The sequence below is a fragment of the Pristiophorus japonicus genome, unplaced genomic scaffold (genome assembly GCF_044704955.1).
Source record: "Pristiophorus japonicus isolate sPriJap1 unplaced genomic scaffold, sPriJap1.hap1 HAP1_SCAFFOLD_29, whole genome shotgun sequence".
In the NCBI taxonomy this organism is placed as follows: domain Eukaryota; kingdom Metazoa; phylum Chordata; class Chondrichthyes; family Pristiophoridae; genus Pristiophorus; species Pristiophorus japonicus.
The window spans coordinates 14,543,163-14,615,251 of record NW_027252668.1 but is presented as its reverse complement, the minus strand read 5'-3'; positions in this window follow the sequence as shown (position 1 = coordinate 14,615,251).

The following is a 72,089-nucleotide window of genomic DNA, read 5'->3' as shown; positions in this document are numbered from 1 at the left end:
CGCTCTCTTCCGATAGCCCTATATCAATCTCACCAAAACTGATCCCACTAAGCTGCTCTCTCCCCATAGCCCTGTATCAATCTCAACCAAACTGATCCCACTGCCCCGCTCTCTCCCCATAGCCCTGTATCAATCCCCAAACTAATCCCACTGCCCCGCTCTCTTCCAAAAGCCCTGCATCAATCCCCAATCTAATCCCAATGCACCGCTCTCTCCCCGTCGCCCTGTATCAATCTCACCCAAACTAATCCCACTGCCCCGCTCTCTCCCCATAGCCCTGTATCAATCCCCAAACTATTCCCACTGCCCCGCTCTCTCCCCATAGCCTTATATCAATCCCCAAACTATTCCCACTGCCCCGCTCTCTCCCCATAGCCTTATATCAATCCCCAAACTAATCCCACTGCCACGCTCTCTCCTCATAGCCCTGTATCAATCCCCAATCTTATCCCACTGCCCCGCTCTCTCCCCATAGCCCTGTATCAATCTCCAAACTAATCCCACTGCATCGCTCTCTCCCCATACCCCTGTATCAATCTCACCCAAACTAATCCCACTGCCCCGCTCTTTCCCCATAGTCCTTTATCAATTCCCCAAACTAATCCCACTGCCCCGCTCTCTCCCCATAGCCCTGTATCAATCCCCAAACTATTCTCACTGCCCGCTCTCTTCTGATCGCCCTGCATCAATCCCCAATCTTATCCCACTGCCCCGCTGTCTCCCCATAGCCCTGTATCAATTTCCAAACTAATCCCACTGCATCGTTCTCTCCCCATACCCCTGTATCAATCTCACCCAAACTAGTCCCACTGCCCCGCTCTCTCCCCATAGTCCTGTATCAATCCCCAAACTAATCCCACTGCCTCTCTCTCTCCCCATAGTCCTGTATCAACCCCCAAACTAATTCCACTGCCCCGCTCTCTCCCCATAGCACTGTATCAATCTCACCCAAACTAATCCCACTGCCCCGCTCATTCCCCATAGTCCTGTATCAATCCCCAAACTACTCCCACTGCCCCGCTCTCTCCCCATAGCCCTGTATCAATCCCCAAACTAATCCACTGCCCCGCTCTCTCCCCATAACCCTGTATCAATCCCCAAAATAATCGCACTGCACCGCTCTGTCCCCATAGTCCTGTATCGATCCCCAAACTAATCCAATGCACCGCTCTCTCCCCATAGCCCTGTATCAATCCCCAAACTATTCTCACTGCCACGCTGCCTTCCGATAGCCCTGCATCAATCCCCAATCTAATATCCCTGCCCCGCTCTCTCCCCATAGCCCTGTATCAATCTCCAAACTAATCCCACTGCACCGCTCTCTCCCCATAGCCCTGTATCAATCTCACCCAAACTATTCCCACTGCCCCGCTCTCTCCCCATAGCCCTGTATCAATCCCCAAACTAATCCCACTGCCCCGCTCTCTCCTCATAGCCCTGTATCAATTCCCAAAATATTCTCACTATCCCGCTCTCTTCTGATCGCCCTGCATCAATCCCCAATCTAATCCCACATCCCCGCTCTCTCCCCATAGCCCTGTATCAATCTCCAAACTAATCCCACTGCACCGCTCTCTCCCCATAGCCCTGTATCAATCTCACCCAAACTAGTCCCACTGCCCCGCTCTCTCCCCACAGTCCTGTATCAATCCCCAAACTAATCCCACTGCCTCTCTCTCTCCCCATAGTCCTGTATCAAACCCCAAACTAATCCCACTGCACGCTCTCTCCCCATAGTCCTGTATCAATCCCCAAACTACTCCCACTACCCCGCTCTCTCCCCATAGCCCTGTATCAATCCCCAAACTAATCCACTGCCCCGCTCTCTCCCCATAGCCCTGTATCAATCCCCAAACTAATCCCACTGCCACGCTGTCTTCCGATAACCCTGCATCAATCCCCAATCTAATCCCACTACCCCGCTCTCTCCCCATAGCACTGTATCAATCTCACCCAAACTAATCCCACTGCCCCGCTCTCTCCCCATAATCCTGTATCAATCCCCAAACTGCTCCCACTGCCCCGCTCTCTCCCCATAGTCCTGTATCAATTACCAAACTAATCCCACTGCCCCGCTCTCTCCCCATAGTCCTGTTTCAATCCCCAAACTAATCCCACTGCCCCGCTCTCTCCCCATAGTCCTGTATCTATCCCAAACTAATCCCACTGCGCCGTTCTCTCCCCATAGTCCTGTATCAATCCCCAAACTAATCCCACTTCCCCGCTCTCTCCCCATAGCACTGTATCAATCTCACCCAAACTACTCCACTGCCCCGCTCTCTGCCCATAACCCTGTATCAATCCCCAAAATAATCGCACTGCCCCGCTCTCTCCTCATAGTCCTTTATCAATCTCCAAACTAATCCCAGTGCCCCGCTCTCTCCCCATAGCCCTCTATCAATCTCACCCAAACTAATCCCACTGCCCCGCTCTCTCCCCATAGCCCTGTATCAATCCCCAAACAAATCTCACTGCCCCGCTCTCTTCCGATCGCCCTGCATCAATCCCCAATCTAATCCCACTGCCCCGCTCTCTCCCCATAGCTCTGTATCAATCTCCAAACTAATCCCACTGCCCCGCTCTCTCCCCATAGCCCTGTATCAATCTCACCCAAACTAGTCCCACTGCCCCGCTCTCTCCCCATAGTCCTGTATCAATCCCCAAACTAATCCCACTACCCTGCTCTCTCCCCATAGCGCTGTATCAATCCCCAAACTAATCCCACTGCCCCGCTCTCTCCCCATAGCCCTGTATCAATCCCCAAACTATTCTCACTGCCCCGCTCTCTTCCGATAGCCCTGCATCAATCCCCAATGTAATCCCACTGACCCGCTCTCTCCCTATAGCCCTGTATCAATCTCCAAACTAATCCCACTGCACCGCTCTCTCCCCATAGCCCTGTATCAATCTCACCCAAACTAATCCCACAGCCCCGCTCTCTCCACATAGTCCTGTATCAATCGTCAAAATAATCCGACTGCCCCGCTCTCTCCGCATAGCCCTGTATCAATCCCCAAACTAATCCCACTGCCCCGCTCTCTCCCCAAAGCCCTGTATCAATCTCCAAACTAATCCCACTGCACCGCTCTCTCCCCATAGCACTGTATTAATCTCACCGTAACTAATCCTTCTACCTCTCTCTCTCCCCATAGTCCTGTATCAAATCCCAAACTAATCCCACTACCCCGCTCTCTCCCCATAGCACTGTATCAATCTCACCCAAACTAATCCCACTGCCCCGCTCTCTCCCCATAGTCCTGTATCAATCCCCAAACTACTCCCACTGCCCCGCTCTCTCCCCATAGCCCTGTAACAATCCCCAAACTAATCCACTGCCCCGCTCTCTCCCCATAACCCTGTATCAATCCCCAAAATAATCGCACTGCCCCGCTCTCTCCCCATAGTCCTGTATCAATCCCCAAAATAATCGCACTGCCCCGCTCTCTCCCCATAGTCCTGTATCAATCCCCAAACTAATCACACTGCCCCGCTCTCTCCCCATAGTCCTGTATCAATTACCAAACTAATCCCACTGCCCCGCTCTCTCCCCATAGTCCTGTTTCAATCCCCAAACTAATCCCACTGCCCCGCTCTCTCCCCATAGCACTGTATCAATCTCCAAACTAATCCCACTGCCCCGCTCTCTCCCCATAGACCTGTATCAATCCCCAAACTAATCCCACTGACCCGCTCTCTCCCCATAGTCCTGTATCAATCTCCAAACTAATCCCACTGCCCCGCTCTCTACCCGTAGACCTGTATCAATCCCCAAACTAATCCCACTATACCGCTCTCTCCCCATAGCACTGTATCAATCTCCAAACTAATCCCACTGCCCCGCTCTCTCCCCATAGTCCTGTATCAATCTCCAAACTAATCCCACTGCCCCGTTCTCTCCCCATAGACCTGTATCAATCCCAAAACTAATCCCACTGCACCGCTCTCTCCCCATAGCACTGTATCAATCTCCAAACTAATCCCACTGCCCCGCTCTCTCCCCATAACACTGTATCAATCCCCAAACTAGTCCCACTGCCCCGCTCTCTCCCCATAGTCCTGTATCAATCCCCAACCTAATCTCACTTCCTCTCTCTCTCCCCATAGTCCTGTATCAAACCCCAAACGAATCCCACTGCCCCGCTCTCTCCCCATAGCACAGTATCAATCTCACCCAAACTAATCCCACTGCCCCGCTCTCTCCCCATATTCCTGTATCAATCCCCAAACTACTCCCACTGCCGCGCTCTCTCCCCATAGCCCTGTATCAATCCCCAAACTAATCCACTGCCCCGCTCTCTCCCCATAGTCCTGTATCAATCTCCAAACTAATCCCACTGCCCCGCTCTCTACCCGTAGACCTGTATCAATCCCCAAACTAATCCCACTATACCGCTCTCTCCCCATAGCACTGTATCAATCTCCAAACTAATCCCACTGCCCCGCTCTCTCCCCATAGTCCTGTATCAATCTCCAAACTAATCCCACTGCCCCGTTCTCTCCCCATAGACCTGTATCAATCCCAAAACTAATCCCACTGCACCGCTCTCTCCCCATAGCACTGTATCAATCTCCAAACTAATCCCACTGCCCCGCTCTCTCCCCATAACACTGTATCAATCCCCAAACTAGTCCCACTGCCCCGCTCTCTCCCCATAGTCCTGTATCAATCCCCAACCTAATCTCACTTCCTCTCTCTCTCCCCATAGTCCTGTATCAAACCCCAAACGAATCCCACTGCCCCGCTCTCTCCCCATAGCACAGTATCAATCTCACCCAAACTAATCCCACTGCCCCGCTCTCTCCCCATATTCCTGTATCAATCCCCAAACTACTCCCACTGCCGCGCTCTCTCCCCATAGCCCTGTATCAATCCCCAAACTAATCCACTGCCCCGCTCTCTCCCCATAACCCTGTATCAATCCCCAAAATAATCGCACTGCCTCGCTCTCTCCCCATAGTCCTGTATCAATCCCCAAACTAATCCCACTGCCCCGCTCTCTCCCCATAGCCCTGTATCAATCCCCAAACTAATCCCGCTGGCCCGCTCTCTCCCCATAGTCCTGTATCAATCCCCAAACTGCTCCCACTGCCCCGCTCTCTCCCCATCGTCCTGTATCAATCCCCAACCTAATCCCACTGCCTCTCTCTCTCCCCATAGTCCTGTTTCAAACCGCAATCTAATCCCACTGCCCCGCTCTCTCACAATAGCACTGTATCAATCTCACCCAAACTGATCCATCTGCCCCGCTCTCTCCCCATATTCCTGTATCAATCCCGAAGCTACTCCCACTGCCCCGCTCTCTCCCCATAGCCCTGTATCAATCCCCAAACTAATCCTACTGCCCCGCTCTCTGCCCATAGTCCTGTATCAATCCCCAAACTGCTCCCTCAGCCCCGCTCTCTCCCCATAGCCCTGTATCAATCCCCAAACTAATCCACTGCCCCGCTCTCTCCCCAGAACCCTGTATCAATCCCCAAAATAATCGCACTGCCCCGCTCTCTCCTCATAGTCCTGTATCAATCTCCAAACTAATCCCACTGCCCCGCTCTCTCCCCATAGCCCTGTATCAATCTCACCCAAACTAATCCCACAGCACCGCTCTCTCCCCATAGCCCTGTATCAATCCCCAAACTAAGCTCACTGCCCCGCTCTCTTCCGATAGCCCTGCATCAATCCCCAATCTAATCCCACTGCCCCGCTCTCTCCGCATAGCTCTGTATCAATCTCCAAACGAATCCCACTGCCCCGCTCTCTCCCCATAGCCCTGTATTAATCTCACCCAAACTAATCCCACTTCCACGCTCTATCCTACTAATCCTGTATCAATCCCCAAACTAATCTCACTGCCCCGCTCTCTTCCGATAGCCCTGCATCAATCCCCAATCTAATCCCACTGCCACGCTCTCTCCCCATAGCCCTGTATGAATCTCAAAACTAATCCCACTGCACCGCTCTCTCCCCATAGCCCTGTATAAATCTCACGCAAACTAATCCCACTGCCCCGCTCTCTCCCCATAGTCCTGTATCAATCCCCAAACTAATCCCACTGCCCTGCTCTCTCCCCATAGCCCTGTATCAATCCCAAAACTAATCCCACTGCCCTGCTCTCTCCACATATTACTGTATCAATCCCCAAACTAATCCCACTGCCCCGCTCTCTCCCCATAGCCCTGTATCAATCCCCAAACTATTCTCAATGCCCCGCTCTCTTCCGATAGCCCTGCATCAATCCCCAATCTAATCCCACTGACCCGCTCTCTCCCCATAGCCCTGTATCAATCTCCAAACTAATCCCACTGCACCGCTCTCTCCCCATAGCCCTGTATCAATCTCACCCAAACTAATCCCACTGCCCCGCTCTCTCCGCATAGTCCTGTATTAATTCCCAAACTAATCCCACTGCCCCGCTCTCTCCCCATAGTCCTGTTTCAATCCCCAAACTAATCCCACTGCCCCGCTCACTCCCCATAGTCCTGTATCAATCCCAAACTAATCCCACTGCCCCGCTCTCTCCCCATAGACCTGTATCAATCACCAAACTAATCCCACTGCACCGCTCTCTCCCCATAGCACTGTATCAATCTCACCCAAACTAATCCACTGCCCCGCTCTTTCCCCATAACCCTGTATCAATCCCCAAACTCGTCCCACTGCCCCGCTCTCTCCCCATAGTCCTGTATCAATCCCCAAACTAATCCCACTGCCTCTCTCTCTCCCCATAGTCCTGTACCAAACCCCAAAATTTATCCCACTGCCCCGCTCTCTCGCCATAGCACTGTATCAATCTCACCCAAACTAATCCCACTGCCCCGCTCTCTCCCCAGAGCCCTGTTACAATCCCCAAACTAATCTACTGCCCCGCTCTCTCCCATTACCCTGTATCAATCCCGAAAATAATCGCACTGCCCCGCTCTCTCCCCATAATCCTGTATCAATCCCCAAACTAATCCCACTGCCCGATCTCTCCCCACAGCACTGTATCAATCTCACCCAAACTAATCCCACTGCCCCGCTCTCTCCCCTAAGTCCTGTATCAATTCCTAAACTAATCCCACTGCCCAGCTCTCTCCCCATAGTCCTGTATCAATCCCCAAACTAATCCCACTGCCCCGCTCTCTCCCCATAGTCCTGTATCAATCCTCAAACTAATCCACTGCCCCGCTCTCTCCCCATAGCCCTGTATCAATCCCCAAACTAATCCCACTGCCCGGCTCTCTCCCCATAGCCCTTTATCAATCCCCAAAATAATCGCAATGCCCCGCTCTCTCCATATAGTCATGTATCAGTCTCCAAACTAATCCCACTGCCCCGCTCTCTCCCCATAGCACTGTATCAATCTCAACCAAACTAATCCCACTGCACGCTCTCTCCCCATAGTCCTGTCTCAATCCCCAAACTACTCCCACTACCCCGCTCTCTCCCCATAGCCCTGTATCAATCCCCAAACTAATCCACTGCCCCGCTCTCTCCCCATAGCCCTGTATCAATCCCCAAACTAATCCCACTGCCACGCTGTCTTCCGATAACCCTGCATCAATCCCTAATCTAATCCCACTACCCCGCTCTCTCCCCATAGCACTGTATCAATCTCACACAAACTAATCCCACTGCCCCGCACTCTCCCCATAATCCTGTATCAATCCCCAAACTGCTCCCACTGCCCCGCTCTCTCCCCATAGTCCTGTATCAATTACCAAACTAATCCCACTGCCCCGCTCTCTCCCCAAAGTCCTGTTTCAATCCCCAAACTAATCCCACTGCCCCGCTCTCTCCCCATAGTCCTGTATCAATCCCAAACTAATCCCACTGCCCCGTTCTCTCCCCATAGTCCTGTATCAATCCCCAAACTAATCCCACCTCCCCGCTCTCTCCCCATAGCACTGTATCAATCTCACCCAAACTAATCCACTGCCCCGCTCTCTGCCCATAACCCTGTATCAATCCCCAAAATAATCGAACTGACCCGCTCTCTCCTCATAGACCTTTATCAATCTCCAAACTAATCCCAGTGACCCGCTCTCTCCCCATAGCCCTGTATCAATCTCACCCAAACTAATCCCACTGCCCCGCTCTCTCCCCATAGCCCTGTATCAATCCCCAAACAAATCTCACTGCCCCGCTCTCTTCCGATCGCCCTGCATCAATCCCCAATCTAATCCCACTGCCCCGCGCTCTCCCCATAGCTCTGTATCAATCTCCAAACTAATCCCACTGCCCCGCTCTCTCCCCATAGCCCTGTATCAATCTCACCCAAACTAGTCCCACTGCCCCGCTCTCTCCCCATAGTCCTGTATCAATCCCCAAACTAATCCCACTACCCTGCTCTCTCCCCATAGCCCTGTATCAATCCCCAAACTAATCCCACTGCCCCGCTCTCTCCCCATAGCCCTGTATCAATCCCCAAACTATTCTCACTGCCCCGCTCTCTTCCGATAGCCCTGCATCAATCCCCAATGTAATCCCACTGACCCGCTCTCTCCCTATAGCCCTGTATCAATCTCCAAACTAATCCCACTGCACCGCTCTCTCCCCATAGCCCTGTATCAATCTCACCCAAACTAATCCCACAGCCCCGCTCTCTCCACATAGTCCTGTATCAATCGTCAAAATAATCCGACTGCCCCGCTCTCTCCGCATAGCCCTGTATCAATCCCCAAACTAATCCCACTGCCCCGCTCTCTCCCCAAAGCCCTGTATCAATCTCCAAACTAATCCCACTGCACCGCTCTCTCCCCATAGCACTGTATTAATCTCACCGTAACTAATCCCACTACCTCTCTCTCTCCCCATAGTCCTGTATCAAATCCCAAACTAATCCCACTACCCCGCTCTCTCCCCATAGCACTGTATCAATCTCACCCAAACTAATCCCACTGCCCCGCTCTCTCCCCATAGTCCTGTATCAATCCCCAAACTACTCCCACTGCCCCGCTCTCTCCCCATAGCCCTGTAACAATCCCCAAACTAATCCACTGCCCCGCTCTCTCCCCATAACCCTGTATCAATCCCCAAAATAATCGCACTGCCCCGCTCTCTCCCCATAGTCCTGTATCAATCCCCAAAATAATCGCACTGCCCCGCTCTCTCCCCATAGTCCTGTATCAATCCCCAAACTAATCACACTGCCCCGCTCTCTCCCCATAGTCCTGTATCAATTACCAAACTAATCCCGCTGCCCCGCTCTCTCCCCATAGTCCTGTTTCAATCCACAAACTAATCCCACTGCCCCGCTCTCTCCCCATAGCACTGTATCAATCTCCAAACTAATCCCACTGCCCCGCTCTCTCCCCATAGACCTGTATCAATCCCCAAACTAATCCCACTGACCCGCTCTCTCCCCATAGTCCTGTATCAATCTCCAAACTAATCCCACTGCCCCGCTCTCTACCCGTAGACCTGTATCAATCCCCAAACTAATCCCACTATACCGCTCTCTCCCCATAGCACTGTATCAATCTCCAAACTAATCCCACTGCCCCGCTCTCTCCCCATAGTCCTGTATCAATCTCCAAACTAATCCCACTGCCCCGCTCTCTCCCCATAGACCTGTATCAATCCCCAAACTAATCCCACTGCACCGCTATCTCCCCATATCACTGTATCAATCTCCAAACTAATCCCACTGCCCCGCTCTCTCCCCATAACACTGTTTAATCCCCAAACTAGTCCCACTGCCCCGCTCTCTCCCCATAGTCCTGTATCAATCCCCAACCTAATCTCACTGCCTCTCTCTCTCCCCATAGTCCTGTATCAAACCCCAAACGAATCCCACTGCCCCGCTCTCTCCCCATAGCACTGTATCAATCTAACCCAAACTAATCCCACTGCCCCGCTCTCTCCCCATATTCCTGTATCATTCCCCAAACTACTCCCACTGCCGCGCTCTCTCCCCATAGCCGTGTATCAATCCCCAAACTAATCCACTGCCCCGCTCTCTCCCCATAACCCTGTATCAATCCCCAAAATAATCGCACTGCCTCGCTCTCTCCCCATAGTCCTGTATCAATCCCCAAACTAATCCCACTGCCCCGCTCTCTCCCCATAGCCCTGTATCAATCCCCAAACTAATCCCACTGGCCCGCTCTCTCCCCATAGTCCTGTATCAATCCCCAAACTGCTCCCACTGCCCCGCTCTCTCCCCATAGCCCTGTATCAACCCCCAAACTAATCCACTGCCCCGCTCTCTCCCCAGAACCCTGTATCAATCCCCAAAATAATCGCACTGCCCCGCTCTCTCCTCATAGTCCTGTATCAATCTCCAAACTAATCCCACTGCACCGCTCTCTCCCCATAGCCCTGTATCAATCCCCAAACTAATCTCACTGCCCCGCTCTCTTCCGATAGCCCTCCATCAATCCCCATCTAATCCCACAGCCCCGCTCTCTCCCCATAGCTCTGTATCAATCTCCAAACGAATCCCACTGCCCCGCTCTCTCCCCATAGCCCTGTATCAATCTCACCCAAACTAATCCCACTGCCCCGCTCTATCCCCCTAATCCTGTATCAATCCCCAAACTAATCTCAATGCCCCGATCTCTTCCGATAGCCCTGCGTCAATCCCCAATCTAATCCCACTGCCACGCTCTCTCCCCATAGCCCAGTATGAATCTCCAAACTAATCCCACTGTACCACTCTCTCCCCATAGCCCTGTATAAATCTCACCCAAACTAATCCCACTGCCCCGCTCTCTCGCCATAGTCCTGTATCAATCCACAAACTAATCCCACTGCCCTGCTCTCTCCCCATAGCCCTGTATCAATCCCCAAACTAATCCCACTGCCCCGCTCTCTCCTCCTGGTCCTGTATCAATCCCCAAACTAATCCCACTGCCCCGCTCTCTCCCCATAGCCCTGTATCAATCCCCAAACTATTCTCAATGCCCCGCTCTCTTCCGATAGCCCTGCATCAATCCCCAATCTAATCCCACTGACCCGCTCTCTCCCCATAGCCCTGTATCAATCTCCAAACTAATCCCACTGCACCGCTCTCTCCCCATAGCACTGTATCAATCTCACCCTAACTAATCCACTGCCCCGCTCTCTCCACATAGACATGTATCAATCCCCAAACTAGTCCCACTGCCCCGCTCTCTCCCCATAGTCCTGTATCAATCCCCAAACGAATCCCACTGCCTCTCTCTAATCCCACTGCCTCTCTCTCTCCCCATAGTCCTGTATCAAACACCAAATTTATCCCACTGCCCCGCTCTCTCCCCATAGCACTGTATCAATCTCACCCAAACTAATCCCACTGCCCCGCTCTCTCCCCATAGTCCAGTATCAATCCCCAAACTACTACCACTGCCCCGCTATCTCCCCATAGCCCTGTAACATTCCCCAAACTAATCCCACTGCCCCGGTCTCTCCCCACAGCCTTGTATCAATCCCCAAATTATTCTCACTGCCCCGCTCTCTTCCGATAGCCCTGCATCAATCTCCAATCTAATCCCACTGACCCGCTCTCTCCCTATAGCCCTTTATCAATCTCCAAACTAATCCCACTGCACCGCTCTCTCCCCATAGCCCTGTATCAATCTCACCCAAACTAATCCCAATGCCCCGCTCTCTCCACATAGTCCTGTTTCAAACCCCAAAATAATCCGAATGCCCCGCTCTCTCCCCAAAGCACTGTATCAATCTCCAAACTAATCCCACTGCACTGCTCTCTCCCCATAGCACTGTATTAATCTCACCCTAACTAATCCCACTGCCCCTCTCTCTCTCCCCAAGTCCTGTATCAAATCCCAAACTAATCCCACTGCCCCGCTCTCTCCCGATAGCACTGTATCAATCTCACCCAAACTAATCCCACTGCCCCACTCTCTCCCCATAGTCCTGTATCAATCCCCAAAATAATCGCACTGCCCCGCTCTCTCCCCATAGTCCTGTATCAATCCCCAAAATAATCGCACTGCCCCGCTCTCTCCCCATAGTCCTGTATCAATCCCCAAACTAATCCCACTGCCCCGCTCTCTCCCCATTGTCCTGTATCAATTACCAAACTAATCCCACTGCCCCGCTCTCTCCCCATAGTCCTGTTTCAATCCCCAAACTAATCCCATGCCCCGCTCTCTCCCCATAGTCCTGTATCAATCCCAAACTAATCCCACTGCCCCGCTCTCTCCCCATAGTCTTGTATCAATCTCCAAACTAATCCCACTGCCCCGCTCACTCCCCATAGACCTGTATCAATCCCCAAACTTATCCCACTGCACCGCTCTCTCCCCATAGCACTGTATCAATCTCCAAACTAATCCCACTGCCCCGCTCTCTCCCCATAGTCCTGTATCAATCTCCAAACTAATCCCACTCCCCTGCTCTCTCCCCATAGACCTGTATCAATCCCCAAACTAATCCCACTGCACCGCTCTCTCCCCATAGCACTGTATCAATCTCCAAAATAATCCCACTGCCCCGCTCTCTCCCCATAACACTGTATCAATCCCCAAACTAGTCCCACTGCCCCGCTCTTTCCCCATCGTCCTGTATCAATCCCCAACCTAATCCCACTGCCTCTCTCTCTCCCCATAGTCCTGTTTCAAACCCCAATCTAATCCCACTGCCCCGCTCTCCCCCCATAGCACTGTATCAATCTCACCCAAACTGAACCATCTGCCCCGCTCTCTCCCAATATTCCTGTATCAATCCCCAAACTACTCCCACTGCCCCGCTCTCTCCCCATAGCCCTGTATCAATCCCCAAACTAATCCTACTGCCCCGCTCTCTGCCGATAGTCCTGTATCAATCCCCAAACTGCTCCCTCAGCCCCGCTCTCTCCCCATAGCCCTGTATCAATCCCCAAACTAATCCACTGCCCCGCTCTCTCCCCAGAACCCTGTAGCAATCCCCAAAATAATCGCACTGCCCCGCTCTCTCCTCATAGTCCTGTATCAATCTCCAAACTAATCCCACTGCCCCGCTCTCTCCCCATAGCCCTGTATCAATCTCACCCAAACTAATGCCACAGCACCGCTCTCTCCCCATAGCCCTGTATCAATCCCCAAACTAATCTCACTGCCCCGCTCTCTTCCGATAGCCCTGCATCAATCCCCAATCTAATCCCACTGCCCCGCTCTCTCCGCATAGCTCTGTATCAATCTCCAAACGAATCCCACTGCCCCGCTCTCTCCCCATAGCCCTGTATTAATCTCACCCAAACTAATCCCACTTCCACGCTCTATCCCCCTAATCCTGTATCAATCCCCAAACTAATCTCACTGCCCCGCTCTCTTCCGATAGCCCTGCATCAATCCCCAATCTAATCCCACTGCCACGCTCTCTCCCCATAGCCCTGTATGAATCTCAAAACTAATCCCACTGCACCGCTCTCTCCCCATAGCCCTGTATAAATCTCACCCAAACTAATCCCACTGACCCGCTCTCTCCCCATAGTCCTGTATCAATCCCCAAACTAATCCCACTGCCCTGCTCTCTCCCCATAGCCCTGTATCAATCCCAAAACTAATCCCACTGCCCTGCTCTCTCCACATAGTACTGTATCAATCCCCAAACTAATCCCACTGCCCCGCTCTCTCCCCATAGCCCTGTATCAATCTCACCCAAACTAATCCCACTGCCCCGCTCTCTCCCCATAGTCCTGTATCAATTCCTAAACTAATCCCACTGCCCCGCTCTCTCCCCATAGTCCGGTTTCAATCCCCAAACTAATCCCACTGCCCCGCTCTCTCCCCATAGTCCTGTATCAATCCCAAACTAATCCCACTGCCCCGCTCTCTCCCCATAGTCCTGTATCAATCTCACCCAAACTAATCCCACTGCCCCGCTCTCTCCCCATAGTCCTGCATCAATCCCCAAACTACTCCCACTGCCCCGCTCTCTCCCCGTAACCCTGTATCAATCCCCAAAATAATCGCACTTCCCCGCTCTCTCCCCATAGTCCTGTATCAATCCCCAAACTAATCCTACTGCCCCGCTCTCTCCCCATAGCACTGTATCAATTCCCAAACTAATCCCACTGCCCCGCTCTCTCCCCATAGTCCTGTATCATTCCACAAACTACTCCCACTGCCCCGCTCTCTCCCCATAGCCCTGTAACAATCCCCAAACTAATCCCACTGCCCCGCTCTCTCCCCATAGTCCTGTATCAATCCCAAACTAATCCCACTGCCCCGCTCTCTCCCCATAGTCCTGTATCAATCTGCAAACTAATCCCACTGCCCCGCTCTCTCCCCATAGACCTGTATCAATCCCCAAACTAATCCCACTGCCCCGCTCTCTCCCCATAGCCCTGTATCAAACCGCAAACGAATCGCACTGCCCCGCTCTCTCCCCATAATCCTGTATCAATCCCAAACTAATCTCACTGCCAAGCTCTCTCCCCATAGACCTGTATCAATCCCCAAACTAATCGCACTGCCCCGCTCTCTCCCCATAGTCCTGTATCAATCTCAAACTAATCCCACTGCCCCGCTCTCTCCCCATAGTCCTGTATCAATCCCCAAACTAATCCTACTGCCCCGCTCTCTCCCCATAGTCCTGTAACAATCCCCAAACTATTCTCACTGCCCCGCTCTCTCCCCATAGTCCTGTATCAAATCCCAAACTAACCCCACTGCCCCGCTCTCTCCCCATAGCCCTGTATCAATCTGCAAACTAATCCCACTGCCCCGCTCTCTCCCCATAGCCATGTATCAATCTGCAAACTAATCCCACTGCCCCGCTCTCTCCCCATAGCCCTGTATCAATCCCAAACTAACCCCACTGCCCTGCTCTCTCCTCATAGCACTGTATCAAACCCAGAATCTATACAGAGAGAGAGACACACACATACTCACTCTGTCTCTCTCTCTCTGTTCCTCTCTGTCTCTCGCTCTCTGTCTTTCTCTCCATTACTGTCAATATCTACCTTTCTCTCTCTATGTCTCTCACTCTCTGTCTCGCTCTCTGTCTATCGCTCTCTCTCTTTCAGTCTCTCTCTCTCTCTCTTTCTGCCTGTTTCTCTGCATCTCTCTCTCTCACTCTCCCTCTAGGTGTCTCTATCACTCCCTGTGTCTATCTCTCTCTCTCTATTTGTCTATCTGTCTCTTTTTTTCTCTCTCTCTCTCTCTCTGCCTCTGTATCTGTCTTTCGCTCTGTCTCTCTCTCTCTGTCTCACTCGCTCTGTCTCTCAATCTCTCTCTGTCTGTCTCTGCCTCACTCTCTTACCCTCTGTCTCTCTCTGTCCCTCTCTCTCTCTCCCTTTCTCTCTGAGTATCTCTCTCAAGCTCTCTCTATCTGCCTATCTCTGTCACTCTCTCTCTCTCTCTCTTTGTTTCTCTTTGTCTCTCTCCCTGTTTCTGCATTGCTCTATCTCTCTCTCTATCTCTGCCTATCTGTATCAATTTTTTTCTCTCTATCTGTCTCTAACTCTCAGTCTCTTTTGTCTTTCTTTCTCTCTCTCTCTCTCTCTGTCTCTATCTGTCTTGCTCCCTCTGTCTCTTTCTCTATGTCTCTCTCTTCCTCTCTCTTTGTGGCTCTATCTCTCTCGATTTCTGTCACTCTCAATCTCTTGTCTCTCTCTCTTTCTTCTCTCTCTCTCTCTCTCTCCTGTTCTCTCTAACATGTGTCCTGGTGTAAAATGGTCACCACACATCTCATGTAAAATGGCTGCTCAATCTCACCCAAACTAATCCCACTGCCCCGCTCTCACCCCATAGTCCTGTATCAATCCCAAACTAATCCCACTGCTCTGCTCTCTCCCCATAGCCCTGGATCAATCCCAAACTAATCCCACTGCCCCACTCTGTCCCCATAGTCCTGTATCAATCCCAAACTAATCCCACTGCTCTGCTCTCTCCCCATAGCCCTGGATCAATCCCAAACTAATCCCACTGCCCCGCTCTGTCCCCATAATCGTGTATCAGTCCCCAAACTAATCCCACTGCCCCGCTCTCACCCCATAGTCCTGTATCAATCCCCAAACGAATCCCACTGCCCCGCTCTCTCCCCAAAATCCTGTATCAATCCCCAAACTAATCCCACTGCCCGCTCTCTCCCCATAGTCCTGTATCAATCCCCAAACTAATCCCACTGCCCCGCTCTCTCCCCATAGCACTGTAGCAATCCCAAACTAATCCCACTGCCCCGCTCTCTCCCCATAGTCCTGTATCAATCTCCAAACTAATCCCACTGCCCCACTCTGTCCCCATAGTCCTGTATCAATCCCCAAACTAATCCCACTGCTCCGCTCTCTCCCCATAGTACTGTATCAATCCCCAAACTAATCCCACTGCCCCGCTCTCTCCCCATAGTCCTGTATCAATCCCAAACTAACCCCACTGCCCTGCTCTCTCCTCATAGCACTGTATCAAACCCAGAATCTTTACAGAGAGAGAGACACACACACACTGACTCTGTCTCTCTCTCTCTTTTTTCTCTCTGTCTCTCGCTCTCTGTCTCTCTCTCCATTACTGTCAATCTCTACCTTTCTGTCTCTATGTCTCTCACTCTCTGTCTCGCTCTCTGTCTATCTCTCTCTCTCTTTCAGTCTCTCTCTCTCTCTCTCTCTCTTTCTGCCTGTTTCTCTGTATCTCTCTCTCTCACTCTCCCTCTATGTGTCTCTCTCTCACTCCCTGTGTGTCTCTCTCTCTCTCTCTCTCTTTGTCTATCTGTCTCTTTTTTCTCTCTCTCTCTCTCTCTGCCTCTATATCTGTCTTTCCCTCTGTCTCTCTCGGTCTGTCTCTCACTCTCACTCTGTCTGTCTCTGCCTCACTCTCTTACCCTCTGTCTCTCTCTCTCTCTCTCTCTCTCCCTTTCTCTCTGAGTATCTGTCTCTAGCTCTCTCTATCTGCCTATCTCTGTCTCTCTCTCTCTCTCCATCACTCTCTCTCCATTGCTCTCTCTATCTCTCTGTCTCTCTGTTTCTCTCTATAAGTTTGTCTTTCTCTCTCTCACTCTCTCTGTCCCCCTCTCTCTGAGTCTCTCTCTCTATCTCTCTCTACCTGTCTGTTGATCTCTCTCGCTCGCTCTGTATTTTTTGTGTGTCTCTCTCTGACTCTCTCTCTCACTCCAACTCGCTCTGTATCTCTCTCTCTTTCTCTCTCTCTCTCTCTGTCTCTCTCTCTCTCTCTTTGTTTCTCTGTGTCTCTCTCCCTGTTTTTGCCTTGCTCCATCTCTCTCTATCACTCTGTCTATCAGTCTCTATCTTTTTCTATCTCTCTGACTCTAACTCTCAGTCTCTTTTGTCTTTCTTTCTCTCTCTCTCTCTCTCTGTCTCTATCTGTCTTGCTCCCTCTGTCTCTTTCTCTATGTCTCTCTCTTCCTCTCTCTTTGTGCCTCTCTCTCTCTCGATTTCTGTTACTCGCAATCTATTGTCTCGCTCTCTCTCTCTCTTCTCTCTCTCTCTCTGTCTCTCTCTCCCATTCTCTCTAACATGTGTCCTGGTGTAAAATGGTCAATACACATCTCATGTAAAATGGCTGCTCAATCTCACCCAAACTAATCCCACTGCCCCGCTCTCTCCCCATAGTCCTGTATCAATTCCCCAAACTAATCCCACTGCCTCGCTATCTCCGCATAGCCATGTATCAATCCCGAAACTAATCCCACTACCCCGCTCTCTCCCCATAGTCCTGTATCAATCCCCAAACTAATCCCACTGCCCCGCCCTCTCCCCATAGTCCTGTAACAATCCCCAAACTAATCATACTGCCCTGCTCTCTCCCCATATACATGTGTCAATCCCCAAACTAATCCCACTGCTCCGCTCTCTCCCCATAGTCCTGTATCAATCCCAAACTAGTCTAACTGCCCCGCTCTCTCCCCATAGTACTGTATCAATCAACAAACTAATCCCACTGCCCTGTTCTCTCCCCATAGCCCTGTATCAATCCCCAAACTAATCCCACTGTCCCGCTCTCTCCACATAGTCTGTATCAATCCCCAAACTAATCTCACTGTCCAGCTCTCTCCCCATAGTCCTGTATCAATCCCAAACTAATCTCACTACCCCGCTCTCTCCCCATAGCCCTGTATCAATCCCAAACTAATCTCACTGCCCCGCTCTCTCCCCATAGCCCTATATCAATCCACAAACTCATCCCACTGCCCCGCTCTCTCCCCATAGACCTGTATCAATCCCCAAACTAATCCCACTGCCCCGTTTTCTCGCCATAGCCCTGTATCAATCCCCAAATCTAATCCCTCTGCCCCGCTCTCGCCTCATAGTCCTGTATCAATCCCAAACTAATCTCACTGCCCCGCTCTTTCCCCATAGCCCTGTTTCAATCCCAAACTAATCCCACTGCCCCGCTCTCTCTCACTCTATGTATCTCTCCATCTCGCTCTCTCCCTCTCTGTCTCTCTCTCCGTCTATGTTTCTCTCCCTCTCTCTCTCTACCTCTCCGTCTCTCTCTCACTCTCTGCCTCTCTCCCTCTCTCTCTCTCCCTCTCTGTTTCTCTCTCACTCTGTGTCTCTCTCTCTCTGTCTTTCTCTCTCTAACTCTCTGTCTCTCTCTGTCTACCTCTCTCTCTGTCTCCCTCTCTCTATGTCTGTCTCTCTCTCTCTCTCTCTCTCTCTCTCTCTCCCTCTCTGTCTCTCTCTCTGCATGCATCATCCGAGACCTTACAATAACTTGACCCCGCGCGGATAGAGTCAGGAGCAGAGGTCAGAGGTCGGGAGTTAGAAAATGTAATACCAAATGTCACATTGTAAATCCCAGTGAGACTGCAAATAAACCGAAACAAATATAAAATGTGAGAAGACTTTAATAAAAACTAAACGCAGACAGCAGCTCCATCCCCGCCCTTTCTCATCACTGCCCCGCTCCTTTGTATTAAAAAGCAGCAATAAGTTGTGCTCTGAAAGTGAGCACATTGCTCAGGTATCAGCACCACGCACCATTGGTGATGGGAAATACACAAACTATCTCTCTTCACAGAGACCCGGAGTTTGTAAACCTTCGCTTTAAAGGGCTGAATGTTCACATTTCCTCCGTGCTGTTGTAAAACTGGAGCCGATCCCCTAACACCCGAGTTGTGGGAGGTAAAAGTGAGAATTCACCCCAGAGTGTTTAACCGTCCCTTGTAGCCCATTGTAGATCACTGACAGCCAGGAGATGGTGATAGTGAGCTGGGCAAAGTACTGTTAAAGTTTTACAGCACAATATAACCAGCTGCTGGTGTACATCAGTACTGCAGTAATACCAACATTGGAGAAACATTCGCCTCATTTCACAATTCAGGCAAGGTCTTTCTTCAGAACTGAGAGATAATTGGATCAGAGAGAAGGTAAAATAAACAGGGGCCTGGAAAGCTGGCATTAAATCCCCTCACCTTTCTGAGTACATAACTCACTCAGAGAATTGTGAACCTGTGGAATTCTCTGCCTGACTCCAATGACTGAGTGAATCCCTCCCTACACTCAGAGAGGTGAATGGTCTCTCCCCAGTGTGAACTCGCTGGTGTATCACCAGGTGTGATAACTGAGTGAATCACTTCCCACACTCAGAGAGGTGAACGGTCTCTCCCCAGTGTGAACTCACTGGTGTATCAGCAGGTGGGATAACTGAGTGAATCCCTTCCCACACTCAGAGAGGTGAACGGTCTCTCCCCAGTGTGAACTCGCTGGTGTATCAGCAGGTGGGATAACTGAGTGAATATCTTCCCACACTCAGAGAGGTGAACGGTCTCTCCCCAGTGTGAATTCACTGGTGTATGAGCAGGTGGGATAACTGAGTGAATCCCTCCCCACACTCAGAGAGGTGAACAGTCTCTCCCCAGTGTGAATTCTCCGATATGTTTACAGCTGGGATGGGTAATTGAATCGTTTCCCACAGTCCCCACATTTACAGGTTTTTCTCCACTGTGACTGCGCTTGTGTCTCTCCAGGTTGGATGATTGGCTGAATCCTTGCCCACACACACAGCACGTGTACAGTTTCTCCCCGCTGTGAACAGTGTTTTTTGCTTCAATGGTCAAAGGCCGAAGATATTCATGTCCCGATGAAACGAGTGACTCCATCAGATCTGAATGTGATGTTTATTTCGAGCCTCTGGTCGACAAATCTTCCGCATTTAATACCCTGTAAAGTGAACTTCTGTAAAGTAAAGTGAAAGAATAACAATAGAACATAAGAAATAGGAGCAGGAGTAGGCCATACGGCCCCTCGAGCCTGCTCCACCATTCACTAAAATCATGGCTGATCTGATCATGGACTCAGCTCCACTTCGCTGCCCGCTCCCGATAAACATTTACTTCCATAATCGCTCAAAAATCTGCCTCTCCCCGCCTTAAATATATTCAATGTCCCGGCTTCCACAGCTCTCTGGAACAGGGAATTCCACAGATTTACAACCCTCTGAGAAAAAATTCCTCCTCATCTCAGTTTTAAATGGACGACCCCTTACTCTGACACTATGCCCCCTGGTTTTAATTTCACCTATGAGTGGGAACATCTTCTCTGCATCCACCTTGTCAAGCCCCCTCAGTATATTTTATGTTTCAATAAGATCACCTCTCATTCTTCTGAACTCCAATGTATATAGGCCCAAACTACTCAAACCTGTCTTCATATGTCAACCCCCTCACCTAAGGAATCAACCTCGTGAATCTTCTGTGAACTGCCTCCAATGTAAGTATATCCTTCCTTAAATACAGAGAACAAAACTGCACGCAGTACTCCAGGTGTGGCCTCATCAATACCCTGCACAGTTGTAGCAGGACTTCTCTGCTTTTATACTCTATCCCCCTTGCAATCACAGCTTCTCCAATCTATCCAGACAACTGAAGTCCCTCATCCCTGGAATCATTCTCGTAAATCTTTCCTGCACCCTCTCGCAGGCCTTCATATTCTCCCTAAACTGCGTTGCCCACAATTGGGCATAATCCTTCAGGTGAGGCCGAACCAATGCTTTGTGCAGGTTCATCATAATAGCCACACTTTTGTACTCTATACTTCTATTTATGAACAGAGATACTGTCTGGAACAGTGGTTCTCAACCTTTTTGTGTTCGCGGCACACTTTCGAATACTAGGATTTTTGGCGGCACATGTGAAGGGGATTAAAAGGTGAACACAGGTTAAATAAAAGCAAGTTTCAGAAAATTTATAAAATATTTTATTAATCACACTATATGAAGATATTCAACATTGTACACATGTATATTATTAATTATTTTTCATTCTGAAAGTAACAATAAGATAATAATATATAATAATAATTCCTCGCGTTAATTATAGATTAATTAGAATTTTAACGTGATACTTGAACCTGACTTTTTTTAGTTATGTCACTAGTATTAGGGCGTATAACCGATAAGGCAACTCTCAATTCGTGTTCAAGTTCACCAAGTTTTCCCATTTTTTTACATTTGATGTTTCTAAGATTTGAGAACCCTAATTCACACAGATATGATGTTGAAAACTGCATCAGAATTATCAAGGCTTTTTTTGATATTACAGGATATTCTTCTTCAATATAAATCCAGAACGCATCAAGAGACAGATCTGAATGTTTCATTTTAAGACCCCGGTCTGTAGAACTAGAAGTCAATTGTTCTTCTTGCAATGTAAGATCAACATCTGACATACTAATTGGAGAAAATGGATTTCTTACTCAATCACACTTCTCTACATCCAAAGATGGAAAATATTTTTTGATGTTGTATTCCAGTGATGCCAAATGCTCTATCACTATAGCAGCAACCTTTTTAATACTGTGATTTGTTATCAAAGTGAACATTTCAAGATTGTTTTCTGTTGCTCTCTTTTTCCAGATAGAATTTTTTCCTGAAAAGTTAATAGCTTGTCTGTAGAGGTGAGAATGTTTACATTTGGCCCTTGCATACTGGTATTAACACTGTTAAAACAATTACATCACCCTGCCAAATATGGTAACGTAGCACACCACATTTCACTCTTAAGGTATTTGCAAAAGGTATCGTTTCCTTCTCTTTCAAAAATACTGAGAATTCTTCTTTTAAGTTCAAATACACGACATAAGACTTTTCCCTTTTGAAAGTCATCTTACCTCTGTTTGCAAAAGTAAACATTCGTACTATGCATCCATAGCTTTGCAGAGCTGTTTAAACAAGCCAGTTTTTGAAGGTCTTGATTTTATATAATTTACAATATTAACAACTTGATCTAACAAGATTTTAATTCTAGTGGTAATGTCTTTGCAACAAGTGCTTCTCTATGCAACAAGCAATGGGTGAATAAGATATTTGGATTATTTTTTTTGCGAGGGTAATGAATCCTTTGACACATCCCACCATAGACGGAGCACCGTCCGTGCAGATTCCAACACATGAGTCCCATGAAATTTTGAAGTCTTCTAAATATGAATTCACAGAATCAAACATGTCTTGACCTCTAGTATTTTCTGGAAGTTCTCTCCAGCACAGAAATTGGTGCAATATCTCGTTTTCATTCATGAAGTGAAGAAATTATAATAATTGTGCTTTACCAATAATGTCGACCGACTCGCCGATTTGCAAAGCAAAATTCGAGTTTGTAAGTTTCTGGGCTACATTTTCTTCAATGTTAGATGACATATCATTTATCCTTCTCCGAATTGTATGGTCAGACAGCGGAATTTTTGCAATTTCTTGTTCCGCTTCATCACCAAGCATTATTTTGACAATTTTACGATATGCAGGCAAAATAAGTGAGTGAGCTGTAGTATGAGACTGCATTTTCTGCGCTATTAATTCAGCAACTTTTTACACTATAATTTAGATTCATTTTTCTGCAAGGTGCTGGTGCAATGCCCGACCCCTTCCGTGCTAAAGACATATATTTCTGATTCAATTGCCAACCAGAACTCCCAAGGTGAAACGGATGAGTGACGAACGCCCGGAGTGGTGTAAACATTGAAACATGTTTCAGAATTCGGGGAATTCAGTTGGTGCATCGACAGGATTTAAACGTCTCACATACCAGGAGGAAAACTGGAGCTGCTTCTGTTAAATGTGGTGCAGCATTGCCGGCAGAGCCCGGCTTTCTGTACATTGTTAGTTAGAAATGTGAGCAAAATATCACTCCAATCTTTGGGTGGTTTCACGTCAAACACTTGTATTATAATTTGGATATAATCAGTGCAGCACAAACATTTCTGTGAAGGGTGTTGACGCGCTGCCAAATGACTGGAAGTAATATCAATGTTCCTGATCTTTCATGGTCCCACGGGAAATCTCCCGCAATTATAATTACGTTTTTCTCATCAGCTCTCATCTCACAGTCAGTTGGAGCCCTGTGTTCAGTGCCAAGAGTCATCATCACTTCTCGGACAGAATGAGTGTTCCGTTTGTTGCCTATCCATTTTCCTGGTTACCACCAGTTATACAGGCAGGAATGATTTACTATCCGATTATAGCAGCCGTGGGAATCCCCGGTAAGTGATTATATTCCGTTACTAACGTCGTGAATAAAGTTGGGATTAACTTTATTCCTGCTCTTATGTCAGTAATTATATTTTTAAAATATTCTTCTCAATTCAATTAAAAGGCTGAAAGTCAGTGACTGTATTTCCCGCTCTACCTTTTTAAATGACTGATCATTTGTTGCCTTTCTAATTTGCTTTAACCCCCCCCCCCCCATAATATCTTCAGATTATTTCCCCCATGTAATGTCTTTCAAACTGGTTCGGTTTTATCTGAGAATCGTGCAATGAGTGATTCAATGGATTATTTTAATCACATTTTTCCTGCCTGCTCTCCTTTCCCGTAACACTCGGTAATATCTGACAGATTATATTTTACTGAATATTCAGCTTGTTGTAAAATGCTCCAGTTTGTCTCCCATTGACTCCCGCTGTGGAGATAGACACTGACAGCCGATCATGGACATATACCTGGGAATTCGGACAGTCAGGACCGGGATTTGTTCAGTCCCGTTAATCAGAATCTACCCGCTGTTCTCGGTCTGGTTCCAGCAAAGTGCCAGATATTATTCCTGGTGATCACAATCCATGCCGAGAGTGGGATTGTGCTCCATGCAGGAACACAGACTCTCTCCCTCATCTTCTCCACTGACCAGTGATCAGCCTGTTCTCAGACTCGCCCTCACCCTCCCGGCGGAGATTGTTCTGCCTTCAGCCGGTGGGAGGCAGCTGATTTCTGTTACATCCATTCCTGCAGCGGTACAGGTCAGACCGGGAATCCGTGCTGTGAGAGAGCGATTGAAACAAGGCAGCGGCGCTCTATGCAGCTGTCCTGGGTTTGTCCACATTTAATAACCCGTTTTAGATTACATCACCTGCATTTTAACCAAAGCACCGTCTCCATGCCGGGTCATGGTCCATTTATACTAATCGCAAAAATTTATTGTTCAGACCAAAGGCTTGCATGGTGATAGAACATCGACTGTACCCTCAGTAAGTCTGTCCGCTCGGTGATCCACACACATTCACTTTAATTTCGCTTCAGATACTGAGAGATAGAGGAATTTCTAGTCACATTTACCCACCCGGTCTCCATATCCCTTTATCGCCTCTTCCTCCAGCCACGGACTCAATCTACTTTGAATTCTGACAGATATTCTGCCTCAACCTCTATCCATGTGACTGAACTCCACCGCCTCCCCAATCCCTGTATAAAAAAGCTTCTCCCGCTCTCTCTTCTCTCTGTTCCATTGTCTTCTATTTCACTTAATTTCTACAGCGCCTCGTTCTGCAACACACATCTACTGGAATCAGTCTGCTTCTATCAACCTTCTTCCATCCTGTCAATAATTTTAAACACATCTGTCACATCGCCCTGTAATTTGTGTCTGTATTACATTCCTCTAACTCACATTTACAGGTTATGTGGCAGAGCCCAGTGTATCGAACCAGTGTGTTTTATCACCCATTGTACCACTGACTAACTTTCCCACTTCAGTTGGGAAACTGAAATCTCACATTCTGTCTCATGAGTTCCCAGCACCCTGTACTAATAAATTGCCTTGCATGTTTGTGTTTGAAGAAATATGACCAGCATTAAAGTCCAATATTACGGCTGTTGTTTTTAACACTCTGCAGAGTCTGTTTGAAGAGGTTACTCAATTAGAACAGATTGAAGTGAGTTGTCTCACTGTCCCGCTGTCTCTCACAAATCTCAGGATCAATGCAGCCCAATGCTGCTACTGCAAGCTTCGCCCCTGTATTACTAAGAGTATCTCAGACTATATCAGCTCACATGGTCCGTTGTAACATGCGCCCCACCAAGAGTCCCCATCATTTCTCAGAGATCAATACAGTTTGATTTATTGTATTACCATTTGTGGTGTTCCAGTTCTCGGCGTGGTTATTGGTGTTCCCGGTAACATGCTTAGTTTGTGAAGCAAAAGCACCAATTGGTTATTTCCATTCAATATTGTGTCAGCTGCGGTAATTTTAACTGTAAATATGATCAGTACTCGCTGCATTGGAATGGCTGCTCCCATCGACTAAAATTGCATTTCAGTGTCAGTTAAGTCCCTGTTTTGATAATGTATTTCAGTTATTAGTCGTAAAAATGGGAACCCACGTAATTAGCGGTAATCTTACGACTTGGATCGATAATTGGTTGCACGGAAGGAACCACAGAATAGGAATAAATGTAAAGCGGATTTTGGGTTTTATCACAAGGGAGAAGATATTAACAACAGAGGAAGTGCTGTTCTCGCTGTACGGAGATTTGGTCAGATCCCATTTGGAATATATACGTTCAGTTTTGGGCAGCATATCGCAGGATAGATGGATTAACCTTCGAGGGGTTTTAGCGCAAGTTAACCAGACTGATACCACGGTTTAACGTATTCAAATACGAGGAAAGGTTACATAACCTTGCCTTGCATTCCATTGTGTTTAGAAGGGTGAAGCGTAATATAACCGAACTATTTAAATAGATAAAGGTGTTCGATAGTGTCGGCACAGAAACTGTTTCCTATGGCGGTTTAATCTAAACCAGAAGGCATTATCTTAAAATTGGAGCTCGGCCATTTAGGAGTGAAATCACCAAACACTTTCTCACACAAAGTCGAAGAGAAATCTAAAACTCGTTCTCCCAAAATTCTGTCAATTAATGGTCAGTTGTAAATTTACAGACTCTGATCGATAGATTATTTAAGGTCAGGGTATCAAGGGGTATTGAACTAAGACGGTAATTGGAGTTAGGGTGACGATCACCCATGGTCTACTGGAATGGTGGAAAAGGCTTGTGGGGCAGAATGATCTAATCCTGCGTTCCTATACGTCAAGCACCAGAGTCATCATTTCTGCAATGAGCTTTCCGGTGATCGCAGGTCCAATTTCAGTGTATCTGTATGTTCTACAGGAAAAAATGTCCGATGATATCCTGCAGCCCATAGAGTTTCCAGCACTCATTTTAACAGGTTACCGATTGCATAAATCCGTGTCTCGCTGTATTACCTGGAGGGCCTGTTTATTGTTCTGTCGGTCCTGAGATGATTATTTGTCAGATTTGGGTCACTATCGGAAATTCCGAGAATATCTGTCCTCCATTTCCTCCAAACTTTGCGAGATGTTTGTTGATATTACAATGTTTTTGAATCTCCAACTCAAAATCTAACATTGTTTTACATGGAATATCTCGGAGCAATGCGGTTCTAAGTGAGAATGAGCCCAGTATTATCACAGAGTGATGTCGTTCGAGTGTGGAATTGTTTCAGTTAATCGTTAGCAGCGTCAGGAACCCTTCGCTAATGTTCTCCTCTTTGCATGCTCTGGTTAAATTATCTACCTCGCCTTTAAATGTAACAGCCGGGGCTCCCATCTGAATCAGAAGTTTATTGGTTTGACACACTGTCGAAAGTCAAGGCTCACATTCGTATGCACTGACTTTCCCATGGCAGTGTTTCCGAATAAAGCAATCCTTAGCCAACTTTACCAACTAGATATTGTGTTTGTGGATCTTGCTGTGTGCATATATATAGACATTTAGTTACATGACAAGGTATGTTACGAAGTTGTAGAAACCATCTTCTGACAAACAGTGAAGGTGCATATTAACTTTGCTAGACTGTAACAAACAAGTGTTTTATTGCACGCCAATTCTGGGAAATAGGGCTGTGGTCTCAAGCAATTCCTAAAACCACAGTGTTGATGTATTTATTCAGAGCTGAATTCGTGCACCAAGCACTGTTATGCCCTGTGGCCGCAAATTTCATTTTTAAACATTTGCAGTCAATGACAATGATATTTCTGCAGCCACCAATCTCCCCAAATATCCCCTCACCATCACCTTTGATGCCCTATTTCCTATTAAAACAATTAATCTCTCTCACCCTGGCCTTTCCCTGGTACGGCCCTCATTCTCGCTCACTCAAGTACAAGGGCCACAGACTTGTACGGATATGTCGGACAACTGATTTAACCATTCTACGCCAGATTTGGCTAGACTGCATAAAGTATTATCGGGCCCTACACGTGTCGGCTAAAACTGCTCACTCTTCCAACATCATTCCAGAATGGAAATATAAACCCCGGCTACTATTCTCGACTGTTAACCTTCTTGTGAAATCCCTCTCCCCTATCTCCACCACACTCACCTCCAACAACAAGTGTGAGTAGCTCATGGAATTATTTGTCAAAAAGATTGAGACCACCCAATCAGCTGCCTCTGCCATTTCTCTTCCTTCCTCTAGCCCAACGGGTCAAACTTCCCCTAAGTTTCCACCCTGCCCTAGCATGAAGTCGCATCTCTCTCTATTCTCTCCCTGATCTGCCCCTCTTGACCTCTCCATGTTCATCTTATCCATGAGACCCACTTCCTGCTCACTTGACCCTATTCCCACCAAGCCGCTGACCAGCCAACTTCCTTTTCTGGCTCCCGTGTTAGCTGACACAGTTAAAGGTACTCTCAGCTCAGGTCCTCTTCTCTCCTTCAAATCTACCGTCATCACCCCTCTCCTCAAAAAAACATTGACACTATTCAGCTTGCAAGCTACCGCCCCCTCTCCAACCTCAATGTGCACTACCAAGTCCTTGAACATGGTGTCGCCTCCCGGAACTCCATGTTTTAATCCCTTTAGTCTGGTTTCCACCAAGCCACGCGACTGAAACAGCTCTCCTCAAAGTCAAAAAAGTCATCCTTTGTGATATTGACAAAAGTAACCTTTTCCTCCTCAACATTCTCGACATGTCCGCAACCTTTGATATGGTTGAGTTGTCCATGTTCCTCCAATGCCTCTCCACCACCCTCCAGCTGGGTGGGACTGCACTCACCTTGTTCCATCCATATCTCCCTAATTTTAGCCAGAAAATCACCTGCATTAGCTCATATTCCCACGATCAAATCGTTGCATATCGTGTTCCCCAAGGATCTATCCTTGGCACCCTCGCATTTCTCCACGATATGCTGCCTCTTGACATCATCCGAAAACACAGCGTCAGTCTCCACATGTAGACTGATGATACCAAGCGCCATCACACCACCACTTCTTTCACCCCTCCAATGTCTCTAAATTGACAGACTGCTTGTCCGACATACAGTACTGGATGAGCAGAACATATTTCTAATTAAATATTGGGAAGACCAACGACATTCTCTTTGGTTCCTGCCACAAACTGTGTTCCCTAACTATCGACTCGATCCCTCTCCCATGCTTCTGTCTGTGACTGAAGCAGACAGTTCGCAAACTCGGTGTCCTTTAGAAAGTGAAATGATCTTCTGGCCACATATCTGCGATATGACATTTCCCGTCTTCGCTCCTGCCTCAGGTCCTCTGCTGCTGAAACCCTCATCCATGCCTTTATTACCTCTAGTTTGTACAGCTCCAACACTCTCCTGGCTGACCTCCTACATTCTACCCTATGTAAACTTGAGTTCATTCAAAACTCGCCAGTGCATTTCCAATCTCACACGAAATCCCACCTGTGCTCGCTGAGCTACACTGATCCCGGTTCAACAATACCTCGGCTTTAAACTTCTCCTTCTGTGTACAAATCCCTCCGTGGTCTCATCCCTCGCTATCTCTGTAATATGCTTTAGCATCGCAACCACCCAAGATGTCTGTGCTCCTCAAATTCTACCCTCTTGTGCATCCCTGATTATAACTGCTCAACCATTGGTGGCCGTGCCTTCAGCTGTCCGAGCCCTGAGCTCTGGAACAGCCTCATTACATCCTCACCGCCTCTATACCTCCCTTTCCTCCTTGAACACAGTGCTTATAACCTACCTCTAACAAACTTTTGGTAATCGGTCGTAATTTATTCTTATGTGGCTCGGTGCCAAATTTATTTGTTTTGTCTTATAACACTCCTGTGAAGCGCCTCGGGAAGTTTTATAAAGGCGCTATATAAGTAGAAATTATTGTTGTTGTTGTAATAATGTTACAATTGTTGAATTAATTAAGTGATTTGTCAAATACTGAACAGGGGACATGATTTTACTAACTTTTATGAGTCTCTAAACGTCAGATACGTAAATTACTGACAGATTTGGCCGTTTGCAAAGCCCAGTCGGAAATATTATCTCCTCATATCTGCGCCATTATTTCATGCAGCTCACCAGCTAACAACTCTGTGGAGCACCGTCACCACACGGACTGCAGACTCTTCTCAGGAAGAAATGACCCAGGTGGCCATTGCCTGCTGTCAGATATCTGTGACCACAGGTCAGATTGGGCACCGTGACAGCAATGTGATTCTAACCTTCTGAACAGTAAAATAGTGTCGCTTTCATCGAGCTCTCCTTCACCGAAAACATACTGAGGCTCACTTTCTGCAGGAAAACCCCGCCATTGTCCTAACTCATTCACTGCATATCCGGTATCAGGGTCCAGTGATCCAGACCCAGCTGAAGTGTCTGTGAATGTGAGGCTCACTGTGTGAGGGACCAGCCTCAGGGTCCAGTGATCAAGACCCAGCTGAAGAGTGTGTGAATGTGAGGCTTAGTGTTTGAGGGACCAGCCTCAGGGTCCAGTGATCCAGACCCAGCTGAAGTATGTGTGAATGTAAGGGCTCAGTGTGTGAGGGACCAGTCTCAGGGTCCAGTGATCCAGACCCAGCTGAAGTGTGTGTGAATGTGAGGTTCAGTGTGTGAGGGACCAGCCTCAGGGTCCAGTGATCCAGACCAAGCTGAAGTATGTGAGAATGTGAGGCTCAGTGTGTGAGGGACCAGCCTCAGGGTCCAGTGTTCCAGACCCAGCTGAAGTGTGTGTGAATGTGAGGGCTCAGTGTGTGAGGGACCAGTCTCAGGGTCCAGTGATCCAGACCCAGCTGAAGTGTGTGTGAATGTGAGGCTCAGTGTGTGAGGGACCAACCTCAGGGTCCAGTGATCCAGACCCAGCTGAAGTGTGTGTGAATGTGAGGCTCAGTGTGTGAGGGACCAGCCTCAGGCTCCAGTGATCCAGACCCAGTTGAAGTGTGTGTGAATGTGAGGCTCAGTGTGTGAGGGACCAGCCTCAGAGTCCAGTGATCGAGACCCTGCTAAAGTGTGTGTGAATGTGAGGCTCAGTGTGTGAGGGACCAGCCTCAGGGTCTAGTGATCCAGACCCAGCTGAAGTGTGTGTGAATGTGAGGATCAGTGAGTGAGGGACCAGCGTCAGGGTCCAGTGATCCAGACCCAGCTGAAGTGTGTGTGAATATAAGGGCTCAGTGTGTGAGGGACCAGCAGCCTCAGGGTCAAGTGATCCAGACCCAGCTGAAGTGTGCGTGAATGTAAGGGTTCAGTGTGTGAGGGACCAGCCTCAGGGTCCAGTGATCCAGACCCAGTTGAAGAGTGTGTGAATGTGAGGATCAGTGTGTGAGGGACAGGTGTCAGGGTCCAGTGATCCAGACCCAGCTGAAGTGTGTGTGAATGTAAGGGCTCAGTGTGTGAGGGACCAGCTGCCTCAGGGTCCAGTGATCCAGACCCAGCTGAAGTGTGTGTGAATGTAAAGGTTCAGTATGTGAGGGACCAGCTTCAGGGTCCAGTGATCCAGACCCAGTTGAAGAGTGTGTGAATGTGAGGCTCAGTGTGTGAGGGACCAGTCTCAGGGTCCAGTGATCCAGACCCAGCTGAAGTGTGTATGAATGTGAGGCTCAGTGTGTGAGGGACCAGCCTCAGGGTCCAGTGATTCAGACCCAGATGAAGTGTGTGTGAATGTGAAGCTCAGTGTGTGAGGGACCAGTCTCAGGGTCCAGTGATCCAGACCCAGCTGAAGAGTGTATGAATGTGAGGCTCAGTGTGTGAGGGACCAGCCCCTCACACAGATATGCCTCACATCCCTCACTGTAATACTGATATACACCACACCACTCACTGTAACACTTATATACCCCACACCCCTCACTGTAACACTGAGATACCCCACACAACTCATATAACACAGATATACCCGATACCCCTCACTGTAACACTGATCTCCCCCACACCCTTCACTGCAACACTGATCTACCCCACACCTCTAACTGAAACACTTATATACCTCACACCCCTCACTGTAACACTGAAATACCCCACACCCCTCACTGTAACACTGATATACCCCACAACCCTCACTGTAACACTGATTATCCCCACATCCCTCCCTGTAACACCGTTATACCCCACACCCCTCACTGTAACACTGATGTACACCATACTCCTCACTGAAACAGTGATATAACCCACTCCCCTCACTGTAACACTGATGTACACCACACCCCTCACTGGAACACTGATATTCACCACACCCCTCACTGTAACAATGATATACCCCACACCCCTCACTGTAACACTGATTGTCCCCGCACCCCTCACTGTAACACTGATATACCCCGCAGCCTCACTGTAATACTGATATACCTCGCACCCCTTACTGTTACACTGATATACCCCACACCCATCACTGTAACACTGATATACCCCACACCCCTCACTGTAACATCGATATACCCCACACATCTCACTTTAACACTGATATACCCCACACAACTCATACACCACTGATATACCCGATACCCCTCACTGTAACACTGATATACCACACACCCCACACATTAAGTCTGATGTACCCCACACCCCTCACAATAAGACTGATATACACCACACTACTCACTGTAACACTGATACAATCCACACCCCTTATTGTAACGAATAACTGCACCACATCCCTCACTATAACACTTATATACCTCACACCCCTCACCGTAACACTGATATACCTCACATCCCACACTGTAATACTGACATATCCCACACCCCTCACTGTAACACTGATATACCCCACTCCCCTCACTGTAACAATGATAACCCCCACACCCCTCACATCAACACTGATATACACACACTCCTCACTGTAACACTGTTATACACCAAACCCCTCACTGTAACACTGATATACCCCACACCCCACATTGTAACACTGCTATACCCGACACCACTCACTATAATACTGATATACCACACACCCCTCAATGTAACACTGATATACACACACCCCTCACTGTAACACTGATATACCCCAAACCCCTCACTGTAACACTGATATACACCACACCCCTCACTTTAACACTGATACACCACACACTCCTCACTGTAACACTGGTATAGCCACAACCCTCACTTTAACACTGATACACCGCACACTCCTCACTGTTACACTGATATACCACACATCCCTCACTGTAACACTGATATACCCCACAGCTCTCACTGTCTGATATACGTCGCAACACTCACTGTGACACTGACATACCCTACACCTCTCACTGTAACACTTATATATCCCACACCTCTCACTGTAACACTGAATCACCCCACACACCTCACAGTAACACTCTTATACTCCACCCTCTCATAGTAAAACTGAAATACCCCACACACCTCACTGCAACCCTGTTATACTCCACCCTCTGATAGTAACACTGATATACCCCACACCTCTCACTGTAACACTGATATAACTCACACCCTTCAGGGTAACACCGATTAACCCCACACACCTCACTGTAATACTGATATACCCCACACCCCTCACTGTAACACTGATATACCCCACATCCCTTACTGGAATACTGATATACCCCACACCCCTCACTGTAACACTGGTATAGCCACACCCCTCACTGTAACACTGAGATACCCCACACAGCTCACTGTAACACTGATATTGCTCACAACCCTTACTGTAACACTGATATATCCCACACTGTCACTGTAACACTGGTACAGCCCACAGCCCTCACTTTAACAGTGATATACCCCATACCCCTCACTATAACACTGATATACCCCACACCCCTCACTATAACACACTGATATACCACACACCCCTCACTGTAACACTGATATACCGCACACCACTCACTTTAACAATGATATACCACACACCCCTCACTGTAACACTGTTATGCTCCAACCTCTCATAGTAACACTGATATATCCCACACCTCTCACTTTAACACTGATATACCTCACACCTCTCACTGTAACACCGATATACAGCACACCCCTCAGTGCAACACTGATTTTCCCCACACACCTCACAGTAACACTGTTATACTCCACCCTCTCATAGTAACACTGATATTCCCCACATCCATCACTGTAACACTGATATAACTCACACCCTTCAGGGTAACACCGATTAACCCCACACACCTCACTGTAATACTGATATACCCCACACCCCTCACTGTAACACTGATATACCCCACATCCCTTACTGGAATACAGATATACCCCACACCCCTCACTGTAACACTGGTATAGCCACACCCCTCACTGTAACACTGAGATACCCCACACAGCTCACTGTAACACTGATATTGCTCACAACCCTTACTGTAACACTGATATATCCCACACTGTCACTGTAACACTGGTACAGCCCACAGCCCTCACTTTAACAGCGATATACCCCACACCCCTCACTATAACACTGATATACCCCACACCCCTCACTATAACACACTGATATACCACACACCCCTCACTGTAACACTGATATACCGCACACCACTCACTTTAACAATGATATACCACACACCCCTCACTGTAACACTGTTATGCTCCAACCTCTCATAGTAACACTGATATATCCCACACCTCTCACTTTAACACTGATATACCTCACACCTCTCACTGTAACACCGATATACCGCACACCCCTCAGTGCAACACTGATTTTCCCCACACACCTCACAGTAACACTGTTATACTCCACCCTCTCATAGTAACACTGATATTCCCCACACCCCTCACTGTAACACTGATATAACTCACACCCTTCAGGGTAACACCGATTAAGCCCACACCACTCACTTTAACACGGATATACCCCACAACACTCACTGTAACACTGATGTACCCTACACCTCTCACTTTAACACTGATATATCCCACACCCGTCATTGTAACACTGATATACACCACACCCCTCACTGTAACACTGATATACCCCACACCCCACATTGTAACACTGCTATACCCCACACCACTCACTATAATACTGATATACCCCACACCCCTCAATGTAACACTGATATACCCCACACCCCTTACTGTAATACTGATATTCCCCACACCCCTCACTGTAACACACAGATACATCTCACACGTCTCACTGTAATGTTGATATATCCCACACCCCTTTCTGTAAAACTGATATACACCACACCGCTCACTTTAACACTGAAACACCCCACAATCCTCACTGTAACACTGATAAAGCACACATCCCTCACTGTATCACTGATATACCCCACACCCCTGATGTAACACTGATATACTCCACAGCCCTCACTTTAACACTGTTATACTCCACCCTCTCATAGTAACACTGATATACCCCACACCTCTCACTGTAACACTAATTTACCTCACACCTCTAACTGCAACACCGATATACCTCACACCCATCACTGAAACACTGATTTTCCCCACACACCTCACAGTAACAATCTTATACTCCACCCTCTCATAGTAACACTGATATACCCCACACCCCTCACTGTAACACTGATATACCCCACACCCCTCACTGTAACAATGATATATCCCACACCCCTCACTGTAACACTGTTATACTCCACCCTCTGATAGTAACACTAATATAACCCACACCCCTCACTGTAACACTGATATAACTCACACCCTTCAGGGTATCACGGATTAACCCCACACACCTCACTGTAATACTGATATACCCCACACCCTCACTGTAACACTGATATACCCCACACCCCTTACTGTAACACTGATATACCCCACACCCCTCACTGTAAAACTGATATAGCTCACACCCCTCACTGTAACACTGATATATCCCACACGCCTCACTGTAACACTGGTATAGCCACACCCCTCACTGTAGCACTGATATACCCCACACAACTCACTGTAACACTGATATTGCTCGCAACCCTTACTGCAGCACTGATATATCCCAAAACCGCCACTGTAACACTGGTACAGCCCACAGCCCACACTTTAACACTGATATACCCCACACCCCTCACTATAACACTGATATACCCCACACCCCTCACGATAATACTGATCAACCTCTCACCCCTCACTGTAACACTGATATAGCCCACACCCCTCACTGTAACACTGATATAGCCCACAACCCTCACTGTAACACACTGATATACCACACACTCCTCACTGTAACACTGATATACCGCACACCACTCACTTTAACAATGATATACCACACACCCCTCACTGTAACACTTTTATGCTCCACCCTCTCATAGTAACACTGATATATCCCACACCCCTCACTGTAACACTAATATAACTCACACCCTTCAGGGTAACAAAGATTAACCCCACACCTCTCAGTTTAACACGGATATACCCCACAACACTCACTGTAACACTGATGTACCCTACACCTCTCACTGTAACACTGATATATCCCACACCTCTCACTGTTACACTGATGGACCACACGCCTCACTGTAACACTGATATAACTCACACCTCTAACTGTAACACTGATATACCTCACACCTTTCACTTTCACACCGATATACCCCACACCCCTCACTGTAATACTGATATACCCACACTCCTGATGTAACACTGATATACCCCACAATTCTCACTGTAACACTGATGTACCCCATACACATCAATGTAACACTGATATGCCACACACCCCTCACTGTAACACTAATATACCCCACACCTCTCACTGTAACACTGATATACGCCACACCCCTCACTGTAACACTGATGCAACCCACACCCCTCACTGTAACACTTCTATACCTCACACCCCTCACTGTTGCACTGATATACCTCACACCCCTAACTGTAACATTAATATACCCCACACTCCTCACAGTAACAATGATATACATCACATCATTCACTGTAACACTGATATACCCCACAACCCTCATTGTAACACTGATATACCCCACACCCCTCATTGTAAAACTGATATAACCCACACCCCTCACTGTAACACTGATATACCCCACACCCCGCAATATAACACTGTTATACTCCAGCCTCTCAAAGTAACACTGAAATACCCCACACCCTTCTCTGTAACACTGATATACCTCACACCCCTCACATTAACACCGATATACCGCACACCCCTCACTGTAACACCGATATATCCCACACCCGTCACTGTAACACTGATATACCGCACACCCCTCACTGTAACACTGATATACCCCACACCCCACATTGTAACACTGCTATACCGCACACCCCTCACTATAATACTGATATACCCCACACCGCTCAATGTAACAGTGATATACCCCACACCCCTTACTGTAATACTGATATACGCCACACCCCTCACTGTAACACACAGATGTACCTCACACCTTCACTGTAATACTGATATACCCCACACCCCTCCCTGTAAAACTGATATACACCACAACCCTCACTGTAACACTGATATGCCCCACACCCCTCTCTTTAACACAGATTTACCCCACACCCCTCACTGTAACACTGATAGACCACACATCCCTCACTGTAACACTGATATACCCCACGCCTCTAACTGTAACACTGATATACGCCACACCCCTCACGGTAACACTGATATACCCTATTCATCTCACTTTAACACGGATATACCCCACAACACTGACTATAACACTGATATACCCAACACCTCTCACTTTAACACTGATATATTCCACACCTCTCAATGCAACACTGATATACCTCACACCCCTCACTGTAACACTGATATACCTCACACATTTCACTGTAACACCGATATACCCCATCCCCTCACTGTAACATTGATATACCCACACCCCTGATGTAACACTGATATACCGCACACCCCTCACTGCAACACTGATATAGCTCACACCCCTCACTTAAACACTGATATATCCCACACTGTCACTATAACACTGGTTCAGCCCACAGCCCTTACTTTAACACTGATATACCCCACACCCCTCACTATAACACTGATATACCCCACACCTCTCACTATAATACTGATCCACCTCACACCCCTCACTGTAACACTGATATAGCCCACACCACTCACTGTAAGACTGATATACCCCACAACCCTCACTGTAACACACTGCTTTACCACACACCCCTCACTGTAACACTGATATACCTCACACATTTCACTGTAACACCGATATACCCCATCCCCTCACTGTAACATTGATATACCCACACCCCTGATGTAACACTGATATACCCCACACCTCTCATTGTAAAACTGATATACCCCATACTCCTCACTGTAACACTGATATACCCCACACCCCTCACTGTAACACTGTTATACTCCACCCTCTCATAGTAACACTGATATACCCCATACCTCTCACTGTAACACTGATATACCTCACACCTCTCACTGTAACACTGATATACCTCACACCTCTCACTGTAACACCGATATACCTCACACCCCTCACTTGAACACTGATTTGCCCCACAAACCTCACAGCAACACTGTTATACTCCACCCTCTCATAGTAACACTGATATACCCCACACCCCTCACTGTAACACTGTTATACTCCACCCTCTCATAGTAACACTGATATACCCCACACCTCTCACTGTAACACTGAATCACCTCATACCCCTCACTGTAACACTGATATACCTCACATAATTCACTGTAACACCGATATAACCCACACCCCTGATGTAACACTGATATACCCCACACCTCTCATTGTAAAACTGTTATACCCCATACCCCTCACTGTAACACTGATATACCCCACACCCCTCACTGTAACACTGTTATGCTCCACCCTCTCATAATAACACTGATATACCCCACACCTCTCATTGTAACACTGATATACCTCACACCTTTCACTGCAACACCGATACACCGCCCACCCCTCACTGCAACACTGATGTTCCCCACACATCTCACAGTACACTGTTATACTCCATCCTCTCATAGTAACACTGATATAACCCACACCCCTCACTGTAACACTGATATAACTCACACCCTTCAGGGTTACACCGATTAACCCCCACACCTCTCACTTTTACACTGATGTACCCCACACACCTCACTGTAATACTGATATACCCCACACCTCAAACTGTAACACTGATATACCCCACACCCCTTACTGTAATACTGATATACCCCACACCCCTCACTGCAACACTGATATAGCTCACACCCCTCACTTAAACACTGATATATCCCACACTGTCACTATAACACTGGTTCAGCCCACAGCCCTCACTTTAACACTGATATACCCCACACCCCTCACTCTAACACTGATATACACCACACCCCTCACTATAATACTGATCCACCTCACACCCCTCACTGTAACACTGATATAGCCCACACCCCTCACTGTAAGACTGATATACCCCACAACCCTCACTGTAACACACTGCTTTACCACACACCCCTCACTGTAACACTGATATAACCCACACCCCTCACTGTAACACTGATATAACTCACACCCTTCAGGGTTACACCGATTAACCCCCACACCTCTCACTTTTACACTGATATACCACACACACCTCACTGTAACACTGATATACCCCACACCTCTCACTGTAACACTGATATACCACTCACCCCTCACTGCAAGACTGATATAACCCACACCCCTCACTGTAAGAGTGATATACCCCACACCTCTCACTGTAACACTGATTTTCCTCACACCTCTCACTGTAACACTGATATACCGCACACCCCTCAATGTAACACTGATATACCCCATAACTCTCACTGTAACACTGATATACGCCACACCTCTCACTGTAACACTGATATACCTCACACCTCTCACTGTAACACCGATATACCTCACACCCCTCACTGCAACACTGATTTTCCCCGCACACCTCACAGTAACACTGTTATACTTCACCCTCTCATAGTAACACTGATATACCCCACACCCCTCACTGTAACACTGATATAACTCACACCCTTCAGGGTAACACCGATTAAACCCACATCTCTCACTTTAACACCGATATACTCCCCAACAATCACTGTAACACTGATGTACCCTACACCTCTCACTCTAACACTGATATATCCCACACCTCTCACTGCAACACTGAATCACCCCACACCCCTCACTGTAACACTGATATACCTCACACCGCTCACTGTAACACTGATATACCTCACATAATTCTCTGTAACACCGATATAACCCACATCCCTGATGGAACACTGATATACCCCACACCTCTCATTGTTAAACTGTTATACCCCATACCCCTCACTGTGACACTGATATACCCCACACCACTCACTGTAACAGTTTTATGCTCCAGCCTCTCATAATAACACTGATATACCCCACACCTCTCATTGTAACAATGATATACCTCACACCTCTCACTGTAACACCGATACACCGGGCACCCCTCACTGCAACACTGATTTTCCCCACACACCTCACAGTAACACTGATATAACTCACACCGTTCACTGTAACACCGATATATCCCACAACTGTCACTGCAACACTGATATACCCCACACCCCTCACTGTAACACTGATATACCCCACACGCCTCATTGTAAAACTGCTATACTCCACACCCCTCACTGTAATACTGATATACCACACACCTCTCAATGTAACACACAGATATACCTCACAGCACCCACTGTAATACTGATATAGCCCACACCCCTCTCTGTAAAGCTGATATACACCACACCCCTCACTGTAACACTGATATACCTCACACCCCTCACTGTAACACTGTTATACCTCACACCTTTCACTGTAACACCGATATACCCCATCCCCTCACTGTAACATTGATATACCGAACCCTCTCATAGTAACACTGATATAATTCTCATCCCTCACTGTAACACTGATATATCCCACACCCCTCACTGTAACACTGATATACCCCGCACCCCTCACTGTAACACACTGATATACCCCACACCCCTCACAGTAACACTTATCTACTCCAAACCCCTCAATGTAACACAGATATACACCACACCCCTTAATGTAACACTGATATACGCCACACTCCTCACTTTAACACTGATATACCCCTCACCACTCACTGTATCACTGATATAACCCACACCCCTCACTGTAATACTGATATACCCCACAACCCTCACTGTAACACGCTGATACACCCCACACCCCTCACCGTAACACTGATATACCCCATACCCCTCACTGTTGCACTGATATACCCCACACTCCTCAGTGTAATACTGATATACCCCACACATCTATCTGTAACACTGATATACCACATAGCCCTCAATGTAACACTGATATAACCCTCACCCCTCACTGTAACACTGATATACCCCACACCCCTCACTGTAACACACTGATATACCCCAAACCTCTCTAAGTAACACTGTTATACGCCACATCCCTCACTGTAACACTGATGCAACCCACACCCCTCACTGTAACATTGATATACCCCACACACCTCACAGTAACAATGATATACCTCACACCTTCATGTAACACCGCTATATCTCAAACCCCTCACTGTAACACTGATATGCCCCGCACCCCTCACTGTAACAACGATATACCCCATACCAATCATTGTTACACTGATATACCACACACCCCTCACTGTAACACACTGATATACCCCACACCCCTCACTGTAACACTGATATGCCTCGCACCCTCACTGTAACAACGATATGCCACAAATCCCTCACTGTATCACTGATTTACCGCGCACCGCTCACTTTAACACTGATATACACCGCAACCCTCAATGTAACACTGATATACCCCGCACCCCTCACTGTAACACTGATATACCCCACATGGCTCACTGTAACACTGATATACCCAACACGGCGCACTGTAACACAGATATACCCCACACCCCTCACTGTAAAACTGATATACCCCACACCCATCACTTTAACACTGATACACCTCACACCCCTCACATTAACACTGATAAACCCCGCACCCCTCACTGTAACACTGATATACCCCACAGCCCTCACTGTAACACTGATATACCCCACACCCCACAAGGCAATATTGATATACCCCACACCCCTCACTGTAACACTGATATACCTCACACCCCTCACTGTAACACTGATATACTCCACAAACCTCACTGTAACACTGATAAACCCCGCACCACTTTCTTTAACACTGATATATCACACACCCCTCACTGTAACACACTTATATACCCCATACCCCTCACTGTAACATTGATATATCCCCCACCCCTCACAGTAACACTGATATTCCCCACACGACTCACTGTAACACCGATATACCCCACACCCCTCACTGTAACACTGATATACCACACACCCCTCACTGTAACACTGATATTCCCCGCAACCCTCACTGTAACACTGATATACCGCCCAACCCTTAGTGTAACACTGAGATACCCCGCAGCCCTCACTGTAACACTGATATACCCCACACGGCTCACTGTAACACTGATATACCCCACAATCCGCACGGCAATACTGATATAACCCACACACCTCACTGCAACACAGATATACATCACACCCCTCACTGTAACACTGATATAGTCCACAACCCTCACTGTAACATTGATATACCCCGCACCACTCACTGTAACACTGATATACCCCACAAACCTCAACTTATCGCACTGACATACCCCACACCCCTCACTGTAACACTGATAAACCCGCACCCCTCACTGTAACACTGATATTCCCCACACCCCTCACTGTAACACCGATAAACCCCACACCCCTCACTGTAACACTGATATACCCCACAGCCCTCACAATAACATTGATACACCCCACACCCCTCACTGTAACACTGATATACCCGACACACCTCAGTGTCACACTGATATACACCACACCCCTCACTGCAACACACTGATATACCCCACACCCCTCGCTGTAATACTGATAAACCCGCTCCCATCACTGTAACACTGATATTCCCCACATCCCACACTGTAACACCGATATGCCCTACACCCCTCACTGTAACACTGATATACCACACACCCCTCACTTTAACACCGATATACCCAACAACTCTATCTGTAACACTGATATACCCCACACACCTCACTGTAACACGTATATACCGCACACCCCTCACTGTAACACTGACATACCTCACACCCCTCACTGTAACACTGCTATACCCCACACACCTCACTGGAACACTGATGAACCCCACGCCCCTCACTGTAACACTAATATACCCCACACCCCTCACTGTAACACTGATATACTCCACACCCCTCACTGTAAAACTGATATACCTCACACCCTTCACTGTTACACTGATATGCCCCACACCCCTCACTTTAACACTGATATACCCCACACCCCTTACTGTAGCACTGATATACCCCACACCCCTCACTGTAACACTAATATATCCCACACCCCTCAATGTAAAACTGATATAACCCACACCCCATCACTGCTAGTGTACTAATAAAAGACTGCGTTATCCCCACGCCACCATCTTTGTGCAGGGATGCAGAGCCTTCATCTTAGTGCAGTGACACTGGGCGTGCATGTTTGTGCAGGGATCCAGCTTCGCCATCTTAATGTAAGGAGTCTGAGGCTGCAAAGTCTTTGCTTTTTCTCATGGTTTAATGAATTTCACAAACTGGGTAAATGTATAGTTCCCCGCATCCTTCAACTGCCCTCTGAACTTAGTCTGTGTCACAGCATAAATACCCGTGTTTGTGCAGCAACTCAGGAGCTGCAGCATTGCAGCCAGTACCGTGACGTATTCCTGTAGATATATAGATACATCTCCAATGGAATAAAACACTCGTAGATATATGGACTGCACCATATACAACGCCCATAACAGGATGAAATTCCCCGAGATAACGAACATTGAAATGATACATTTCCTGCCGCTATCCATCTCGGGGTCTCTGGGACTCTCCTCAGTGCTGGGACCCCGGAGTCTCCTGCGGGATTTGCTGGCCACCAAAATGTGTCTGACGGTGAGCGTATTGAGCAGCAGGATCAGAACAAATGCGATACACGGGGTGAGAATAAAATGAAGGATCTCCAGTACTGTAAAGACTGCTCTATCACGGTAATAGCGTCTCAAACAAAACCAGTGGAAGTTCGAGAATCTATAATAACCTTTGAACATAAAACACCAGAACATGTTCTTTAAGCCAGTCAACGCAGTCACTGTTCCCAGAACCACAGCTGCGGTTCTCTCGGTGCAATATTTGGTTTTCAGCTTCTGGCAACAAATGGCCACAAATCGATCAAAAATGAAAGTGACAGTGAACCAGACAGAACAGTCTGTGGCTGCATGAAGCAGGCCAGCGTGGATATTACACATGCGCATGGACTGAAGAAATTCAAATACTTTCCTGTAACTAATCGGAAGCTGCTTCAATATCACGTCCAGGATAACGACCAGGAGATCCGCTGCTGCCATGGCGATCAGGTAGCGAGTCACACATTTGGAGAGACCGCACTTGCCCCGGGACAGGATCACAATCGTCACTAAGTTCGCTGTGAGGAAGGAAAATAAACGGGGAAATTATACATCATGCTGGGAGCAAGAGAAGCAACTTGATGGAATTCGGGATGAAATCTGCAACTTATCACCGTCATTAAATGATTTGATTACCCGTGGAGCTAAATACATGGCTTATTGAAAGAATAATTGGGAAAACATTGTTGAATCGGCAAATGAAATGTGGATAAATACAACAGGACAGTAACAGATGTTTGATCAGTGAGAGATTAAATAATAGATCTAACTTTATCCCAGCAGATAAAAGCTCTGCCCGAGGTACCAGGGACACAAAGGACCAGAAATTCTCAGGAAGCCTTCTATCCCGGAATCAGTCAGCATTTGGAGCGTTGCAATTCGCTTCTGCATCCCTGTGGTTGGAACGGGAAATCCCACTTGGATTCCTGCTCCTGGTTAGAATATCCATTATATTTACAACTGAAACTGAACGTAACAACAAAATACAGAAATTGCAACCTTGGCATGCAATGAGTACAGGTAAATCTATTGAAAATGTATGGATGTAATATCACAATGCTCAGATAATAAATATAATGGACTGCGGTTATAAGGATAACTGGGCCATAAGAAGTGTGTTATAGATTGAGGTGTCTGTGTTTTTGCAGAAATATCCATCTTGTATCTCATTGAAAGGAAGATATTATGAATAACATTGCAAAGAATAGACCCCACTGAATTAAAATAAATAGTTATCATTGACCAGGGAATGTCCCAATAAATGCATTCATTCGCATCAAAATCAGAAGACTGATCCCAAAGGCAAAGAGCCGCCGAATGTTTTTGTAAAGTATTTTTGAGCACAAATGGAAGAGGTTTATCTTTGTACTTTTTCACCTGTTGGTTTCCACTTCGCAGAGAACATTAGATGAGAAAATATGAAATGATTTCCTTATCCTCTGTAATTCAGTTACAATCAGCTGGGATTGTTTATCATGAAATCCAAGAGGAGGTGATAGGGAATCACTCTGGGAGTTCCTGAGAGATCCACTGAACTGTGAAACACGGGCATGGGATCAAATTGTAAATTAAAGACGTAGATTGGAAATAAATGAAGTGAAAGCCGACTGAATGAACATTTTGTAACAATATAAATTATCTTCAGCATCCTATTCCAACCATAAGAAGCAGTGGCCCTAATGCAGAAATAGAGATGGTGCAAAACGGGACACTGACTGGAACTGAATAATTTGCGAATATTTCAGACTTTTAAAGTTGTGTATGTGAACTGGCAGGGTTTGTTCCAGTGACTCTGTCAGGAACCATTCCGAGCTTAAGGTGAATACAACAGCAAAATAATGCTGGTGCTGGCAATCAGAAATGTAAAGAGAAAATGGAAATTCTCAGCAGGTCAGGCAGCTTCTGTGGAGCAAGAAACAGATTTAACATTTCAGGTCGATGACCTGTCGCCATTAGATGAAAAGTCTCCTAAACCAAGACAATATTCTTCTGCTATGTTCCAAACATTCAGTGGAGAGAGCCGATTGAAATGTATTAACTAAAGAGGGTCGTATAATATCGTTTCCTCAGTTGAACATGGAACATGTAAATCTTGCTGACAATGTGTCAAGTTCAGAATCAATAGCCTTCAGCACGGCAGATGGAATGGGGAGCGATATGGTGAGAATCACAATTAAACATTACTTATAGAATGAATAGCTGGATACAGAGACTTACCAGGGACACCAAGAACAGAGAGCATGCTCCAGTATTTGTAAACAACAAACCATGCATGAACAAAGACACAACTTGCACCATAGAATACCATTAATACCTGTGTATCTGATAAATAGCAACAATACTATTACAGTGCAACATCGTTGATAGAACTAATAACTGGACATAGATACTTGCAGCAGCAACACCAAGGAGGGGATAGTAAATATTTTGTACATCATAGAAATTTTGAAGTATCGAAGGACGACATTTGGCCCGTCGATCCCAGGCCGGCTCTCTACAAGAGCACTTCAGCTAGTCACACCGCCCCCCTCCCCCGCCCTTTCCCCGTAGCTCTGCATTTGTTTCACTTCCTTTACTTATCTAATTCCCATTAAAAGCCACAATTGACTTTGACTCCACCGTCCATTCAAACAGTGCATTCCAGATCCCAATATGATCCTAAGAGTACGAAGACACTCATACCCCCGAAATCTCTCTGCTATAAGGAGAACTATCCCAGCTAATCTCGTCTCCATACACAGCTGAAATCCCTCAGCTCTGGTGTCATTATCATCAGAGGCAGGGTATTCTGCAGTGAATAACCCGCTGTGATGTATGAACCTGTGAGGATGCTCACAGGCTTGCTAGCCCATTGCACTTGAGGTGTGCTGACTCCTGCGATGTCCCCAAATGTGGGATACTCGACTGCAAAATTTGTGGAGCTTTTGATGCCGGTCCTTTCCTGGCCTTCCACGAGAGCTGAGCACTGGATAGACTGGAGTGCATCATTTTAACAGGGAACAAAATTTGAATTTCATTTGATTTGTCAAGGTTCCCTTTAATGTTTATTATTTAATTGGCAGATTTCTGTGCCCTCATAAAAAGGAGCACCTGAATTAAAGTTATGATCTTATTTGACAGGTGGAGCAGGCTCTGCTCATATCCCTTATCTTCTTTTGTTCTTAAAACATTACACTCACCTTCTCACACGGCACAACAGCTCCAACACCTACAAGCACAAGTCAAGTGTGTTATAGTACACTATCTGTAAACTGAGATAGGACATGTGGGAAATAACCGATAATTATAATAACTTTATTAAATATTTCACAATATTAAGGAATTACACATGTTAAAACTAAGTCATTGCCAAAGAAACAAGCTCTAAGCGGTCATATTAGGATAAGGTTAGAAACTGTGAATGAACACTAATGAAAATGAACCTGTAGGACAGATATCAGGTCCTAGAATTTCGGAGCCACTTTTTCCTTTCTGAAGCCATCTGTTCTGTGCCACCGATAGAGAGGAATTTCGAGCCCTCCTGATTTATGCGTTTTCCTGCTCAAACAGCCTGTGTGACTGGATCTATCTCTGTAACACGTAGTTATGACATGTCCAGTCAATCTGAAACCTGTGATTGACGGGTTCTATTTTTTAAAAGATATGGGACTGGTCTGGTCTCTTTTAAACCTGAGTCTGGATCTGTCTCTACAAACAGGCTGTGAAACTGGTCGTCAAAACACAGACTATGTGCCCGGTCATGTCGCTATAAACAGCCTGTGTGACAGGCTCTCTCTGTATACACAGGCTGTGTGACGGGTCCTGTATTCATAAGCAGTTTTGTAACGGGAGCTGTCTGTATAAACAGGCTGCATAACTGGTCCTGTCTCTATAAACGCTCTTTGTAACGGGTCCTGTCACTATAAACGCTCTGTGTGACGGGTCCTGTCTCTGTAAACAGACTGTGTGATGAGTCCTGTCTCGATAAACGGTCTGTGTGATGGGTCCTGTCTCTATAAACAGACTGTGTAAATGGCATTTCTCTATAAACAGTCTGTGTGACTGGTCCTGTCTCTATATACAGTCTATGTAACTGGTCCTGTCTCTATAAACAGTCTGTTCAACGTGTCCTCTCTCTATAAACAGCCTGTGTGATGTGTCCTGTCTCTATAAACAGTCTGTGTAACTGGTCCTGTCTCTATAAACAGTCTGTGTAACTGGTCCCGTCTCTATAAAAGGTTTGTGTGACGGGTCCTGTCTCTATAAACAGTCTGTGTAACTGGTCCTGCCTCTATAGACCGTCTGTGTGACTGGTCCCATCTCTATAAACAGTCAGTATAACTGGTCCTCTCTCTATAAACAATCTGTGTAACTGGTCCTGTCTCTATAAACAGTCTGTGTAACTGGTCGTGTCTCTATAAACAGTCTGTGTAACTGGTCCTGTATCTATAAACAGTCTGTATAACTGGTTATGTCTTTATAACCAGTCTGTGTGACGGGTCCTGTCTCTATAAACAGCCTGTGGAACTGGTCCTGTCTCTATAAACAGTCTGCGTGACGGGTCCTGCATCGATAAACAGTCTGTGTAAATCGTCCTGTCTCTATAAACAAACTGTGTAACTGGTCCTGTCTCTATAAATAGACTGTGTGACGGGTCCTGTCTCGATAAACAGTCTGTGTTACTGGTCCTGACTCTATAAACAGTCCCTGTAACTGGTCCTGTCACGATAAACAGCCTGCGTAACTGGTCCTGTGTCGATAAACAGTCCCTGTAACTGCTCCAGTCTCTATAAACAGTCTGTGTGACGGGTCCTGTCTCTATAAGCAGTCTGTGTAACTGGTCCTGTCTCTATAAACAGTTGTGTAACTGGTCCTGTCTTTATCAACAGTCGGTGTTACTGTTCCTGTCTCTATAAACAGTCTGTGTGACGGATCCTGTCTCTATAACCAGTCTGTGTAACTGGTCCTGTCTCTATAAACAGTCAGTGTAACTAGTCCTTTCACTATAAAAAGTCTGTGTGACGGTTCCTGTCTCAACAAAAAGTCTGTGTAACTGGGACTGTCTCTATAAATAGTCTGTGCGACGGTTCCTGTCTCTATAAACAGTCTGTGTAACTGGTCCTGTCTCTATAAACAGTCTGTGTAACTGGTCCTGTCTTCATAAACAGTCTGTGTAACTGGTCCTGTCTCTATAAACAGCCTGTGCAACTGGTCCAGTCTCTATAAACAGTCTGTGTAATGGGTCCTGTCTCTATAAACAGCCTGTGTGATGGGTCCTGTCTCTATAAACAGTCTGTGTAGCTGGTCCCGTCTCTATAAAAGGTTTGTGTGACGGGTCCTGTCTCTATACACAGTCTGTGTAACTGCTCCTGCCTCTATAGACCGTCTGTGTGACTGGTACCATCTCTATAAACAGTCAGTATAACTGGTCCTCTCTCTATAAACAATCTGTGTAACTGGTCCTGTCTCTATAAACAGTCTGTGTAACTGGTCGCGTCTCTATATACAGTCTGTGTAACTGGTCCTGTCTCTATAAACAGTCTGTATAACTGGTTCTGTCTCTATAAACAGTCTGTGTGACGGGTCCTGTCTCTATAAACAGCCTGTGTAACTGGTCCTGTCTCTATAAACAGTCTGCGTGACGGGTCCTGTATCGATAAACAGTCGGTGTATCTGGTCCTGCCTCTATAAACCGTCTGTGTGACGGGTCCTGTCTCTATAAACAAACTGTGTAACTGGTCCTGTCGCTATAAATAGACTGTGTGACGGGTCCTGTCTCTATAAACATTCTGTGTAACTGGGAATGCCTCTATAAGCAGTCTGTATAATTGGTCCTGTCTCGATAAACAGTCTGTGTTACTGGTCCTGACTCTATAAACAGTCCCTGTAACGGGTTCTGTCACGATAAACAGCCTGCGTAACTGGTCCAGTGTCGATAAACAGTCCCTGTAACTTCTCCAGTCTCTATAAATAGTCTGTGTGACGGGTCCTGTCTCTATAAGCAGTCTGTGTAACTGGTCCTGTCTCTATAAACAGTTGTGTAACTGGTCCTGTCTTTATCAACAGTCGGTGTTACTGTTCCTGTCTCTATAAACAGTCTGTGTGACGGGTCCTGTCTCTATAAACAGTCTGTGTGATGGGCCAAATCTCTATAAACAGTCTGTGTAACTGGTCCTGTCTCGATAAACAGTCTGTATAACTGGTCGTGTCCCTATAAACAATCTGTGTGACGGGTCCTTTCTCTATAAACAGCCTGTGGAACTGGTCCTGTCTCTATAAACAGTCTGCGTGACGGGTCCTGCATCGATAAACAGTCTGTGTAAATCGTCCTGTCTCTATAAACAAACTGTGTAACTGGTCCTGTCTCTATAAATAGACTGTGTGACGGGTCCTGTCTCGATAAACAGTCTGTGTTACTGGTCCTGACTCTATAAACAGTCCCTGTAACTGGTCCTGTCACGATAAACAGCCTGCGTAACTGGTCCTGTGTCGATAAACAGTCCCTGTAACTGCTCCAGTCTCTATAAACAGTCTGTGTGACGGGTCCTGTCTCTATAAGCAGTCTGTGTAACTGGTCCTGTCTCTATAAACAGTTGTGTAACTGGTCCTGTCTTTATCAACAGTCGGTGTTACTGTTCCTGTCTCTATAAACAGTCTGTGTGACGGATCCTGTCTCTATAACCAGTCTGTGTAACTGGTCCTGTCTCTATAAACAGTCAGTGTAACTAGTCCTTTCACTATAAAAAGTCTGTGTGACGGTTCCTGTCTCAACAAAAAGTCTGTGTAACTGGGACTGTCTCTATAAATAGTCTGTGCGACGGTTCCTGTCTCTATAAACAGTCTGTGTAACTGGTCCTGTCTCTATAAACAGTCTGTGTAACTGGTCCTGTCTTCATAAACAGTCTGTGTAACTGGTCCTGTCTCTATAAACAGCCTGTGTGACTGGTCCTGTCTCTATAAACAGCCTGTGCAACTGGTCCAGTCTCTATAAACAGTCTGTGTAATGGGTCCTGTCTCTATAAACAGCCTGAGTGATGGGTCCTGTCTCTATAAAGAGTCTGTGTAGCTGGTCCCGTCTCTATAAAAGGTTTGTGTGACGGGTCCTGTCTCTATACACAGTCTGTGTAACTGCTCCTGCCTCTATAGACCGTCTGTGTGACTGGTACCATCTCTATAAACAGTCAGTATAACTGGTCCTCTCTCAAAAACAATCTGTGTAACTGGTCCTGTCTCTATAAACAGTCTGTGTAACTGGTCGCGTCTCTATATACAGTCTGTGTAACTGGTCCTGTCTCTATAAACAGTCTGTATAACTGGTTCTGTCTCTATAAACAGTCTGTGTGACGGGTCCTGTCTCTATAAACAGCCTGTGTAACTGGTCCTGTCTCTATAAACAGTCTGCGTGACGGGTCCTGTATCGATAAACAGTCGGTGTATCTGGTCCTGCCTCTATAAACCGTCTGTGTGACGGGTCCTGTCTCTATAAACAAACTGTGTAACTGGTCCTGTCGCTATAAATAGACTGTGTGACGGGTCCTGTCTCTATAAACATTCTGTGTAACTGGGAATGCCTCTATAAGCAGTCTGTATAATTGGTCCTGTCTCGATAAACAGTCTGTGTTACTGGTCCTGACTCTATAAACAGTCCCTGTAACTGGTTCTGTCACGATAAACAGCCTGCGTAACTGGTCCAGTGTCGATAAACAGTCCCTGTAACTTCTCCAGTCTCTATAAATAGTCTGTGTGACGGGTCCTGTCTCTATAAGCAGTCTGTGTAACTGGTCCTGTCTCTATAAACAGTTGTGTAACTGGTCCTGTCTTTATCAACAGTCGGTGTTACTGTTCCTGTCTCTATAAACAGTCTGTGTGACGGGTCCTGTCTCTATAAACAGTCTGTGTGATGGGCCAAATCTCTATAAACAGTCTGTGTAACTGGTCCTGTCTCGATAAACAGTCTGTATAACTGGTCGTGTCCCTATAAACAATCTGTGTGACGGGTCCTTTCTCTATAAACAGCCTGTGGAACTGGTCCTGTCTCTATAACCAGTCTGTGTAACTGGTCCTGTCTCTATAAACAGTCAGTGCAACTAGTCCTTTCTCTATAAAGTCTGTGTGACGGGTCCTGTCTCAACAAAAAGTCTGTGTAACTGGGACTGTCTCTATAAATAGTCTGTGCGACGGTTCCTGTCTCTAAAAACAGTCTGTGTAACTGGTCCTGTCTCTATAAACAGTCTGTGTAACTGGTCCTGTCTTCATAAACAGTCTGTGTAACTGGTCCTGTCTCTATAAATAGCCTGTGTGACTGGTCCTGTCTCTATAAACAGCCTGTGTAACTGGTCCAGTCTCTATAAACAGTCTGTGTAACGGGTCCTGTCTCTATAAACAGCCTGTGTGATGGGTCCTGTCTCTATAAACAGTCTGTGTAACTTGTGCTTTCTCTATAAACAGTCTGTGTAACTTGTCCTGTCTCTATAAACAGTCTGTGTAACTGGTCCTGTCATTATAAACATCCTGTGAATCTGCTCCTGTATCTATCAACAGTCTGCGAAACTGGTCCTGTCTCTATAAACAGACTGTGTAACTGGTCCTGTCTCTATAAACAGTCTGTGTAACGGGTTCTGTCTCTATAAACAGCCTGTGTGATGGGTCCTGTCTATATAAACAGTCTGTTTAACTGGTCCTTTCTCTATAAACAGTCTGTGTAACTGGTCCTGTCTCTATAAACAGCCTGCATAACTGGTCCTGTCGCTATAAACAGTCTGTGTGACGGGACCTGTGTCGATAAACAGCCTGTCTAACTGGTCCTGTCTCGATTAACAGCCAGTGTGACAGGTCCTGTCTCTATAAACAGTCTGTGTGACTGGTCCTGTCTCTATAAACAGTTTCTGTAACTGGTCCCGTATCTATAAACAGTCTGTGTGACTGGTCCTGTCTCTATAAACAGTGAGTGTGACTGGTCCTGTCTCTATAAACAGCCTGTGTGACGGGTCCTGTCACTATAAACAGTCCGTGTAACTGGTCCTGTCTTTATAAACAGGCTGTGTAACTGGTCCTGTCTCGATAAAAAGTCTGTGTAACTGGTCCTGTCTCTATTAACAGCTTTCGTAACTGGTCCTGTCTCTATAAACAGTCTGTGTGACGGGTACTGTGTCTATAAACTGTCTGTTTAACTGGTCCTTTCTCTATAAACAGTCTGTGAATCTAGTCCTGTATCTATAAATAGACTGTGCAACTGGTCCTGTCTCTATAAACAACCTGTGTAACCGGTCCTGTCTCTATAAACAGACTGTGTAACTGCTCATGTCTCTATAAACAGCCTGTGTAAGTGGTCCTGTCTCGAAAACATTCTGTGTAACGGGTCCTGTCTCTATATACAGCCTGTGTGATGGGTCAAGTCCATATAAACAGTCTGTGTAACTGGTCTGTCTCGATAAACAGTCTGTGTAACTGGTCCTGAATCTATAAAATGTCTGTGTAACTGGTCCTGTCTCTATAAACAGCCTGTGTGACGTGTCCTGTCTCTATAAACAGTCTGTGTGACTGGTCCTGTCTCTATAAACAGCCTGTGTGACGGGTCCTGTCTCTATAAACAGTCTGTGTAACTGGTCATGTCTTTATAAACAGGCTGTGTAACTGGTCCTTTTTCTGTAAAAAGTCTGTGTAACTGGTCCTGTCTCTATAAACAGCCTTCGTAATTGGTCCAGTCTCGATAAACAGACTGTGTGACGGGTACTGTGTCTATAAACAGTCCGTGTAACTGGTCCTGTCTCTATAATCAGTCTGTGAATCTGGTCCTGTATAAATAAATATACTGTGTAACTGGTCCTGTCTCTATAAACAGCCTGTGTAACTGGTCCTGTCTCTATAAACAGTCTGTGTAACTGGTCATGTCTCTATAAACAGCCTGTGTAACTGGTCCTGTCTCGAAAACAGTCTGTGTAACGGGTCCTGTCTCTGTATACAGCCTGTGTGATGGGTCAAGTCCATATAAACAGTCTGTGTAACTGGTCCTGTCTCTATAAACAGTCTGTGTAACTGGTCCTGTCTCTATAAAAAGTCTGTGTAACTGGTCCTGTCTCTATAAACAGCTTGTGTGATGGGTCCTGTCTCTATAAACAGTCTGTGTAACTGGTCCTGTCTCGATAAACAGCCTGCATATCTGGTCCTGTCTCTATAAACAGTCTGTGTGACGGGACCTGTGTCTATAAACAGTCTGTCTAACTGGTCCTGTCCCGATAAACAGCCTGTGAAACTGGTCCTATCTCCATAAACAGTCTGTGTAACTGGTCCTGGCTCTTTAAACAGTCTGTGTAACTGGTCCTCTCTCTATAAACAGCCTGTGTAACTCGACCTGTCTCTATAAACAGACTGTGTACCTGGTCCTGTCTCTATAAACTGTCTGTGTGACTGGTCCTGTCTCTATAAACAGTCTGTATAACTGGTCCTGCCTCTTTAAACCATCTGTGTGACGGGTCCTTTCTCTATAAACTGTCTGTGTGACTGGTCCTGTCTCTATAAACAGTCTGTGTAACTGGTCTTGTCTCTATAAACAGTCTGTGTAACTGGTCCTGTCTCTATAAACAGTCTGTGCAACTTGACCTGTCTCTATAAACAGACTGTGTATCTGGACTTTCTCTATACACAGTCTGTGTAACTGGTCCTGTCTCTATAAACAGTCTGTGTGACGGGTCCTGTCACTATAAACAGTCTGTGTAACTGGTCCTGTCTCTATAAACAGTCTGTGTAACTGGTCCTGTCTCTATAAACAGCCTGTGTAACCGGTCCTGTCTCTATAAACAGACTGTGTAACTGCTCATGTCTCTATAAACAGCCTGTGTAAGTGGTCCTGTCTCGAAAACAGTCTGTGTAACGGGTCCTGTCTCTATATACAGCCTGTGTGATGGGTCAAGTCCATATAAACAGTCTGTGTAACTGGTCTGTCTCTATAAACAGTCTGTGTAACTGGTCCTGAATCTATAAAAAGTCTGTGTAACTGGTCCTGTCTCTATAAACAGCCTGTGTGACGTGTCCTGTCTCTATAAACAGTCTGTGTGACTGGTCCTGTCTCTATAAACAGCCTGTGTGACGGGTCCTGTCTCTATAAACAGTCTGTGTAACTGGTCATGTCTTTATAAACAGGCTGTGTAACTGGTCCTGTTTCTGTAAAAAGTCTGTGTAACTGGTCCTGTCTCTATAAACAGCCTTCGTAATTGGTCCAGTCTCGATAAACAGTCTGTGTGACGGGTACTGTGTCTATAAACAGTCCGTGTAACTGGTCCTGTCTCTATAATCAGTCTGTGAATCTGGTCCTGTATAAATAAATATACTGTGTAACTGGTCCTGTCTCTATAAACAGCCTGTGTAACTGGTTCCGTCTCTATAAACAGTCTGTGTAACTGGTCATGTCTCTATAAACAGCCTGTGTAACTGGTCCTGTCTCGAAAACAGTCTGTGTAACGGGTCCTGTCTCTGTATACAGCCTGTGTGATGGGTCAAGTCCATATAAACAGTCTGTGTAACTGGTCCTGTCTCTATAAACAGCCTGTGTAACTGGTCCTGTCTCTATAAAAAGTCTGTGTAACTGGTCCTGTCTCTATAAACAGCTTGTGTGATGGGTCCTGTCTCTATAAACAGACTGTGTAACTGGTCCTGTCTCGATAAACAGCCTGCATATCTTGTCCTGTCTCTATAAACAGTCTGTGTGACGGGACCTGTGTCTATAAACAGTCTGTCTAACTGGTCCTGTCCCGATAAACAGCCTGTGAAACTGGTCCTATCTCCATAAACAGTCTGTGTAACTGGTCCTGGCTCTTTAAACATTCTGTGTAACTGGTCCTCTCTCTATAAACAGCCTGTGTAACTCGACATGTCTCTATAAACAGACTGTGTACCTGGTCCTGTCTCTATAAACTGTCTGTGTGACTGGTCCTGTCTCTATAAACAGTCTGTGTAACTGGTCCTGCCTCTATAAACCATCTGTGTGACGGGTCCTTTCTCTATAAACTGTCTGTGTGACTGGTCCTGTCTCTATAAACAGTCTGTGTAACTGGTCTTGTCTCTATAAACAGTCTGTGTAACTGGTCCTGTCTCTATAAACAGTCTGTGCAACTTGACCTGTCTCTATAAACAGACTGTGTATCTGGACTTTCTCTATACACAGTCTGTGTAACTGGTCCTGTCTCTATAAACAGTCTGTGTGACGGGTCCTGTCACTATAAACAGTCTGTGTAACTGGTCCTGTCTCTATAAACAGTCTGTGTAACTGGTCCTGTCTCTATAAACAGCCTGTGTAACCGGTCCTGTCTCTATAAACAGACTGTGTAACTGCTCATGTCTCTATAAACAGCCTGTGTAAGTGGTCCTGTCTCGAAAACAGTCTGTGTAACGGGTCCTGTCTCTATATACAGCCTGTGTGATGGGTCAAGTCCATATAAACAGTCTGTGTAACTGGTCTGTCACTATAAACAGTCTGTGTAACTGGTCCTGAATCTATAAAAAGTCTGTGTAACTGGTCCTGTCTCTATAAACAGCCTGTGTGACGTGTCCTGTCTCTATAAACAGTCTGTGTGACTGGTCCTGTCTCTATAAACAGCCTGTGTGACGGGTCCTGTCTCTATAAACAGTCTGTGTAACTGGTCATGTCTTTATAAACAGGCTGTGTAACTGGTCCTGTTTCTGTAAAAAGTCTGTGTAACTGGTCCTGTCTCTATAAACAGCCTTCGTAATTGGTCCAGTCTCGATAAACAGTCTGTGTGACGGGTACTGTGTCTATAAACAGTCCGTGTAACTGGTCCTGTCTCTATAATCAGTCTGTGAATCTGGTCCTGTATAAATAAATATACTGTGTAACTGGTCCTGTCTCTATAAACAGCCTGTGTAACTGGTTCCGTCTCTATAAACAGTCTGTGTAACTGGTCATGTCTCTATAAACAGCCTGTGTAACTGGTCCTGTCTCGAAAACAGTCTGTGTAACGGGTCCTGTCTCTGTATACAGCCTGTGTGATGGGTCAAGTCCATATAAACAGTCTGTGTAACTGGTCCTGTCTCTATAAACAGCCTGTGTAACTGGTCCTGTCTCTATAAAAAGTCTGTGTAACTGGTCCTGTCTCTATAAACAGCTTGTGTGATGGGTCCTGTCTCTATAAACAGACTGTGTAACTGGTCCTGTCTCGATAAACAGCCTGCATATCTGGTCCTGTCTCTATAAACAGTCTGTGTGACGGGACCTGTGTCTATAAACAGTCTGTCTAACTGGTCCTGTCCCGATAAACAGCCTGTGAAACTGGTCCTATCTCCATAAACAGTCTGTGTAACTGGCCCTGGCTCTTTAAACATTCTGTGTAACTGGTCCTCTCTCTATAAACAGCCTGTGTAACTCGACATGTCTCTATAAACAGACTGTGTACCTGGTCCTGTCTCTATAAACTGTCTGTGTGACTGGTCCTGTCTCTATAAACAGTCTGTGTAACTGGTCCTGCCTCTATAAACCATCTGTGTGACGGGTCCTTTCTCTATAAACTGTCTGTGTGACTGGTCCTGTCTCTATAAACAGTCTGTGTAACTGGTCTTGTCTCTATAAACAGTCTGTGTAACTGGTCCTGTCTCTATAAACAGTCTGTGCAACTTGACCTGTCTCTATAAACAGACTGTGTATCTGGACTTTCTCTATACACAGTCTGTGTAACTGGTCCTGTCTCTATAAACAGTCTGTGTGACGGGTCCTGTCACTATAAACAGTCTGTGTAACTGGTCCTGTCTCTATAAACAGTCTGTGTAACTGGTCCTGTCTCTATAAACAGCCTGTGTAACCGGTCCTGTCTCTATAAACAGACTGTGTAACTGCTCATGTCTCTATAAACAGCCTGTGCATCTGGTCCTGCCATTATACACAGTCTGTCTGACGGGTCCTGACTCGATAAACAGTCTCTGCAACTGATTCTGTCTCAAGACACAGTCAGTTTGACGGCTCCTGTCTCTATAAACAGCCTGTGAAACTGGTCCTGTCTCTATAAACAGTCTGTGTGATGGGACCTGTGTCTATAAACAGTCTGTCTAACTGGTCCTGTCCCGATAAACAGCCTGTGAAACTGGTCCTATCTCCATAAACAGTCTGTGTAACTGCTCCTGGCTCTTTAAACATTCTGTGTAACTGGTCCTCTCTCTATAAACAGCCTGTGTAACTCGACATGTCTCTATAAACAGACTGTGTACCTGGTCCTGTCTCTATAAACTGTCTGTGTGACTGGTCCTGTTTCTATAAACAGTCTGTGTAACTGGTCCTGTCTCTATAAACAGTCTGTGTAACTGGTCCTGCCTCTATAAACAGTCTGTGTAACGGGCCCTGTCTTTATAAACAGCCTGTGTGATGGCTCAAGTCCATATAAACAGTCTGTGAAACTGGTGCTGTCTCCATAAACAGTCTGTGTAACTGGACCTGTCTCTATAAACAGCCTGTGCAACTGGTCCTGTCTCTATAAACAGTCTATGAATCTGGTCCTGTCTCTATAAACAGTCTGTGTAACGGGTCCTGTCTCTATATACAGTCTGTGCGATGGGTCAAGTCCATATAAACAGTCTGTGTAACTGGTCCTGTCTGTATAAACAGTATGTGTGACGGGTTCTGTGCCTAGAAACAGCCTGTGTAACGTGTCCTGTCTCGACAAAGTCTGTGTGACGAGTCCTGTCTATATAAACAGTCTGTGTAACTGGTCCTGTCTCTATAAACAGTCTGTGTAAGTGGTCCTGCCTCTATAAACAGTCTGTGTAACGGGTCCTGTCTCTATAAACAGCCTGTGTGATGGCTCAAGTCCATATAAACAGTCTGTGTAACTGGTCCTGTCTCTATAAACAGTCTGTGCAACTGGTCCTGTCTCTATAAAAAGTCTGTGTAACTGGTCCTGTCTCTATAAACAGCCTGTGTGAGGGGTCCTGTCTCTATAAACAATCTGTGTAACTTTCCTGTCACATATAAACAGTCTGTGTGAAGGGTCCTGTCTCTTTAAACAGTCTGTGTAACTGGTCCTGTCTCTACAAAGAGTCTGTGTAACTGGTCCTGTCTCAATAAACAATCTGTGTAACTGGTCCTGTCTCAATAAACAGCCTGTGCAACTAGTCCTGTCACTATAAACAGTTTGTGTAACTGGTCCTGTCTCTATAAATAGGCTGTGTAACTGGTCCTGCCTCTATAAACAGTCTGTAAATCTGGTCCTGTATCTATAAATATAATGTGTAATTGGTCATGTCTCTATTAACAGCCTCTGTAACTGGTCCTGTCTCGAAAACAGTCTGTGTATCGGGTCCTGTCTCTATATACAGCCTGTGTGATTGGTCAAGTCCATATAAACAGTCTGTGTAACTGGTCCTGTCTCTATAAACAGTCTGTGTAACTGGTCCTGTCTCTATAAACAGTCTGTGCAACTTGACCTGTCTCTATAAACAGACTGTGTATCTGGACTTTCTCTATACACAGTCTGTGTAACTGGTCCTGTCTCTATAAACAGTCTGTGTAAATGCTCCTGTCTCTATAAACAGTCTGTGTAACTGGTCTTGTCTCTATAAACAGTCTGTGTAACTGGTCCTGTCTCTATAAACAGCCTGTGTATCTGGTCCTGCCATTATACACAGTATGTCTGACGGGTCCTGACTCGATAAACAGTCTCTGCAACTGATCCTGTCTCAAGGCACAGTCAGTTTGACGGCTCCTGTCTCTATAAACAGCCTGTGTAATTGGCCCTGTCTGTATAAACAGTCTGTGTGACTGGTCCTGTCTCTATAAACAGTCTGTGTAACTGGTCCTGTCTCTATAAACAGTCTGTGTAACTGGTCCAGCCTCCATAAACAGTCTGTGTAATGGGTCCTGTCTTTATAAACAGCCTGTGTGATGGCTCAAATCCATATAAACAGTCTGTGAAACTGGTCCTGTCTCCATAAACAGTCTGTGTAACTGGACCTGTCTCTATAAACAGCCTGTGCAACTGGTCCTGTCTCTATAAACATTCTGTGAATCTGGTCCTGTCTCTATAAACAGTCTGTGTAACGGGTCCTGTCTCTATATACAGTCTGTGTGATGGGTCAAGTCCATATAAACAGTCTGTGTAACTGGTCATGTCTGTATTAGCAGTATGTGTGACGGGTTCTGTCCCTAGAAACAGCCTGTGTAACGTGTCCTGTCTCTATAAACAGTCTGTGTAACTGGTCCTGTCTCTATAAAAAGACTGTGTAACTGGTCCTTTCTCAATAAACAGTCTGTGTAACTGGTCCTGTCTCTATAAACAGTCTGTGTGATGGGTCATGTCTCTATAAAAAGTCTGTGTAACTGGTCCTGTCTCTATAAACAGTCTGACTGACGGGTCCTGTCTCTATAAGCTTGTGTTACTGGTCCTGTCTCTATAAACAGTCTGTGTATCTGGTCCAGTCTCTATTAAAAGCATGTGTGACGGTCCTGTCTCTATAAACAGTCTGTGTAACTGCTCCTGTCTCCATAAACAGTCTGTGTAACTGGACCTGTCTCTATAAACAACATGTGTAACTTGTCCTCTCTCTATAAACAGTCTGTATAACTGGACCTGTTTCAATAAACAGACTGTGTGACTGGTCCTGTCTCTTTAAACAGTCTGTGTAACTGGTCCTCTCTCGATAAACAGCCTGTGCAACTCGTCCTGTCTCTATAAACAGACTGTGTAACTGGTCCTGTCTCTATAAACAGTCAGTGTAATTAGTCCTTTCTCTATAAACAGTCTGTGTGACGGGTCCTGTCTCAACAAAAAGTCTGTGTAACTGGGACTCTCTCTATAAATAGTCTGTGCGACGGTTCCTGTCTCTATAAACAGTCTGTGTAACTGGTCCTGTCTCTATAAACAGCCTGTGTAACGGGCCCTGTCTTTATAAACAGCCTGTGTGATGGCTCAAGTCCATATAAACAGTCTGTGAAACTGGTGCTGTCTCCATAAACAGTCTGTGTAACTGGACCTGTCTCTATAAACAGCCTGTGCAACTGGTCCTGTCTCTATAAACAGTCTATGAATCTGGTCCTGTCTCTATAAACAGTCTGTGTAACGGGTCCTGTCTCTATATACAGTCTGTGCGATGGGTCAAGTCCATATAAACAGTCTGTGTAACTGGTCCTGTCTGTATAAACAGTATGTGTGACGGGTTCTGTGCCTAGAAACAGCCTGTGTAACGTGTCCTGTCTCGACAAAGTCTGTGTGACGAGTCCTGTCTATATAAACAGTCTGTGTAACTGGTCCTGTCTCTATAAACAGTCTGTGTAAGTGGTCCTGCCTCTATAAACAGTCTGTGTAACGGGTCCTGTCTCTATAAACAGCCTGTGTGATGGCTCAAGTCCATATAAACAGTCTGTGTAACTGGTCCTGTCTCTATAAACAGTCTGTGCAACTGGTCCTGTCTCTATAAAAAGTCTGTGTAACTGGTCCTGTCTCTATAAACAGCCTGTGTGAGGGGTCCTGTCTCTATAAACAATCTGTGTAACTTTCCTGTCACATATAAACAGTCTGTGTGAAGGGTCCTGTCTCTTTAAACAGTCTGTGTAACTGGTCCTGTCTCTACAAAGAGTCTGTGTAACTGGTCCTGTCTCAATAAACAATCTGTGTAACTGGTCCTGTCTCAATAAACAGCCTGTGCAACTAGTCCTGTCACTATAAACAGTTTGTGTAACTGGTCCTGTCTCTATAAATAGGCTGTGTAACTGGTCCTGCCTCTATAAACAGTCTGTAAATCTGGTCCTGTATCTATAAATATAATGTGTAATTGGTCATGTCTCTATTAACAGCCTCTGTAACTGGTCCTGTCTCGAAAACAGTCTGTGTATCGGGTCCTGTCTCTATATACAGCCTGTGTGATTGGTCAAGTCCATATAAACAGTCTGTGTAACTGGTCCTGTCTCTATAAACAGTCTGTGTAACTGGTCCTGTCTCTATAAACAGTCTGTGCAACTTGACCTGTCTCTATAAACAGACTGTGTATCTGGACTTTCTCTATACACAGTCTGTGTAACTGGTCCTGTCTCTATAAACAGTCTGTGTAAATGCTCCTGTCTCTATAAACAGTCTGTGTAACTGGTCTTGTCTCTATAAACAGTCTGTGTAACTGGTCCTGTCTCTATAAACAGCCTGTGTATCTGGTCCTGCCATTATACACAGTATGTCTGACGGGTCCTGACTCGATAAACAGTCTCTGCAACTGATCCTGTCTCAAGGCACAGTCAGTTTGACGGCTCCTGTCTCTATAAACAGCCTGTGTAATTGGCCCTGTCTGTATAAACAGTCTGTGTGACTGGTCCTGTCTCTATAAACAGTCTGTGTAACTGGTCCTGTCTCTATAAACAGTCTGTGTAACTGGTCCAGCCTCCATAAACAGTCTGTGTAATGGGTCCTGTCTTTATAAACAGCCTGTGTGATGGCTCAAATCCATATAAACAGTCTGTGAAACTGGTCCTGTCTCCATAAACAGTCTGTGTAACTGGACCTGTCTCTATAAACAGCCTGTGCAACTGGTCCTGTCTCTATAAACATTCTGTGAATCTGGTCCTGTCTCTATAAACAGTCTGTGTAACGGGTCCTGTCTCTATATACAGTCTGTGTGATGGGTCAAGTCCATATAAACAGTCTGTGTAACTGGTCATGTCTGTATTAGCAGTATGTGTGACGGGTTCTGTCCCTAGAAACAGCCTGTGTAACGTGTCCTGTCTCTATAAACAGTCTGTGTAACTGGTCCTGTCTCTATAAAAAGACTGTGTAACTGGTCCTTTCTCAATAAACAGTCTGTGTAACTGGTCCTGTCTCTATAAACAGTCTGTGTGATGGGTCATGTCTCTATAAAAAGTCTGTGTAACTGGTCCTGTCTCTATAAACAGTCTGACTGACGGGTCCTGTCTCTATAAGCTTGTGTTACTGGTCCTGTCTCTATAAACAGTCTGTGTATCTGGTCCAGTCTCTATTAAAAGCATGTGTGACGGTCCTGTCTCTATAAACAGTCTGTGTAACTGCTCCTGTCTCCATAAACAGTCTGTGTAACTGGACCTGTCTCTATAAACAACATGTGTAACTTGTCCTCTCTCTATAAACAGTCTGTATAACTGGACCTGTTTCAATAAACAGACTGTGTGACTGGTCCTGTCTCTTTAAACAGTCTGTGTAACTGGTCCTCTCTCGATAAACAGCCTGTGCAACTCGTCCTGTCTCTATAAACAGACTGTGTAACTGGTCCTGTCTCTATAAACAGTCAGTGTAATTAGTCCTTTCTCTATAAACAGTCTGTGTGACGGGTCCTGTCTCAACAAAAAGTCTGTGTAACTGGGACTCTCTCTATAAATAGTCTGTGCGACGGTTCCTGTCTCTATAAACAGTCTGTGTAACTGGTCCTGTCTCTATAAACAGCCTGTGTGACTGGTCCTGTCTCTATAAACAGCCTGTGTAACTGGTCCAGTCTCTATAAACAGTCTGTGTAACGGGTCCTGTCTCAATAAACAGCCTGTGTGATGGGTCCTGTCTCTATAAACAGTCTGTGTAGCTGGTCCCGTCTCTATAAAAGGTTTGTGTGACGGGTCCTGTCTCTATAAACAATCTTTGTAACTGGTCCTGCCTCTATAGACCGTATGTGTGACTGGTACCATCTCTATAAACAGTCAGTATAACTGGTCCTCTCTCTATAAACAATCTGTGTAACTGGTCCTGTCTCTATAAACAGTCTGTGTAACTGGTCGTGTCTCTATAAACAGTCTGTGTAACTGGTCCTGTCTCTATAAACAGTCTGTATAACTGGTTCTGTCTCTATAAACAGTCCGTGTGACGGGTCCTGTCTCTATAAACAGCCTGTGTAACTGGTCCTGTCTCGATAGACAGTCTGCGTGACGGGTCCTGTATCGATAAACAGTCGGTGTATCTGGTCCTGCCTCTCCAAACCGTCTGTGTGACGGGTCCTGTCTCTATAAACAGGCTGTGTAACTGGTCCTGTCTCTATAAACAAACTGTGTAACTGGTCCTATCTCTATCAATAGACTGTGTGAGGGTCCTGTCTCTATAAACATTCTGTGTCACTGGGAATGCCTCTATAAGCAGTCTGTATAATTGGTCCTGTCTCGATAAACAGTCTGTGTTACTGGTCCTGACTCTATAAACAGTCCCTGTAACTGGTCCTGTCACGATAAACATTCTGCGTAACTGGTCCAGTGTCGATAAACAGTCCCTGTAACTGCTCCAGTCTCTATAAACAGTCTGTGTGACGGGTCCTGTCTCTATAAGCAGTCTGTGTAACTGGTCCTGTCTCTATAAACAGTTGTGTAACTGGTCCTGTCTTTATATCAACTGTCGGTGTTACTGTTCCTGTCTCTATAAACAGTCTGTGTGACGGGTCCTGTCTCTATAAACAGTCTGTGTGACGGGCCAAATCTCTATAAACAGTCTGTGTAACTGGTCCTGTCTCGATAAACAGTCTGTATAACTGGTCGTGTCCCTATAAACAATCTGTGTGACGGGTCCTTTCTCTGTCACCAGTCTGTGTAACTGGTCCTGTCTCTATAAACAGTCAGTGCAACTAGTCCTTTCTCTATAAACAGTCTGTGTGACGGGTCCTGTCTCAACAAAAAGTCTGTGTTACTTGGACTGTCTCTATAAATAGTCTGTGCGACGGTTCCTGTCTCTATAAACAGTCTGTGTAACTGGTCCTGTCTCTATAAACAGTTTGTGTAACTGGTCCTGTCTCTATAAATAGGCTGTGTAACTGGTCCTGTCTCTATAAACAGTCTGTGAATCTGGTCCTGTATCTATAAATATACTGTGTAACTGCTCCTGTCTCTATAAACAGTCTGTGTAACTGGTCCTGTCTCTATAAACAGTCTGTGTAACTGGTCCTGTCTCTATAAACAGCCTGTGTATCTGGTCCTGCCATTATACACAGTCTGTCTGACGGGTCCTGACTCGACAAACAGTCTCTGCAACTGATACTGTCTCAAGGCACCTTCAGTTTGACGGCTCCACTCTATAAACAGCCTGTGTAATTGGTCCTGTCTGTATAAACAGTCTGTGTGACTGGTCCTGTCTCTATAAACAGTCTGTGTAACTGGTCCTGTCTCTATAAACAGTCTGTGTAACTGGTCCAGCCTCCATAAACAGTCTGTGTAACGGGTCCTGTCTTTAAAAACAGCCTGTGTGATGGCTCAAATCCATATAAACAGTCTGTGAAACTGGTCCTGCCTCCATAAACAGTCTGTGTAACTGGACCTGTCTCTATAAACAGCCTGTGCAACTGATCCTGTCTCTATAAACAGTCTGTGAATCTGGTCCTGTCTCAATAAACAGTTTGTGTAACGGTTCCTGTCTCTATATACAGTCTGTGTGATGGGTCAAGTCCATATAAACAGTCTGTGTAACTGGTCCTGTCTGTATAAACAGTATGTGTGACGGGTTATGTCCCTAGAAACAGCCTGTGTAACGTGTCCTGTCTCGGCAAAGTCTGTGTGACGAGTCCTGTCTCTATAAACAGTCTGTGTAACTGGTCCTGTCTCAATAAACAGACTGTGTGACTGGTCCTGTTTCTTTAAACAGTCTGTGTAACTGCTCCTCTCTCGATAAACAGCCTGTGCAACTCGTCCTGTCTCTATAAACAGACTGTGTAACTGGTACTGTCTCTATAAACAGTCTGTGTGACTGGTCCGGTCTCTATAAACAGTCTGTCTAACTGGTCCTGCCTCTATAAACCGTCTGTGTGATGGGTCCTGTCTCTATAAACAGTCTGTGTAACTGGTCCTGTCTCTATAAATAGTCTGTGTATCTGGACTTTCTCTATACACAGTTTGTGTAACTGGTCCTGCCTCTATAAACAGGCTGTGTAACTGGTCCTGCCTCTATAAACAGTCTGTGTAACAGGTCCTGCCTCTATAAACAGTCTGTGTAACTGGTCCTATCTCTATAAACAGTCTGTGTGACGGGTCCTGTCTCTTTAAACAGTCTGTGTAACTGGTCCTGTCTCTATAAACAGTCTGTGTAACTCGTCCTGTCTCAATAAACAGCCTGTGTAACTGGTCCAGTCTCTATAAACAGTTTGTGTAACTGGTCCTGTCTCTATAAACAGTCTGTGTAACTGGTCATGTCTCTATAAACAGCCTGTGTAACTTGTCCTCTCTCTGAAAACAGTCTGTATAACTGGACATGTCTCAATAAAGAGAGTGTGTGACTGGTCCTGTCTCTTTAAACAGTCTGTGTAACTGGTCCTCTCTCGATAAACAGTCTGTGTAACTGGTCCTGTCTCTATAAACAGCCTGTATAACTGGTCCTTTCTCTATAAACAGCCTGTGTAACTCGTCCTGTCCCTATAAACAGTCTGTGTGACGGGACCTGTGTCGATAAACAGCCTGTCTAACTGGTCCTGTCTCTATATACAGTCTGTGTAACTGGTCCTGTCTCTATAAACAGTCTGTGTAACTGGTTCTGTCTCGAGAACAGGCTGTGTAACGGGTCCTGTCTCTATAAACAGTCTATGCAACTTGTCCTGTCTTTAGAAACAGTCTGTGTAACTGGTCCTGTCTCTATAAACAGACTGTGTAACTGGTCCTCTCTCTATATACAGTCTGTGTAACTGGTCCTGTCTCTATAAACAGTCTGTGTAACTGGTTCTGTCTCGAAAACAGTCTGTGTAACGGGTTCTGTCTCTATAAACAGTCTATGCAACTTGTCCTGTCTTTATAAACAGTCTGTGTAACTGGTCCTGTCTCTATAAACAGCTTTCGTAACTGGTCCTGTCTCTATAAACAGTCTGTGTAACTGGTCCTGTCTCTATAAACAGCTTTCGTAACTGGTCCTGTCTCTATAAATAGTCTGTGTGACTGGTCCTGTCTCTATAAACAGTCTGTGTCACGTGTCTTGTCTCTATAAACAGTCTGTGTGATGGGCCCTGTCTCTGTAAACAGTCTGTGTGATGGGTCATGTCTCGATAAACAGACTGTGTAACTGGTCCAGTCTCTATAAACAGCCTCTGTAAGTGGTCCTGTCTCTAGAAACAGTCTGTGTAACTGGTCCAGTCACTATAAACAGTTTGTATAACAGGTCCTGTCTCTATAAACAGGCTGTGTAACTGGTCCTGTCTCTATAAACAGTCTGTGTAACTGGTCCTGTCTCTATAAACAGTCTGTGTAACTGGTCCTGTCTCTATAAACAGCCTGTGCGACGTGTCCTGTCTCTATAAACAGTCTGCGTGACTGGTCATGTCTCTATAAACAGTCTGTGTAACTGGTCCTGTCATATATAACCAGTCTGTGTGACGGGTCCTGCCTCTATAAACAGTCTGTGTAACTGGTCCTGTCTCGATAAGCAGTCTGTGTAACTGGTCCTGTCTCGATACACAGTCTGTGTGACATGTACTGTCTCTATAAACAGTCTCTGTAACTGGTCCTGTCTCTATAAACAGCCTGTGTATCTGGTCCTGCCATTATACACAGTCTGTGTGACGGGTCCTGTCTCTGTAAACAGTCTGTGTGACGGGTCCTGTCTCTGTAAACAGTCTGTGTAACTGGTCCTGTCTCTATAAACAGTCTGTGTAACTGGTCCTGTCTCTATACACAGCCTGTGTGACGGGTCATGTCTCTGTAAACAGTCTGTGTGACTGATCCTGTCTCTATAAACATTCTGTGTGACTGGTCCTGTCTCTATAAACAGCCTGTGTAACTGGTCCTGTTTGTATAAACAGTCTGTGGGACGGGTACTGTCCCTAGAGACAGTATGTGTGACGGGTTCTGTCCCGAGAAACAGCCTGTGTAACTGGTCCTGTCTTTATAAACAGTCTGTGTGACGGGTACTGTCCCTAGAAACAGTATGTGTGACGGGTTCTGTCCCTAGAAACAGCCTGTGTGACGTGTCCTGTCTCTACAAACAGTCTGTGTGACAAGTCCTGTCTCTATAAACAGTCTGTGTAACTGGGCCTGTCTCTATAAAAAGACTGTGTAACTGGTCCTTTCTCTATAAACAGTCTGTATAAATGCACTTTCTCGATACACAGTCTGTGTGACGGGTCCTGTCTCTATAACCAGTCTGTGATACTGCTCCTGTCTCTATAAAAAGACTGTGTACCTGGTCCTGTCTCTCTCTATAAACAGTCTGTGTAACTGGTCCTGTCTCTATAACCATTGTGTGTTACTGGTCCTGTCTCTATAAACAGCCTGTGTATCTGGTCCAGTCTCGATTAACTGCCGGTGTGACGGGTCCTGTCTCTATAAACAGCCTGTGTAACTGCTCCTGTCTCTTTTAAGAGCCTGTGTGACGGTCCTGTCTCAAAAAACAGTCAGTGTAACTTGTCCTCTCTCTATAAACAGTCTGTATAACTGGACATGTCTCAATAAACAGACTGTGTGACTGGTCCTGTCTCTTTAAACAGTCTGTGTAACTAGTCCTCTCTCGATAAACAGTCTGTGTAACTGGTCCTGTCTCTATAAACAGCCTGTATAACTGGTTATTTCTCTATAAACAGCCTGTGTAACTCGTCCTGTCCCTATAAACAGTCTGTGTGACGGTACCTGTGTCGATAAACCGCCTGTCTAACTGGTCCTGTCTCTATTAACAGCCGGTGTGACGGGTCCTGTCTCTATAAACAGTCTTTGTAACTGCTCCTGCCTCTATAAACAGTCTGTGTGACGGGTACTGTGTCTATAAACAGTCTGTGTAACTGGTCCTCTCTCTATAAACAGTCTGTGTAACTGGTCCTGTCTCTATAAACAGTCTGTGTAACTGGTCCTGTCTCGAAAACAGTCTGTGTAACGGGTCCTGTCTCTATAAACAGTCTGTGCAACTGGTCCTGGCTTTATAAACAGTCTGTGTAACTGGTCCTGTCTCTATAAACAGCTTTCGTAACTGGTCCTGTCTCTATAAACAGTCTGTGTGACGGGTACTGCGTCTATAAACAGTCTGTGTAAGTGGTCCTCTCTCTATAAACAGTCTGTGAATCTAGTCCTGTATCTATAAATAGACTGTGTAACTGGTCCTGTCTCTATAAACAGCCTGTGTAACCGGTCCTGTCTCTATAAACAGTCTGTGTAACTGGTCCTGTCTCGAAAACAGTCTGTGTAACGGGTCCTGTCTCTATATACAGCCTGTGTAATGAGTCAAGTCCAAATAAACATTCTGTGTAACTGGTCCTGTCTCTATAAACAGCCTGTGTAACTGGTCATGTCACTATAAACAGCCTGTGTAACTGGTCCTGTCTCGAAAACAGTCTGTGTAACGGGCCCTGTCTCTAAATACAGCCTGTGTGATGGGTCAAGCCCATATAAACAGTCTGTGTAACTGGTCCTGTCTCTATAAACAGTCTGTGTAACTGGACCTGTCTCTATAAATAGCCTGTGTATCTGGTCCTGTCTCTATAAACAGGCTGTGTAACTGGTCCTGTCTCAATAAACAATCTGTGTAAATGGTCCTGTCTCTATAAACAGCCTGTGTAACTGGTCCTGTCTCGAAAACAGTCTGTGAATCTAGTCCTGTATCTATAAATAGACTGTGTAACTGGTCCTGTCTCTATAAACAGCCTGTGTAACCGGTCCTGTCTCTATAAACAGTCTGTGTAACTGGTCCTGTCTCGAAAACAGTCTGTGTAACGGGTCCTGTCTCTATATACAGCCTGTGTAATGGGTCAAGTCCATATAAACAGTCTGTGTAACTGGTCCTGTCTCTATAAACAGTCTGTGTAACTGGTCCTGTCTCTATAAACAGTCTGTGTAACTGATCCTATCTCGAAAACTGTCTGTGTAACGGGTCCTGTCTCTATATACAGCCTGTGTGATGGGTCAAGTCCATATAAACAGTCTGTGTAACTGGTCCTGTCTCTATAAACAGCCTGTGTAACTGGTCATGTCGCTATAAACAGCCTGTGTAACTGGTCCTGTCTCGAAAACAGTCTGTGTAACGGGCCCTGTCTCTAAATACAGCCTGTGTGATGGGTCAAGCCCATATAAACAGCCTGTGTAACTGGTCCGCTCTCCATAAACAGTCTGTATAACTGGACATGTCTCAATAAACAGACTGTGTGACTGGTCCTGTCTCTTTAAACAGTCTGTGTAACTGGTCCTCTCTCGATAAACATTCTGTGTAACTGGTCCTGTCTCTATAAACAGCCTGTATAACTGGTTATTTCTCTATAAACAGCCTGTGTAACTCGTCCTGTCCCTATAAACAGTCTGTGTGACGGTACCAGTGTCGATAAACCGCCTGTCTAACTGGTCCTGTCTCTATTAACAGCCGGTGTGACCGGTCCTGTCTCTATAAACAGTCTTTGTAACTGCTCCTGCCTCTATAAACAGTCTGTGTGACGGGTACTGTGTCTATAAACAGTCTGTGTAACTGGTCCTCTCACTATAAACAGTCTGTGTAACTGGTCCTGTCTCTATAAACAGTCTGTGTAACTGGTCCTGTCTCGAAAACAGTCTGTGTAACGGGTCCTGTCTCTATAAACAGTCTGTGCAACTGGTCCTGGCTTTATAAACAGTCTGTGTAACTGGTCCTGTCTCTATAAACAGCTTTCGTAACTGGTCCTGTCTCTATAAACAGTCTGTGTGACGGGTACTGTGTCTATAAACAGTCTGTGTAACTGGTCCTCTGGCTATAAACAGTCTGTGAATCTAGTCCTGTATCTATAAATAGACTGTGTAACTGGTCCTGTCTCTATAAACAGCCTGTGTAACCGGTCCTGTCTCTATTAACAGTCTGTGTAACTGGTCCTGTCTCGAAAACAGTCTGTGTAACGGGTCCTGTCTCTATATACAGCCTGTGTAATGGGTCAAGTCCATATAAACAGTCTGTGTAACTGGTCCTGTCTCTATAAACAGACTTCGTAATTGGTCCTGTCTCTATAAACAGTCTGTGTGACGGGTACTGTGTCTGTAAACAGTCCGTGTAACTGGTCCTGTCTCTATAAACAGTCTGTGAATCTGGTCCTGTCTCCATAAACAGTCTGTGTAACTGGTCCTGTCTCTATAAACAGTCTGTGTAACTGGTTCTGTCTCGAAAACAGTCTGTGTAACGGGTCCTGTCTCTATAAACAGTCTATGCAACTTGTCCTGTCTTTATAAACAGTCTGTGTAACTGGTCCTGTCTCTATAAACAGCTTTCGTAACTGGTCCTGTCTCTATAAACAGTCTGTGTAACTGGTCCTGTCTCTATAAACAGCTTTCGTAACTGGTCCTGTCTCTATAAATAGTCTGTGTGACAGGTCCTGTCTCTATAAACAGTCTGCGTGACTGGTCATGTCTCTATAAACAGTCTGTGTAACTGGTCCTGTCATATATAACCAGTCTGTGTGACGGGTCCTGCCTCTATAAACAGTCTGTGTAACTGGTCCTGTCTCGATAAGCAGTCTGTGTAACTGGTCCTGTCTCGATACACAGTCTGTGTGACATGTACTGTCTCTATAAACAGTCTCTGTAACTGGTCCTGTCTCTATAAACAGCCTGTGTATCTGGTCCTGCCATTATACACAGTCTGTGTGACGGGTCCTGTCTCTGTAAACAGTCTGTGTGACGGGTCCTGTCTCTGTAAACAGTCTGTGTAACTGGTCCTGTCTCTATAAACAGTCTGTGTAACTGGTCCTGTCTCTATACACAGCCTGTGTGACGGGTCATGTCTCTGTAAACAGTCTGTGTGACTGATCCTGTCTCTATAAACATTCTGTGTGACTGGTCATGTCTCTATAAACAGCCTGTGTAACTGGTCCTGTTTGTATAAACAGTCTGTGTGACGGGTACTGTCCCTAGAGACAGTATGTGTGACGGGTTCTGTCCCGAGAAACAGCCTGTGTAACTGGTCCTGTCTTTATAAACAGTCTGTGTGACGGGTACTGTCCCTAGAAACAGTATGTGTGACGGGTTCTGTCCCTAGAAACAGCCTGTGTGACGTGTCCTGTCTCTACAAACAGTCTGTGTGACGAGTCCTGTCTCTATAAACAGTCTGTGTAACTGGGCCTGTCTCTATAAAAAGACTGTGTAACTGGTCCTTTCTCTATAAACAGTCTGTATAAATGCACTTTCTCGATACACAGTCTGTGTGACGGGTCCTGTCTCTATAACCAGTCTGTGTTACTGCTCCTGTCTCTATAAAAAGACTGTGTACCTGGTCCTGTCTCTCTCTATAAACAGTCTGTGTAACTGGTCCTGTCTCTATAACCATTGTGTGTTACTGGTCCTGTCTCTATAAACAGCCTGTGTATCTGGTCCAGTCTCGATTAACTGCCGGTGTGACGGGTCCTGTCTCTATAAACAGCCTGTGTAACTGCTCCTGTCTCTTTTAAGAGCCTGTGTGACGGTCCTGTCTCAAAAAACAGTCAGTGTAACTTGTCCTCTCTCTATAAACAGTCTGTATGACTGGACATGTCTCAATAAACAGACTGTGTGACTGGTCCTGTCTCTTTAAACAGTCTGTGTAACTAGTCCTCTCTCGATAAACAGTCTGTGTAACTGGTCCTGTCTCTATAAACAGCCTGTATAACTGGTTATTTCTCTATAAACAGCCTGTGTAACTCGTCCTGTCCCTATAAACAGTCTGTGTGACGGTACCTGTGTCGATAAACCGCCTGTCTAACTGGTCCTGTCTCTATTAACAGCCGGTGTGACGGGTCCTGTCTCTATAAACAGTCTTTGTAACTGCTCCTGCCTCTATAAACAGTCTGTGTGACGGGTACTGTGTCTATAAACAGTCTGTGTAACTGGTCCTCTCTCTATAAACAGTCTGTGTAACTGGTCCTGTCTCTATAAACAGTCTGTGTAACTGGTCCTGTCTCGAAAACAGTCTG